The following is a 72089-nucleotide window of genomic DNA, read 5'->3' as shown; positions in this document are numbered from 1 at the left end:
TCAGCGCGCGCAAAACAGCCTCTCGCGCGCGCAAATTACCTCAGCGCGCGCAAAACCTCTCGCGAAAGATGTTTTTACGCTCTCGCTCGAATTTAATTTTGGCACTATGGGGGAGGGAACCAAGGCAGGGCAGGCTTTCCTATGATTGGCTGTTTCTGAAGCGCGATATTTGATTGACAGCCCTCCTCAGCTTCCTCTCATTCAATTCTGAATTGTACAGTTAATGGCTGAAACGATAGTTACTTATTGTAACTCTAGATTCTATGAGTATAGGGGCAGCCTTTTAAGGCTATCGATATTGGGTTATCCCTAGGCGTGAGCCGTAGCACTGAAAATTTGTAATCCCCGACCACCAACACCAGTGGGCCTCAATAACGTCCGCGTGCGGCGTGCCTCAACGACGTCCGCATTTCGCAGATATAGCCGGGCGCCGGCGGACGTTCTGCTCCCAATAAACAGCTTTTCTTCAGCTATTTAAAGGACAATGAGGCCGACACTTCAAAGGCTGCGCCTATACTCATAGAATCTGGAGTTACAATACGTTCAGCCATTTACTGTACAATTCAGAATTGAATGTGAGGAGGGCTGTCAATCAAATATCGCGCTTCAGAAACGGCCAATCACGTTTGGCCGTTTCACGTATCGCCCTGCCTTGGTTCCCTCCCCCATAGTGCCAAAATTAAATTCGAGCGAGAGCGTAAAAACATCTTTTGCGAGAGGTTTTGCGCGCGCTGAGGTAATTTGCGCGCGAGAGAGGCTGTTTTGCGCGCGCTGAGGTAATTTGCGCGCGCGAGAGGCTGTTTTGCGCGCGCAGAGATCATTTGCGCGCTCGCAGTTAATATCTACGCGTGTGGAATAATGTAATACGCCCGAATGCATCTTTTATCACATTAGTGAATTATGGCACTAATGTGACGCCATACACCCATATCTATGGTGCGCACGGTAGTGACGTTGAACTTCTTCGGCAGCAACAGTTATATATCCGTTGGATATCCAATACATGTATTAAATGTATTATGTTCATAAGAACCCATATTTCTTTTTATTGCATTTATTTACAATCGTGTTAACTTTAAGAGTATTATACTGATTAGTTTTTGTTCAAAGTTCAAAGTCTGAAGTGTTCTTTCCTTGTTCAGCTAAAATCTGTTTTATTTTTAAGTGGCAATGTACAATTATTTGTTATGTCAAATATCCTGCCACAATTTATAAAAAAATAAACGTTATTTTTGAATTGCAGTCACATGTTATTTTTTTAGTGTAGAATTCTGTTCTTTTTTACACCTCACACATCACACATATCAAAAACCTATCTCATATTCAAAGCTATCTAAGATATCAATAAGCTAATGTTGCAGCTGAAATGTTCTCCACATCACAACACATGATATGATACCATCTTTTAAGCACAGTAATTGTTTGTTGTCCCAACATGTCAGTAGAACTACGCAGAAGTGCTTGTCTATGGTAGGAAAGGCCTATGTGTAAAAAAGCGAAGTCTGAACTGAAGCTGGGTAGCTGGTTTTAGTATAGTAGCTACTGGTGCACCCCCTGTGATCTCAGATGCACCCCAAGGCATTCTGTTCTGGAACCGGGCCTGCAGTGCACCCTAGTTATGTTTATGCCAAAACCACAAATGCTATATGTATATATATTGCCTAATTATATATATTGTCTATATTTATATATCTAGGCTATATATATAATTAGGCTATAATTATATTATTTAGCGTGTAATGAGACAATCTATAGCCAAATTGTCGAAGATGCCCGAGAATCTCCGGAGATATCAGCATGGGAAATCGGCGCATCAGACCCATGAACCTATAAAGAAAGACGTCATCTCAAGCGGGAGACGACGTTTGCGGTGCTGGTTTGTGTCACGTAAGTACAGGGCTCTCATGTCTCATGCATTCAGCGTGAGAGACACGCAATTCAACCCATGCACACGCTCGAACCTGGTCTAACGAAAATACGTGACACTGTCACGTTATTTAATCTATTGAAACGTGATCAGGGACACGTAGGCCTATTTTCTCCTATTTTTTGCGGACGTTGCCATGACATCTAGAAATCATACCGTATTTAATGGGTTGTAGTGAGTGTAACATAATTCACCTACAGTATTTTGTAATGTGTTCTTTCAATTGTGTCAGGCATGTCGTTTACTGTCTTGGTGGTTCAGGGATCGCTGTCCCTTTAAGGATAACGAGCGTCTCATGACGTCAGAGCCCATGCGGGATTTGTTTACTTGCAGCACGTTTTGATTTCCTGTTTCTCTCTTACTAAATAAACGAGTCACACAACTGTGTGCTCAACGCGCAAAATTGTATCTCTCACTTATTGCAATTTCCACAGGGTTATCATTAATATTGATGTGTAGGGGTTGATTATAACTCGTGAATAAAATTGTTGAGACCACGGTCTGAGGGAATACTCGTATTCTGATTGGCTGCAGTGCGTGCATTAACTCCTGATATAGCCAATAGTATCCAGCTGCAGCCCCGGAGAACAACACCCTGGCGTGACAGAACACCCAGGCGTGACGGAAGTACTGTGGCTGGAGGGAAGTTACCTCCGATTATTTTCTATAGACAAATAAACATATTTATCGCTTGAATTAACATAAAAAAGAAAAAAAAAATATTTTGACGCGTTAGTAACCATTTTTAAAGCTTAGAAAAGGTTTTTTAAGCTATAAAAAAACTTTTTTATAGCTTTTAGCCCCGGAGAACAACACCCTGGCGTGACAACAACCCAGGCGTGACAACAACCCAGGCGCGACGTAAGTACTGTGGCGTGACGGAAGTGATTTTTTTTTTTTTAATTACACACCGCTAAAATCGGAAACCAAAGATGAACCATGTAAGTGTGACGGTCAATATGCTTAATATATTGAGTAATATTCATATTCAGTGAATGTGTTCATTTATGACACGCAATGGCCACATCTGGCTCACATTTTACATGGTGAGATAGCTGAAAGTCACATAAAGCTAATCCCTTTGTAAAGGCTGCATTAATTTAATAGGTACCCAGCTAACACACGACCATACGGCAACGTTGCCTATATGTCGCCATTTGGTCATGGCAACATTACCTCCTGGCAACGTTGTGGCAACAACGCCACGACGTTGCCTACAGGAAGTTGCCATAAAGTAAACAAATAACGTTGCCGCGATGTAGTGGCTTGGTAATTTTGCTAACGTAGCCACTTGGTAGCGTGAGTGACGTTGCCACAACGTAGCCTCTAGGAAGTTGCCATCAAGTAAAATAAATACGTTGCTGCAACGTCGTGGTTTGGTCATTTGCTTACGTTGCCGCTTGGTACTGTTAAAAATGTTGCAGCGACGTAGTGGTGTGGTCATTTGCTTATGTTGCCGCTTGGTAACGCAACTAATGTCGCGGCAACGTAGTGTCGTGGTCATTTGCTAACGTTGCCACTTGGTAACGCAAGTAATGTCGCGGCGACGTAGTGGTGTGGTCATTTGCTAACGTTGCCACTTGGTAACGCAAGTAATGTCGCGGCGACGTAGTGGTGTGGTCATTTACTTACCGTGATGCCAAACTTCAGAATTACACAGGCTGTTTGTGTCCATCACAAAGGTTAGCTTCAATCAGAAAATGTCACCACTTGTGTTTATTTACTACTTAGTGATGACTCAATTCCCACAGAAAATATTTGTGCTCAACTAGGATTAATGTTGACCATCCAGAACTACATAACAATTCTCATTGCCACAAACTCTGATCCAGTTGAAAAATAGAAATTAATTATATTCATATACTGCATTGATGAATCATTTATTTTAAATGCATATACAGGGACCAAATCATGACAAATGTTAACACAACATTTTAAGTAAAAAAGTGTGAAAAAAAACACATTGAAGGTATAAATTGGTCAACCAGTACAGCACATAAAGGGCAAGGCCTTGGAGAGGCTGAGGTGGAGGATAGCTAAAACATTAGACGCGTTTACATTGCAGATCTATGCCGCATAGATTTCTATGCGGCATAGATCTGTTCCTAAAATGTGATCCGAATGAACTGTATACATGGCAGTTACAAAAGTGTCCGTTATGTCCCTCGCGCACCTGACACATTTCTGGACCGGCGGCGAGATAATGGACGCGTTATCACTATCGGGGATTTTAAATTTAATTTTAATGAAAGCACAGCAGGAGAGAGCTGTTCTCTTCCTGCTCCTTCAAGAAAGAAGGAGGAGGACGGCGCAGCAAGGTCCATTTCTTTTAAGATCTTTATATTTACCCCCAGCTCCGCCGCAAACAAAACAAATTTGGATGCGAGTCCGCAGCCAAGACTGGTGGGAGAGAGTGGTCTTGAGAGAATTTAGTGACCAGGAATGGCGAGAGAATTTTAGGATGAGTCGGCAGTCGTTCATGAAATTATGCAAGCTCATGAAGACTATTTCGCCGGAGGAGGTAACTGTGCGAAGAGCAATACCGTTGGCAATGAGGGTTGCCATGGTACTCTACAAGTTGGGCAGCAGCGCCGAATATAGGCTGATCGCTAATCAGTTCGGGGTGCATAAAAGCACCGTTAAGAAGTTTGTTGATATGTTCTGCAAAAGTATGGTGCAAGGACCTATAAAAGACCTCATAAGGGTACCAACGGAGGAGGAAGCCCTCTACATCGCATCCAGATTCGAGGCCAGCTACCACTTGCCAAATTTGATGGGCATCATTGATGGCACACACATCCCCATGTTGCCCCCTTCAGATGGGTACAAAGACTTTGTCAATCGAAAAGGCTTGCCGTCCTATGTGCTCCAGGCAGTTGTCGACCACCAATTTTGGTAAGCACTCTTTTGCACTTTTCTCACTCTATTTTCTGTCTATAATATAAAGGCTGGTTCACAGTGATATGCAAGTTATTTAACGGCTGTGTTTATCTTGGGCACTCTGCCTATACGGCCTATACGGCCTCGTAACTGCGACCGAATCACAACCGCGCTGATATTCAGCAGCCAACAGCACTCCCTCTCGCGTTTTATATTGATTTCAGCTCTACAACAGTAATAAGCAACAACCTATTATGATTTGTTTTTTATTATTTAATGATTTATTTGGCTCTTCCAACACAAATAGAAGTTTGTTACAAAGTAAGCTACATAAAGACCGTAAATAACATTAACGGTTATTAGAACACCTGCAAAAAAAAGTCCCAGTGCTGTTATAGGCTACTCTATATCAGCACTCATGGAATACCTCTTGTCAAATCAAATTAGGCCTACTTGGTCGGAACTAACTGTTGTATGCCTAATTAAAAATAATTATAAAATAAATCTTGTTTCCAGCTTCTGGAACATCAGCTGTAAGATGCCCGGTAGCGCACACGACGCCAGTGTTCTCCGCAACTCGGATCTCTTCCAAAAAGCCCATATACTGCCTAAGGTGAGACCCAAAAGGGGCCAATGCAACCCCAGTGGTGCGATGAACACCTGCAGCTCGACTTGAGAGACTACCAAGCATATTATAACCCTATAACCCTAACCCATTAAGTAATGTTTTACTTCCGTCTTTCTTTATTTTAGGGTGATAAAATCATCGAGGGAGAGAGCATCAGGCTAGTCATTGTTGGGGATCCTGCATATCCGCTCCTTCCGTGGCTGGTTAAAGGACATCTCAGCTCCCCACGGCTAACTCCAGAGCAGGAATCTTTCAACGTGTATCTAAGTTCGCTCCGGGTTGGGGTGGAAAATACATTTGGGATTCTAAAGGCAAGATGGCGTGTTCTGTTGAAACGTAGTGACTTTCACTTCACATTCACACCGACTGTCATTGCTACCTGCTGTGCTTTGCACAATTTTTGCCAGCTTCAGAGGGAACATGTAAACTGGTTGGAAGAGGCTGCAACTCCAGACGGAATCTATCCTCAGCCTGCCCAGCCAGCAAATGTTAATGAACATGGTAACCACGAAAGGGCCGTGGTTACAGGATATATGGCCACTCACTTTCCCCTTCGCAGTGGTCATCTCTATTAATTGAAACACGTATGGTTAAGGGAACATAATGGTGGAATAAATATTTAATAAATAACAATAAATACAATAAATAACAATATTTTCACATCAATATCTGCTCATCTTATTAATTAATTTATTCATTGATGGGGAACAACCGGTTGTTGTTTTTTAATGTAGCCTACCCCATATCAAATTGTATATAGCTATATATAAATAGATATAGATTGTATTAAATTTATAAATTGTTAAACATGCTACCAAACTAGATATATAGATTGTATAGGCCTACATGTATAAATTACAGAAATGACAAAAACAAATAAATAATATATAGTCTATTAAATGGTATTTATGTATGGCTTGAAATGATATATAATTCTAAATATAGTATAGCAAATTGTATATAGATGGATTGTAACACAACATATTTAAGAAATAATTTCAACATGTTCATTTTTTTTCGTTCTTTTCATGTTCTTTTGTATTTTTGCTATGTTCGATTTTTATTGATATGTCTGAAATAAATGTAATCAATGACTTTGCACATCAACAATTTGTTCTTTTACTTATATTACTAGTTCCCAGTTAATTTAGAATGCTAGCCTAGGTCATGAAGACAGTAATCTGAATCATGCGTGTCACTTTCATTTGATCTAGGCCTACTCTGTGTGTAGCTATCAGTGTTGGGCAAGTTACTTCCAAAATGTAATATATTTCATATTACTAGTTACTTGCATTTGAAAGTAATACGTTTCTTTACAATATTACCTTCTGTGTAGAGTAATAAGTAATAAGTTACTTATTACTTTCACCAAAATCAACATTCAGGACAAGGCGGATGGGGGGGGGCAAACATTAAAGTGGAAAGGAAGCAATCAAATAAAAAATGTCTATAGCACTAGTTAAATATTTAAATATACCATAAATACAAATAAAGTCGGAAATATGTCCCGTTATTCAGAATGAAGCACAAACACGTTGCATTAATTACAATGTTTTCAGCCTGTGCGCCGCCATCTCTGTTTTCAGAATACGATGACGTCACGAGAATGGTTGGTATTAACATTCTATGTTGTTTACATAGCGGCTCATAGCCTCACAGGTAGCTTACTGCCTCAACAAAATGGATATGGACGAATTGGATAGACCCACCAATGAGGGCAGGCATCCAATTGCCTATGCTTTTGAGCCAGTAAGAGAAGTCGGAGTTTTAGTGCCCCCAACAGAGCCTGACTATGGAGGAGAAATAGATGAAGGAGAGAGAGATGTATCTGAGCGCACAGGAAACAATCGGTGGTGCTTGTGTGGGGTTTGTGTCCCTATGTCCACTGACATGGAGAGTGTCTGCTGCCATGAAATGAACCTGTAGTAATGCAGTGTAAGATATGTATATATATTGCACATTATATATTATTACATTATTATATTTTTTATATATATATATATATATATATATATATATATAATAATTATTATAATATAATAAGATAAGAAAAGTAAAGTACACGGGTGCAGCAGCTGGGCTCCACGCTGCCTTACAGTTCGTTAATTTCATGATACAAGTAATTGTCGTGCCATTTGGGTGTGCACGTGAATATGCGAAAATAGTGCAACCGACGGTGTTTGCAAATGGATTATTTCCGATAACAATGGATTATTTTGGCGATGGATTAGAAATTATCAAGAGCATGGAGCGAGCTAGTCTGCAAACAAGACAATCTTCAAACAGTGAGTGTAGGCCTACTTGTACTAATTTATCTGTTTCTCTAGTAGTAGAAGCTAAGTGTACCTCTCGTTCCTCTGCCTGGCAAGCACGTTTCTGCGCTCTTTCGCTGCGCATAAGAGCAGCGCCCGGGTCCGATCTGACGGGTATGTCCGTGTCTCCAGCACTATATCCACTAAAATTAAAAATAGTTGGCACAGCATCTGGCTTCAGGCGATTGGTGGGACGGCGAACAAATCTCCCATCTTCAGAAAAAGCTCCCTCTTCGATGTAATCAGCCTCTATAAAGTGGTCGCTACATACTCTCTGCCCTGGTCCCATTGGGGGGCTGAGGCGTTTCAATGCAGCTAACCATCTTCGGAGCACTTCAGGCTTCTTGACGGGAATTACATGGAAATGAACTATTCTACCGCTCTCCTTTAACCGATAAAATTCGTTTGAACAGCCAGGGGCAATACAAAAGGACCCCCCTGTTCTTCTTCCAATATCCGACATGTTTATTTTAAAGAGCCAACCATTCTGATGACGTAGCGCCTGCGTTTTTAAAACATGGCTGCGCCCTAGAGGCGAAAGTCGTTATAAACATGTCATTTTACGGTGAAACTACTTGAATTTCAGTATTGATGAAAATCCATGTGTTTCCAAAAATGAAAAAACAAACAAAAAATTGACACAGTTCTCAGTGCTTCATTTCCACTTTAAAGTCTAATGAGGTCTATATTGCATCTGCATGTAGTGTGTACCATGAATAGCTGAATTACAATAATGTTATGATATAGAATAATTAAACAACCAAAACCTTTACACGACAAGACACAAACTCTTTTTCTATGCCTCATTTATTAGCTCCTGAGTTACAAAGTGCGGCCACACAAACATTTAACAAAAAAGTTGGATTCCCATGAAATCAAACATGTTAATAGTTTATACTATTTCAATAATAAAATAAAAGTGCACTTCAAGAATGACGTCTAACAGCCACCAGACAGGGCATGTTTTGTAAGTATTTTAGAACCTGAACATATATCCTGCCCTGAAATAGCAGTAAATAGCAGTAATAAAAAAGAGCATGAGAACAGCATAAATAATGAAACACATTCAACATTTCAGTCCCACAGAGACTTTACAAGGAACTCATGCTTAGAGCCTATTAATGTTTTGGTTAGGACCAAACAACAAAGTCTTAATAGACAAAATATACAGCCAAACAAGGGCTGGAGTTTGTGTGGCTCGGATTGTAACCAAGCCCCCAGGAACACTGCATACTTCCGCAATCCACCAGTGCTCAGCGGCCAAGCCTGGTATTGCAGCTGTTTAAGCGGGCTGTGGACGGGTCCCTCAAATCATGGGACCCAGAAGTAGATATCTCCGTTCACTCCAATACAAGTGGGGAACAGGAATGTGTCTCCGCAAAAAATGTCTGGATATCAATCAAAGGCTCATAATTACCTTAAATGCCATGTCCTCAAAACGCCACCTCAAGCGTTTTATTAGCCGTTATCTCGCTGGGGAAGAGGGGTGTGCAGCTGAAAGGAGTCGTAGTGAAACAAATGGCATCCGAGCCTAGTTCAGTGCTCCGTTAACGTGTCCGATTTTTGGACTGGTTCATCTGCTGCTCAATAACTCTCACGGTCCTCTGCTTGCGATCATTGTTATTCATCATGTATTGATCCATTTATTCAAAAGATCCAAAGACAAAGAACAGGTGCATTACGGTATCATTTTATATTGTTGTTGGACCGGAGTGGGGGAATGGGCACGCATGCGTTCTATATTTCTGCATCCGGTATATCACGGACTTGGCCACGTGTCTTGGCCCCATAACGCGGAAGCAAATCGCTCCTCTGTATGTTACCCTGCGCCACTGAGCAGTTTGTATATGAATGAATGGGCGGCCACTTTCCAGTCCGTGGTCCATCCTTTATTATGTCCATGACTGTAACGCGTTACCGGACTCAGTAACTGTAATAATATTACCGAAATATAGTTAGTAATGCGTTATATTACTCCGTTACTGCCTAAATGTAATATATTACGGTAACGCGTTACTTTTGCAACGCGTTACGCCCAACACTGGTAGCTATAGGGTGGTGAATAAGACTGGTGAGCACTTGCTGGATCTGAATCATGTGTGGCACTTTCATTTGATCTAGGCCTATTCTGTGTGTAGCTATAGAGGGGTGAATAAGACTGGTGAGCACTTGCTTGATCTGTATCATGTGTGGCACTTTCACTTGATCTAGGCCTACTCTGTGTGTAGCTATAGGGTTGTGAATAAGACTGGTGGGCACTTGATTGATCTGAATCATGTGTCGCACTTCGTTCAATCTAGGCCTATCCAGTGGGTAGTTGTAGGTGTGTGGATAAGACTGGCGGGCAGAAAATGGGCTGAATTTTGGAGCCTGGTGAGTTGGTTGGGGAAGCAATGACCTGAGGCCCGCAAATAGCTGCCCTGCCAAATGCTCGGTTGAACGAGCACTTTCTTCCAAAAATCTGGACATGACCCTCTCCTCACGCTCTTCATTCAGCCTCTGTGTTCGCTCCATTCTGTCCATTGCAGCCTTTTGTTCATCCGTCCAGCTTTGGAGAAATCGGCCATAACCAGATGCCTGTTTTCCTACAAAAAGAGTGAAATAAGGTTTTGGAAATGATTATTGTTTTCTTTTTAAATATAGGCTACCCCATGATTTGTCTATAAACCATACAGGTCTATATCAGGCATGATGTGGAAGACAATGGGACAAAGCAGATGACTCGTAGCCTAGCTCACAATGTCAACTTTATCTAAACCCCACATTTAACAGGCTTATTATTTTTCTACCGAGGCAGTGGCTTACTCTTTTATTTTGAAGCAGGAAGGGCAACGTTGGAGGTCTCCTCTGCTATTGACTCCGGATCGTTGCCAACAGCGTCATTGCCGTCACTATCATCATCGTCTACCACAGAATAAATAGGCCTACGTGTTAAGAACTAACATGGGATGTATGTGATAGCCTACTTGAAATAACATTAAGTAGGCTACTCTAATGTATTATCAGCCAACCTCAAACCATCGCTAAAAAGCAAGCAATAAGTCATGGGTACCCATGAATTTATCCTAAACCTTATAACAACGGTGACAACTTACCAGAGGATGTTACATTCACGTCCTCGTCCGTTCTAAAACCAATATCAACTCCATTTTCCTCCACGTTGAATATTGGCCGTCCTCCGATGAAACTGTTCATTTTTTCAAAGAATGGAAAATTGGTTGGAGCCGCACCACTCCTGTCAACTGCTTGTTTGGCCTTGTTGTAAGATGCCTTCAATACCTTCCAACGGTTTTTCATCTGCTCAATTGAGCGACTATAGCCCGCATCCTTTAACTTTTGATGCACATCTTTTAAAAGGTCGCTATGTCGAACCTTTCTCTGGTCCATCCTTCGGAAGATATCTTGTTTCTTGAGAATTTCCAAGAGGACATTTGTCTCCTCGAAGGTCCAATTACGAACTACCTCAGCTGCCATCTCTCTAAATTAAGAATTATTTTAACGTTAGCCTGCAAACGTACTAGTAGCCTACTAATTTACAGTTATCTCGGACGCGTGCGGACTAGTGGTGGATTCAATGATTCGTTTACGTGAACCAGTTCGCGTCAGTTCGCCAAGATGAGTCGTTCGCGAATCGTTCGTTCAGTCCAGTTTCCGTTTCCGTTTCCGGTAGCGGTAAATTGCATCATGGAATGCACCCATTGCATGGTTCTCCACTGAGTCAATCAGACTCAGTGCTACCGGAAACTCGACTGAACTGGTTCAGTCAAGTTTCCGATCGAATGGTGAATCGAATCATGGTCATGGAATGTGTTTGTGCACGGTTCTGCTGACTCTGAGTCAGTCAGACTCAGACTCTCAAAGGATCGTGGAACTTAAGTCGGTCATCAGCTGCTGACTTTATCCTGAAAGGTGAGTCAATATCGTTAATTGTATATATTAAAAAAATATCCGAGATAAACGAACAATGTGTAACCCTAACCCTAAAATGTAAACACCAGGCTACTCGACATGTAACGAAAATGTCACGAACCACCTGAGGCTTTACTCTACCTCAGAGATAATGCGTTAGTTAATAATGCCGTGCGGCATATCATGCGGCATCTCATGCGGCATCTGCGCATAGTGCTGCTGCGTAGGCCTACATGGACGTTCCAAGTATGTTTACTTCATGTATCGTTGAAGCTAACTAAGTATAGCCTAGTTATAACTATAACCTACTCCTGGTGCAGTGCATGCAACAGTGTGTGCCATTTATTCAGCTACAGTATGGGAAGGTTACTTTGAAAATGTAATTCGATACTGTTACAAGTTAGTTACCCTATTAAGAACGTAAAAGTATGTGTATGTGTATTATTATTAATATTATCAAAGCCAATATAACACATTTGAGTTTTCCTTTTTAACCGTAGGCTACAATAGGCCTATCCCTCAACACTGAATGAGCTACTGTGTCAACTGTTGAACACAATCTTTAACATCTTTTTGACTATGAAATCATTCTGAGATCTAATAGATTTGATTAAAAAAAACGTTTTAATAATATCAAAATATATAAATAATAAAATTATTCACACACAGTGGCGGCTGGTGAATTTTATTTTAGGGGGGGCTAAAAGTTTGTAAACCAAACCCCTGTAGGGGGTTCTGGGGGCATCCTTCCCAGTAGATTTTATTGTGATTTTCACATACAAACTAAGCATTCTGACAAAATAATAAAGACAAAATATCACATTTCCTTACAAAGACGAATGGAGCCGGGGAACTAAATTGTAACTTAAAGGTTGTATAGGTGATTTGCTTTTTTGGCCATTTTTGCAAAATTACTTGAAATCCTTATCATAACCCGCTTACAGCCACTGAGTTAGAAGTACTGACATGAAAATTAAACAAGTCAATCATCTGTGGAACGGGCAGGGCTCGAAAAACTCCAGCCAATCATTTCCATTGCCACCGAGTTGCATTGGACAGTAAGTACGTCAATCAAACGGTCGTACTGCACTCCCCCTCCCCCGCGCCCCTCGCGCGACCCCTTCGTGCAGTACTCGTGACCCAGAGCTCGTGACCCAGAGCAAGCTCCTGTTTGTTGTTAACCTGCGGTAGCTACTGGAACTAGTTAATCCACATTTGGACCTAGCAGTAGAAGACAATTTCCATGGCAGACAAGACGCCACCATCCCCACCACCACCACCACCACCACCACCAGCAAAGAGAAGGAAAACTCTTTTTCAGAGAGTAATTGATAATAAAAACGCTGAAAGAGAAAAACTGAAATCAAGAATAATCCTAGGCGCTGCTTTCGAACGTTGGCGGCAACTGAAGGACGAGAAGGGTCTAAAAACCGATGCTTGTGTGGCGGTTGACCTAGTTTCAAAGTTTATACCGTTTATACTCGGTAATACCGGTGTGGAGACGAGTGTATTACTCGGTGTGAAAATGTCCACACCGCGGCAACCCTAGTGAAAACCAGGACTTCCAATACAATTATATGAAACAAACATACATTTTCTAAAAATAGTAATGATTTATGTGACCGTTTAATGTTTATAACATCTGGTCCAACCATTGCAGCGAGAACGTATTCTCAGCAGGGGGTGCTGGGAAAAAAAAAAACTCAGCCTGCACTAGACTCGCAACTCGTTACATTGATAAAAAAAAGATGTATAGCAGCGCAGCTCAATTACACCAGTGCATGCGCGGACAGTTGAAAATCGATCGTTCACATCCAGCTGCTCACAGAACAAGTTTAGCGCACCACCGCTACCCTCACACTTTTTCATATAACCTTCAGCACTAGGTCATATGAGCATTAAATAAATGCTGCGTCTCAAAATGCCTTGGACAGCAGCGAGGATGACTCGCTTTGCCACGGGCCGAAACAGTTCGGAGCGACCACAGCCAGAGCGAACACAGCGGGGCAGAGGAGTGTCAGGAATAGTCTTTGGTGTACACATCAGTACGGCCTATTTGCACTACTGTTTAGTGGCAATGCAGTGTTTTATTCGATGCCTTTTTATTTTCGTATATTATTTCAATGAATACAATTTATTTATTCATAAAAAACGGATCTGGTCTTCAAATCTTTTTTCCAAATATAGGTCGTCTTACAATGGGGTTTGTGTTTATATTCGGACCAATACGGTACAGCGGGCGCTCACATGACGTTAAGCATTTCCTGGTGCATAATGTGACGCTTCAGAACCTAAAATCCCGTTTCTCCCCGTTGACACGACAACACATAACCGGCGTTTTCAGAAATCTCCACTTTGGCCGGAGTTTTTAGAAATGATCGTTTTCTGTGATAAGACAGGGCCTCGGACAGGGGGTGTTGCAGCACCCCCAGCACTCCTACTTCCCGCGGTACTGGGTGCAACTTACAGCTGAATGTAGTGCCATGATGTTAAACGAAAACCTACGCTAGCCTGGCTCGCTCTCGCGAATCTCTGTTCGCGCTCGTGCATGATTGCGCGTCCAGGTACTTGGAATGGGTGGAGTCAGAGTCAGCGTTGAAGGAGAGGGGGTAGGACCATTTGAGTTGTGTATTTTCAAAATCTGCTGGCGTTTCGCAAATCACCTACCCAACCTTTAATTTTTTTGCCTTGTAGAATTCAGCAAGATTAAAAGTGCAAATACATCAATAATAATTGGGAATTATACACAAGAGTGAGGGGCGCTGTAACCTAGTGTCCATCCTCCGGGGACGGGGGACGGGGGGTTGTGAGGGGCGCTGTAACCCAGTGTCCATCCTCAGGTGGGGGGGTTGTGAGGGGCGCTGTAACCCAGCGTCCATCCTCGGGGGTAGGGAACAAAACCGAACATTGCCATTTAACAAACATTTTTGTCCTTTGACCAACAGTGATGGCAGAAACAAAACCCAAGAACCTCTGGGAACTGAAGAAGCCTGAATGTTCACTTCAGGTTCACATTCAGGAACATCACTTGTTGCGCCTTGGAGGGAGACAGACGGCTGCGCCTCTCTGAAATGATCAGCCCCATCTTGCTGAACACGCGTTCAGATGGCACTGACGTGGCGACCACAGACAATCTCTCCAGCATCAGCTGAGTGAGCCGCGGATAGATCAACGATCTACTTTTCCACCAGGTCAGAGGGTTGGAGGACCTAGGGATCAGTGCCTCTTGCAGGAAGGACCGGATCTCGAGGGTCGCTTCCGCACCTGCACTTAGGTGACTAACAAGCCCTGAGACCTGCTCGTCAAAGTCGCCCCAGACCATGCTCTCCTCTGTGGCTTGTCCCCCCGCAGCTCCTTCTTCCACCAGAGCTTCCTGCTGGGATGGATTGGAGATGGTCACCTGTGCTGCAGCAGTTGTGAGCCTTTGGATGGCCTCGGTGGCTGCCTGGTCATCAGAGAAGGACTTCCTCTTGAATCTGGGGTCAAGGATGGAGGATTCAGACAGCAAGGCGTTGAACTCGATCCTATGGAAATGCTTTGCCATCTCAGCGTTGAGTGCGGTTAAAAGTGACACCACCACAGGCTGCTTGAAGCATCCGGACCTCAGGTGGTTTGCATTGACCCTCTGCAGACCCCGTGCCAAAAGAATGATTTTCGAGGCAGTGACGTAGCTACAGATAGGACACAGAAAGGAGACAGTTACAGTGGGTCATCTTTGTTATGTGGAACCTTTTTTAAATGTGTTATAAATAAAATATTTATGAATTTGTTTATCTATTTATTATCCATGTATTTATGTATTTATTAAAATACTATGTATGTATATCTATTTATTGACCATGTTTTTATCCATTGACCTTTTATCTATGTATTGCCATTACCATGTGTCATATATGTCATGTCTTTTATTATTCCCCAATGAATTTAATTACATAAATTAAATAAATAGATTAAATACATACCCTTCTCCACTGATCTCCACTGTCACCTCTTCATATGGCTGAAGCACCTCGCATGCCTCTTCAATGGCCGCCCACTCATCATGGGTCAAGGTGGTCACTGCTGGATTCACCAAAGCCAGGGTGGTGATGATGGCATCCCTCAGTCTCACAAAACGCTTCAACATGTAAAAGGTTGAGTTCCACCGGGTGGGGCATTCCTGCAGAACCTTCAGGTCTGGCTGACCCATTTGAAGCAGAGTGGCCCTTAGCTTCTCCGCCGACAAGGAGCTTCGATGGAAGTGGTCCGCAATTTGTTTGACCTTATCCACTGTTTCTGACAGCTTTTTCAACCCCCCCCTAACTATCAGATTCAATGTATGGGCAAAACAATGCAGGTGCTTCCATCGGCATTTCTGAATCGCCAAGGTTATATTCAACGCTCCATCTAAAACGCAGGCGACCACCTTGTCCTGGATCTCCCACTCCCGCGTGATCCTCAAAAGATGTCCGGACAAATTGTCCGCTGTGTGTCGCTCACTGAATTGAAAACAATCCAGGAGACAGCTGACCATTTCGTAATTCTCCACGAAATGGCATGTCACGGACATATAGCTATGGGTCGTCCTGGATGTCCAACAGTCTGTTGTCAGACACACAGCTGCAGCGTGTCCCACTCTCTCCTTGACTCCGGCATGGCAGGTGGCATAAAGCCGAGGAACCAGGACCTTGGAGACGGTCTTCCTACCTGGTAGGGTGTAAAAGGGATTAAGGGCTTTTGTAAATGCCTTGAGCCCTTGTCCTCCACAAATGAAAATGGCTGTAGGTCCCAGACCACCATCTTCGCCAGCTGTTCATCTAAGTTTTTCTGCCGTTGCGGTGTTATCGGCCGCGACATGTACTGGGTCAGCCTGGATTGCGTAGCCTGGCCTCTGCCCCTGGAGTCTGTGGTTTGCGATGATCCCGCAGATGGTGCCTCAGACGGTGCCGCAGACGGTGTCTCGGCCTCCTCTTCCTCCTCTCTCCTCACCTCGCAAAGCCGGGCCCCAGGGTGCCTGGTCTTGATGTGACGGTGCAAATTGGCTGTGGACCCTCCTTTAAACGAGATTTTGTTCTTGCAAATATTGCAGGTAGCTTACACTGAACCCTCGGTTGTGTTAAAATGAGTCCACAGGATGCTCTTCTTTCGTCCCGACATGGTTGACCTCTTATCTTTTGTTATAACGCAGATGAAGGTCAAGAGACTCGAAACGAGAGGAAGTTAAAGTTCAGAGTTTAAGTTATAGTTCAACTGAGACCCACCAACTGGTGGGGGTGGGGGGGTGATGGGTGTTGTGTGAAACTAGCAAATACAACATTGTGTATGGTTAAATATGTTTGTGTAGTGAGTGTAACATAATTCACCTACAGTATTTTGTTATGTGTTGTTCTTTCAATTGTGTTGTCATTTACTGCATGTCATTTACTGTCTTGGTGGTTCAGGGATCGCGGTCCCTTTAAGGATTACGGCGTCTCATGACGTCAGAGCCCATGCGGGATTTGTTTACCTTCAGCACGCTTTGATTTCCGTCTTTTCTCTTTGACAAAATCACACGGCTGTGTGCTCAACGTGCAAAGTTGTGTTCTTCACTTATTGCAATTTCCACACTGGTGACCCCGACTTTAGTCTGCTGGACGTATCCAGGGACACAACACGACCATGACCGCGAACGCTGTTACTCTTAAGCTCCCCGAATTCTGGGAATCGTCGGCGTCGGCATGGTTCGCCCAGACCGAAGCGCAGTTCGCGTTGCGGGAGATCACCGCGGATACGACGAGGTACTACTACGTTGTGTCAGCTCTCGGAAATTCAACAGCATCCAGAGTGGTGAGCCTCCTTAAAAATCCTCCGGCAAGGGAGAAGTATGCGGCACTCAAAGCCCACCTGTTAAAGACCTTTGAACTGTCGGACACTGAGAGAGCCAGCAGGCTTTTCTCACTTCAAGGGCTCGGTGGCAGCAAACCGTCTGAGCTCATGGACCGTATGCTGGATCTCATGGGTGAGCATGAACCCGATTTTCTTTTTGTTCAGCTTTTCCTGCGTCAACTGCCTTCCCAAGTGAGGGCGGCTTTAGCCAACACCATGATCACTGACTGTCGGAGGCTGGCTGAAGAAGCTGATACATTTTTCCTGGCAGGTCAAGGGCACTGTGTGGCCGCGTTTTTTCCCGCGCACATTGCTCCTATGACACTGTACGACTCCACGCTCGTCGCTGCCACCACTTCTCGTCGGCAGCAGTCTTCTGACCCCCAGCAGTCTTCAGGCCCGCGGAGATCTTCCGGCATGTGTTTCTATCATGCGAAGTTTGGACCGAAGGCTCTTAAATGCCTTCCTCCATGCAGTTACGGCGGGTTGGGAAACGCCAGGGCCGGCGCTCGGTAGTGGCCATGAGCGTCGGCCGTGCTGGCAGGCTGCTTTTCATCCGTGACAGCATCTCCGGACGTTGGTTCCTGTGCGACACGGGAGCACAGAGGAGCGTCCTGCCTGCTTCCTGCTTGGACATGGTGACCGACAGCCACGGCCCCCCTATGGAAGCTGCTAATGGTAGCCCCATCCGTACCTATGGAACAAGGTACATTGAGTTGTGTTTTGGAGGCCACCGGTTTTGCTGGGACTTTGTTGCAGCAAAGGTCTCCGTTCCCCTCCTCGGCGCTGATTTTTTGTGTGCGCATGGACTGTTGGTGGATGTCAAGAACCGCCGTTTGATGGACGCCGTCACGTTTTGTTCATATGCGTGCACGCTCAGCGGGGCTGACTCCATACGACTGTCTAGCATGCTCTCCGCCTCAGATGACTTCCACCGTCTGCTTGCCGGTTTCCCAGCCCTCACTCAGCCTACTTTCTCTGCGTCTGCTGTGAAGCATGGTGTGGAGCACCATCTCACCACTACTGGTCCACCCGTCTACGCCCGTGCTCGGCGCCTCGACCCGAACAAGCTTGCCGTTGCAAGGGCTGAGTTTGCAAACATGGAGCGCCTGGGTATAGTCCGCCGGTCCGACAGCCCGTGGGCCTCACCCCTCCACATCGTCCCCAAACCCGGCGGCGGCTGGCGGCCGTGTGGCGACTACCGGCGGCTAAATGAGGCAACGACGCCTGACCGGTACCCAGTGCCGAATATTCAGGATTTTTCAGCACACCTGGCTGGTATGGTGATTTTTTCCAAGGTGGACCTTGTCCGGGGATATCATCAGGTGCCTGTACACCCACTGGATGTTCCCAAAACAGCAGTGATCACACCGTTTGGTCTGTTTGAGTTCCTGCGGATGCCGTTTGGCCTCAAAAACGCAGCGCAATCTTTTCAACGCCTCATGGACTCTGTTTTGAGGGAGCTGCCTTTTCTTTTTGTGTACTTGGATGACATCCTAGTGGCGAGCGCGTCCAAATCTCAGCACCTGGCGCACCTCCGGACACTTTTTGAGCGGCTCAGCCAACATGGGCTAATTGTCAACCCAGCCAAGTGCCAGTTTGGTCTCTCCGTCATCGATTTCCTGGGACACAGAGTCACTAGGGACAGTGCAGCCCCTCTCCCATCAAAGGTGGAGGCGGTCGCGCAGTTCCCACGCCCGCTCACTGTCAAGTCCCTGCAGGAGTTCCTCGGCATGGTGAATTTTTACCACCGTTTCATCCCTCGAGCCGCCCAGCTCATGCAACCCTTGCATTAGGCCTTGCAAGCTAAGCCCAAGCACGCTGTGGACTGGACTGAGAGCAGGGACAAGGCTTTTGTTGCCACTAAGGCAGCCCTGGCGAACGCCACCATGCTGGCACATCCTTCTCCCACGGCCTCCATCGCCATCACCTCGGACGCCTCAGACTACGCTGTCGGTGCCGTCTACGAGCAGTGGGTGGGCGGGGCCTGGCAGCCACTTGCCTTCTTCAGCCGTCAGTTGCGTCCCAACGAGCGGAAGTACAGCACTTTCGACCGGGAGCTGCTTGGTCTCTACCTTGCCATCAGACACTTTCGTTCCCTGTTGGAAGGTCGGCACTTCACCGCTTTTGTCGACCACAAGCCGCTGACTTTCGCCATGGCCAAGGTGGCCGAGCCGTGGTCCGCCCGCCAGCAACGTCATCTGTCCTACATTTCCGAGTTCACCACGGATTTACAGCACGTTGCCGGTAAGGACAACCAGGTGGCGGACTGCCTGTCACGGGCTGTGGTAGGAGCGGTCCATCTTGGTTTGGATTACAACCGCATTGCAGCGGACCAGACCACAGACCCAGACGTGCAACTCCTGAGGACCTCGACTACAGGGCTGAAAATAGAGGATGTGGTTTTTGGCGATGCCGGCACCACGCTCCTGTGTGACGTCTCCACAGGCAGTCCTCGTCCAATCATTCCCACGGTGTGGAGACGACAAGTTTTTGATGCCATCCATGGTCTCTCCCACCCAGGTTCGAAAGCGTCACAGAGATTGGTGGCCGCTAGGTTTGTTTGGCACGGCCTCAAGAAGGACGTTAGGGACTGGGCTAACACCTGTCTGGAGTGCCAGCGGGCCAAAGTGCACCGCCACACTAAAGCCCCGTTGAAGTTGTTCCCAGTGCCGGAGAGACGTTTTGACCATGTCAACGTGGATCTGGTCGGCCCTCTGCCCTCCTCTCACGGTTTCACCTACCTGTTGACCATGGTTGACAGGACCACCCGTTGGCCTGAGGCTGTGCCACTGACGTCGCTAGCATCTGTCGAAATGACACGGGCATTTATCAGCACCTGGGTTGCCCGTTTCGGCACTCCTTCCGACATATCCTCCGACCGGGGCGCGCAGTTTACTCCTGAGCTGTGGAGCGCTGTCGCACAGAGCCTCGGGGTGAAACTCCACCACACTACCGCATATCACCCACAGGCTAACGGACTCTGTGAGCGATTTCATAGGTCGATGAAGGCTGCTCTTCGTGCCAGCCTCAAAGACAGCAACTGGGTCGACAAGCTCCCGTGGGTACTGCTTGGCATCAGGACTGCACCAAAGGAAGACCTACAGTCCTCCTCCGCAGAGCTTGTTTATGGCCAGCCGCTGCGGGTTCCAGGGGATTTCGTCCCTGGCACCAACGTTCCTTGGTCTGCCACCCTCCAGCGGTCCACGCTACTGGACAATGCGAGGCTTTTCGCACCTGTCCCCACTTCCCGTCACGGCCTCCCTCAGTCGCACATCCCCGCTGGGCTTCGCACGGCTGCCTACGTTTTCATTCGCCACGACGCCCACAGGGGACCGCTACGCCCGCCCTACGAGGGCCCGTTCCGGGTTTTGGAGATGGGGGGACAAACATTTTGTGGTGGACATGGGTGGCAGGCCGGAGCGACTCTCCATTGACCACCTCAAGCCAGCTCACTTGGACCTGGCCAGGCCCATTCACTTGGCTCAGCCCCCGCGGCGCGGACGACCTCCAGCTCTGCCCCTACCGGGCCTGCCCCCTGCTCCCCTCCCTACCGGAACTCCCACACTCCATGCCCCATACCCGTGTCATGGCGGGACGCCTGCCGCAACCGTGGCTCCTCGACCCCCTGTACGACGCAGCCGTTGTGGCCGGTTAATACGCCCGCCCCGGCGATGACTGTTTTGTTCTTGTTTTCTTCTGATGGTGAATTCTGGGGGGACGTGTGTAGTGAGTGTAACATAATTCACCTACAGTATTTTGTTATGTGTTGTTCTTTCAATTGTGTTGTCGTAACGACAACACAATTGAAAGAACAACACATAACAAAATACTGCGATCCCTGAACCACCAAGACAGTAAATGACATGCAGTAAACGACAATGTAGTTTACTGCATGTCATTTACTGTCTTGGTGGTTCAGGGATCGCGGTCCCTTTAAGGATTACGGCGTCTCATGACGTCAGAGCCCATGCGGGATTTGTTTACCTTCAGCACGCTTTGATTTCCGTCTTTTCTCTTTGACAAAATAAACGAGTCACGCGGCTGTGTGCTCAACGTGCAAAGTTGTGTTCTTCACTTATTGCAATTTCCACATTAGCATCTTTATTCAATGGCCTTTGAGTTATTCAACAGCTTTATTTAATGTATGCATAATGACATTTCCTTAAATCAATAGGCCAAGGATCAAAATGCCCCCTTCCCCACATTCAAGGTGAAGTTTGACAAATCAAACGCAGAGGGGTGGGTGGGGGGGGTAGTTGATTCTCGGAAGCTTAACAAATCAGCAAGATAATAGACTTGATTTAGCAATGATGGAGTTTAAAAGTAATTTGTGTACAGTTGTGTTTATTCTGGGCATATTTAATTTTTCTTGGGTTAACAGTAACAACACTATTGTGAAGATGGCCACCCCCACTCAAGAATCGATCAAGATCCACCATGGTGGGGGTCCAAGGTCGCGTGCAGCAGAACGAACCATGAAAGAACAAGACAGATTGACGACACATTTAAATATTTTATTAATCTGGCATGACACAGAAAATACAAAGACAACATGCATTTACCATTTCACTGATATTTAATCGTATTATCGTACGCTCACTAAGCCCTTTAGTTTTTTCCCCCAAGAAATCGGTTTATTTACTGGCTTGCATACGATTGTCTGGCTCTCGTGAGTCGCCTCGGTCCCTCGTCTTCACCACTCACACAGTGAGTGAGTGAACGAACTGTCAGCGAGTCGTGAGTCTGGGAGGAGTCAATTCTGAGTCACGAACGAGACGAACGAGGCAAACGAGACGAACGAGAGAGAAGAACCAGTTCGGTTCGTTCGTTCTAACGATTCGTTCGTTCGAACGAATCAGTTCGCGACCGAACCACCACTAGTGCGGACACTATACGATACGCGAACACGTCATTAATAAACACCCATGTCCCGGCGCTTAGCAACCGGACACGCTTACCGGACTACTTTTACGGAGCGATAACAAAGACGTGAATCAGGCAATAAATCCACTTTCCTTGACAGCGGTGAAGTTCGGTGTGCTTAAAAGTACAGACGGAGCTCAGTGGACCAATTGCGAACTACTGCGTCTGCTCTAAGTTAAACCCCGATCTATGCGGAATAAGTGTATACATGGCGATTTAAAACGGACTACACCACCTATTCTATTCGGCATAGAATCTATGCCGAACAGATAATTGTATTCCGAATGAGGCGTATACATGACCATTTTCTATGCCGCATAGAAATCTATGCGGCATAGATGTGTCCATGTAAACGCGGCTATTGACTGCTAATCAGAATCCAATCCAAACTAATGTTATTGCTGTCCAGTGCAATTTTAAGTTAATTGTATAATAATTCCACAGAACCAATATGTTGTATGGAATTGCATGAGAAAATAACCACACATTATAACCCCAGTTTAAATATTATAATTCAATTATTGCATTTAACAAATTATTCAAAAAAAAAATCATTAAGTGGTCCCAATCCAACATCAGTTCATGCGTCAATTATGTGATGCAGGGGAAATCCTCAAACATCAAGAGTAATGTCTATCACAATTTGAATGCTGTAAAATAGATATGCAACTGCCTGAACTTCTATGTGCTGGCTGCACACAAACACAATACAGCCAAATGAGAATATGACTAGTTAACCCCAGGACTACATTGATCCCCTGGCAAAACGACTAGCCGTCATCTCCCAATTAAAACAGTGATTCCCATGTGATTCACAAGGTATAAAATGGACAGGGAAACACAAATAGACCCTAAAGTTAATTGCCCCCCAGTTTTCGATCAAGCTGAAGTTCTCCTTAAGCTGCAGAGAGGCTGGCTCAACTGTTGATGCCGAGTCAGGGTTGTGAAGATGTCCTGTTGATTCCGGATGTCTCCCAAATGGCGTCTTAAAGGGGTAGTTCGGAATTTTGGACATAGGGCCTGATTCCCAAGTGAGCTTTGGTATTCTTTATCACTGGAGACAGTTTTCAACACATTTCATTCAGTCCTTCTAGTTGCAGAGTTCGCTCGTGCTAGGCTAGCGCACGTCAACAGGCAATGCTAGCCTGCTATTAAAAACAGTGTTACCCACTCCACAGTACACCCGAGGTAAATCAATTATAACGACAGACTATACATTTAAATTTCTGTTTATAGAATAATGTTAGAAATAAAACCAACCTTGCATTGCATTGCATTTTGAGGGAATTGCTGGGTCACAGCAGCAGTGTTATATTCCTGGTAGTAGGCTCCATGGTAGTGGGGTACGGCAGCGGCGGACTGATACCTAGGTTACCGGCTCTAGTTTGTTTACCTGCCGCTGTCATTGCTACAAACGCAGAGTACAGTGAACGAAGGAATTCTATTAGCGTATTCAATTAACAAGATATGGCCACGTTTGGAGGACTTAGCGATGCATCTGCTTTTGAAGACGATTATGAGGAATTTGTTGTATCCAACGAACCGTACATGTACGAGCCGGTGTTTTGATGTCCAAGCCAGCAGCAACAAGCCACAGTTGAGTCCTTTCTGGATCTCACACTGGAAATTGGTGGAAACTTTGTGGTGCACATCTGTAGCGTATATTTCTACAATTTCTAAAAGCACACTGAACCACCATGTTGCCTAGTCGTTCAATTGCGCTTCTGTCCCACGCTTCTCTGTTTACGTTCTTGTGTCGTGATTCGGTTACAAAACTAACCGGCGCATAGTAAAATTCCGCTTCTGCTGAGAAAGTAGTCCCTCGATGATTCATGCGATGCAAGGTTAGTTTTATTTCTAACATTATTCTATCAACACAGACATTTAAATCTATAGTCTGGCGTTATAATTGATTTACCTCGGGTGTACTGTGGAGTGGGTAAGACTGTTTTTAATAGCAGGCTAGCATTGCCCGTTGCCGTGCGCTAGCCTAGCACGAGCGAACTCTGCAACTAGAAGGACTGAATGAAATGTGTTGAAAACTGTCTCCAGTGATAAAGAATATCATTGCTCAAACTTAGGGCCCTAATCAGGCCCTAAGTCCAAAATTCCGAACTACCCCTTTAAGTTCGGTCCCTGGAAAAAGAAAAAATTTAAGTATTTAATACTTTCTGTTCACACACACACATATCTTATACTGAGGAACAGTTGGATAACACTTCAAGCAAAATGAAAAAGTGTGAGAGGACAGCTATACAAGAACAATTGTGTCTGGTTTACAGAGTTTGACCAAATCGGTCTTGATTTTATGCCAGTAGCTCACAGCTATGAGGAGGGTCCAAGTAATCTCCATGCCCTCTGCAGCCTGTGCAATACTTGGCACAGAGAAGACCAAACATTGTTAATGCAAGCTTTCCTTTTCGATATAACATTTGATTAAGAGTCGATTGTCTATGCTTACCTAAATCTTATTTTGCTTTAAAAAAAAGTCGATGGCACCATTTCCACACTTTGTTTTACAGTTTGTTGTAATTCTATTGTTATAATTTGTGACAGCATTAAATGCACATGAAAAAAATGATATCCCTAAAACATGACCTGTGGTAATCGTAAGTTACAGAAAGCTGCCTTTAAGATTTGTATATAGTATGACACAGGAAATAAGAATCTCCATGTCAATGTTTCATTTTAATTTTAATATTTGTTTTTACACAGTACATTGCAAGATGGTCTATTCTGTGTGGCTGAATTGAACAAAAACGAAATTGAATAACAGAATGCCCAAAAGTGACGCAAAAGGAACAATTGAACAGAAACATGGTTGAAACGCTGGCTCAAATCCTCTGTTTCTGTCCCTTCCCGTTTACTCACTGTTGGTATGCCATTAAAACCAAGTGATGATTTTGTATTGCTGTTACAACAGCAATACAAAACTTATTTCCCAGAATCTGGGAAATAATTTGTGAAATACCGCTGGCAAGGTAGCGCGTGTCGCGTTTGTCAACCATAGGGCACCCGCAAATGCGATGGCGTTTATAGAACCAGGCCTCAGAGGTCTCGTGCAATAAAGACGGTTAAATGCCAAGTACTCCCAAAGTTAGAGCTCGTGAAATAAAGACGGTTAAATACCCAGTACTTCCAAATTTGCCTTTGTTGGTTTTGAGACAGGAGAGAAAGAGATAGAAGACAGAAGAAATTCTTAAAACAATTACTAGAATTATAAATTATTAGGTAAGGTAAGTAAATTTGAAGTAGCTATTTATTTTCAATGTTTGTATTTTTAATTTTAGTAAAATAGACTATTCTGATATCGATAACATTCGATAAATCTTAAATTAGCTATAGTACTATCATGACAACGATATCCAGGCGTTAGCTAATGAGCCAATAGCTAATGAACTAGCTGGTTAAACACTAATGTAACTCAAAGGATATGTGCTTATAGGCAGAGGCAAATTACACTTAACACTCAAGTCTAGTAATTGTTTAATTCAACACCACGAAGTATGATGAAGACAGCAAGAATAGTGCAAACATTAGCAGGCTACTTGGCTAACTCAACAGGCCGACGGGGCTATCGGCCTTGCTATAAAATGCCATTGTGAGCCAGCTGTAGCTTCTGTAACTTGATGTCACATTTAACCTTTCATTCAGAGTAGATTATGATTTAATGGGCTTTTACAGTTTTAAGATGCATTAATTTCGCTTGCCTTTGGATGTGCAATGACCACAACCTGCTAATATCGACGAAATCGGGCGGGAATCAACAAAGATGTCGCGTGCAGTTCCAACATTTCATTTATCTGTTAACTATAATGCTGTTGCACAAGCTTGCAATGGTAGTGCTAGCACTACAAGGCGCGAAAAATCAACTTTGTCTAAACAAAGGATAGCTTCATACCGTAGCTTTCCGTTCCTCGCCATGTCTTCTTTTACTCCGTCAAGCTGGGTGTTCTGCCAATTTCTGCTAACTATCATATTATGCTACCTACTTTGTTCCGCGCATGCGCATGGTTACACTATTGATCCGTGGTGTGGTATAAAATACACATACTGTACCCCTGAAATCTCCAATAAAGATGTTATAATAATACAGTATCAAATTATGCTCCCCATATTCTTACAGTGTACATGGAGTGAGTAGTGGTGTACAACAACGTGATTCTGTAGTTGGAGCATCGTTTGATAGAGGCAGTTTGTCTATAGATTAAATACACTTCCTGACACATAAGAATATCGGGAGCATAATTTGATGCTGTATTAAAACGTCTTTATTGGAGATTTCAGGGGTACAATTGATATTACAATTTTACACATGTCATCATGCGCCTGCGCAGAACGACTAGGTACTGAATCTGATAGGTAGCACTTAGCACTGGTGTTGTACCAAACTGCAAGAATTTCATAAGCATTTGGTTAGCTAAGTGTCCCTCTGTCTGCAGACTAAATGCCACAAATGGTAATCTTAACTTACCTTATTGAGGATTTCAAGCGAAAACGACCACGTATCACTATGGTCTGGGTCTCAACCGTGAAGTGATCGCGGGAATGTGAGGAAATTTTCCTGGCAGCTCCATCGTAGATTACACGGGAGGCTGCTGTGAATCAAGAGGCGAGATCTGCCGTAGTTCAAATGACTCTGCACTCAATTGGATAGTCCTTCAACCAATCAGACCAACGATCAAAAAGCTGCTTGCCGTCGCTTCCCTGTCCTTATTGGGTTAAACCAGCCAATAGCGCGCCAGGGGGTGATTGGCTCCAGTAAAACTGCATCGAAAGCAGAAAGAAATGTAATGCGCCACTCAAATTCAAATCCCCCCCACCCGCTTATCTACCCACTTATTTATGTATCTAAGATCACAGAAAATACATAAAAGCTAGAAATATGAACGAGTACGCGATTGACGCTTGTGTGACGTCGGGCCCTATCTTGCATCCGAGGCAAGTGACTTAAGCCTGCCACACACATAAAGATTTTATAAATCTCAACCGATTTTTTATCTGTGAGAGACCCCACACATTAACATTAACATTAACAGTTGTGATCGTATTGTGTGTGGTGTCCTGCGATATTCTAAACACAGCACACCACACACATAAAGATTTGTCTTCAGACGCACTAGAATCTTGTCCCTCAAGCAAGAAATCTCGCGTGAACAAACGTGATCTGACGTAGTACTCTGACTGACCTGTGGGGACAGTCACACCAAAAATAGTCATTGAACTAACTACAAGAAGAAGTGAAGAAGAGCGAGTGTAAACCGGTGTAAACTCATGGAGGACCAGCTGGATACCGACTGCATGATGGTGGTTTTGGGATTAATCCTAACTGAAAAATCCCAAAGCAAAAGAAAGAAGAGACTTTGGAGAAAATCTTGGAGACGGCGTGACCATGGACTTTATATGCTACTGCGTGAGCTGGAGGTGAGTAACTTTCAAATGTAAGGTCCTAATTGATATACAGACGGTTATTAAAAGACAGACAGACAAGCAAAACACTAGACACATGGATGTATTATAGATCCATGTATATGCAGCACAATTTGTCTACACAAAAGTAAAATTATTGTAATAATAATAATAATAATAATAGGATTTTGTGTAGTCGTCATGGGGGGAACGCCGACCGTTACATTCATTAATTTCGTTTGTTTACAAATCACAAATCACTTTTACATACATGAGTCATTCTATAATTAGGGGTACATGTCATGTCCATGGGTTGTATTTATAAATTGTACAAAATATTTTCCTTTAATAATACTAATCAATAATATATTTTATATTGGGGCAGAGTTATTTTTCATTTCACTTAAAAATTTCAACCAGTTCCATATTATTTTTTTCAGAAAATGCATATTCTATACTAGAAGTCGCTGTTTTTGTGCTGTCCTAACTGCTGAATGTCAGGTGTTGCTTTAAGAAAAAACAATAAACTATGCGTTTTTGAGAATTATTTTCATCATTATTTGTTGGAAATAATCATTATAATATGATGAAGGTGTTTGAAAAACAATTCTAATTATTAATAAACATTAAATTATCCACTTTATGCGTGTCCGAGAAATTTCCGTCAACCGTGTTACCCACTGACAAAACCCCTATAATTCAGCAGTGGTTGAATTCACAAGTCACATGTCCAACACCACGTGATGTCATTTCCTGCAGTGGTGGTAAATTTGAAAACAGTTTTTCCTTCTCCTCTTCAATATTTCATCAATAATTTGGGTTTTACATTGAGTGGGTTAATGGCTTGTCAACTGTGTTATCAACATTTTCTTGTTCACTTGCATTGCACATTATTTTTTACTAATATTAACTGAAAGTGTATAAAAACACGAGTTGATCAAGGTCATATGGTGACAGGTTCAAGGTTGCCAGTTAGCACAAGGCCCCAAAATGGCCGAAATGTCAACCGTGTTACCTGTCAACTGTGTTACCCATCAAGTGTAACACAGTTGACAGGGAGTAACACGGTTGACAATGTTGCCATGTTTCATTGTGATAGTTTATGCTTATAGTGTTTTGTTTTTTAATAATGAATACATACTGAATAACTGGTAGATTAACTAACCATTAATAGTGTTAACTAAGTATTAACTAACTGTTTTAGGAAGATGAGTCGCTTATCTGCTGCTGAGAAGCAGCGCCAGTACAGGGCCCGGCGTAATGCTGATCCTGAGAAAAGGGCTGCATATTTACAGAAGCACAGGGAGACATGGCAAGAGAACAAGCAGCCAGGAAAGGTGAAGGCAGTGAAAGATTTAAGCGAGAGGGAGAAGAGAAGGAAACGAGCATATTGGAGAAAAGCCCAACGTCAGACTAGCGAGAGAAAGAAAGTGATAGAGAGCCAGTTGACTCCACCCCAGAGTCCTGAAGTTAATCCACAGCCTCAGATGTCAAGGTAGAGATTTTTTTTATAGAAAATAGGTTTATCAATAAATTATGAAATGATGTTGAAAAAACTAGAGTAGCGGCTTGTCATCGTTTTTCTGTTCGATGCATATGAAGTTTAGAACTCATGATCTATAAACTAATGCTTTGTTTATCATTTTAGACAGAGAAGTGCTGGAAGGAAGAAAGTCAAGAGAAGGGAGTCAAACTTATACAGAGAAATCCAGGCTCTTAAGGAATCACTCAATAAACAGAAAAGAAAAACTGAAAAATACAGGAAAAGACTAACAAGACTACACCAAAATTCAGAGTCACCCAGATCAAAAACCCGCCGCCTCTTACGAAGGGTTCCTGTGTCTCGAGAGGTGCACAAAACTTTAGTTTTCCACCATGCCCTAGTGGACAACATCAGCAAAAAGTATGCTTCTACCAAACACAAAAAAACTAGGCAGGTAATCGCAAACCTTGTGACAGGAAGGATATTAAAAAAATACAAGTTAAAAAAAAGAGTTCAGGAAACTCTAGCGATATCGAGAAAACGGCTGAACAACAGTGAGATTTCCATCTCCCACAAGTTCAAGTACAGATCTTTATGCTACAGACTACGTAACAAAGTTCTGTCCTTCTTCACCACAGATGAAAACAGTCGCCTCACAGCTGGAAAATCCCAAACTGTAACAAGAAGGAAGATAAAGAAACAGAAAAGGTTCTTAAACGATACAATGAGGAACCTACATAGAAGATTCCTCCTTGAGAGCCCTGACAGCAGGATCTCCTATTCCTTGTTTTGCCGTATGCGGCCCTTCTGGGTGGTCCAGCCATCGATTGCAGACCTAGAGACCTGCCTTTGCAAGTTGCATGAAAATCTCGGTTTTCTGGTAGAGAAGCTGCATTTTCTCAGAGTCATTGGGAGCACTGACTTGGAGGAAATGGCAGAGTCAATTTGTTGCGACTCAAAATCAAAGGACTGCATGTACAATGCATGTCCTAACTGCAAAGATAGAGAATTTCCAATTGCTAGTGAGAGGGATTTGGAATCAACTGTGTATTGCACACAGTGGATGACGGAGGCAGTTCTTAGGGAGAAAAAGAACAAAGAAGGAGTAAAGGAAAAAGTGTCACTCAGAATGACTGTCAAAAAGAGGATGGAGATGACGTTGCAGAACCTGCTGGAGCTCTTCAAAAAACAACTAACTCACTTCAAAAGACACTTGTTCAACATTAAAAGTCAATTCAGCTTCCACAGAGAACTTAAGAAGAGCATGACACATCAGGAATGTTTAATTCATGTGGATTTTTCGGAAAATTATGTTTGCAAGTATTCTTCTGAGATCCAAGCAGTGCACTTTGCCTCAAACCAGCAGCAGGCAACACTCCACACTGGAGTGCTACATGTTGGTGGAGAGAAGAGCATGTTTGCTTTGCCACAATCACCTCATCAAAAGAGAAAGGTCCTGCAGCCATATGGACTCACATGTCACCAATACTGGACCTGGTCAAGGCGTCGTACCCTAATGTCAACACGGTGCATTTCTTCAGTGATGGGCCGTGTACACAGTATAGGCAGAAGGGCAATTTCTATCTATTTTGTACAAAGCTGCACCAGTGTGGGTTCCAATCAGGAACCTGGAACTTCTTTGAGGCGAGCCACGGCAAGGGTGCTCCAGATGGAGTTGGAGGCCTCCTCAAAAGGACAGCTGACAGGCTTGTCAGCCATGGAAAAGACATCCCAAATGCTGAGCTGTTCTTCAATGCACTTGTGGATGCAAAGTTAGCGATTAAGCTGTTCTATATAAGTGAGGACAATGTCGCTGAAGCTGTCAAGAACATGCCAGAGGGTCTTCCAGTGGTGCCTTCAACTATGCAAATTCACCAAGTGGTAACGGTAGGAGAGAGAAAAATTACCTATCGAGATGTGAGCTGCATTTGCTCAGCAAGACAGACCCTGGATTGTCAATGTCATCCCACCAAAACATTTGCCTTTGAGGCAACGACACCCACACAGGAGCATACAAACACCCAGAAACAGCCAGAGTTTGCTTGGCAAGACGCAGATAAGATTGGCAAGTGGTGTTGCCTAAACTACGACCATGAGATCTATCCTGGAATAATCCAAGAGATTTCTGAAACACACGTGGAGGTGAAATGTATGCATAGGGTAGGCGTAAACCGCTTCTTCTGGCCAGCCAGAGAAGATGTCTTGTGGTATTTGCATTCGGATATTGAAGGGAAAAACGGTCTGTCTAGTTACTGGACCAGATAAAATGAGACGGAGAGGTAATAAAGTCTGTCGGCACGAGGACCTTGGATTTATTAAGTAAAGTGGCAACGGTTATACAGAGTCATAAGCGTGAGAAATCGAATATGTCTAAGTCCCTAATCAGCGCTGATGGTTCGTCCGGAGCTTCGCCTCCGTGGAAGGTCTGCTTCAGAAGAAGGTGAAGAGTCTCTGTGTGATACAGTCTTATACTGTATCTTCCTCCTGATGAGGTGTGTGCGTTTGAGGTGTGTGTGGTTCTGTGTGTTTTTGCTTGGCCTTGGCTCCCAGGCCCTGCTGTGTATGCCTCCTAACGGGGAGAGCTCCTCGTGTCTCCTGTGTGATAAATTAAACCTGGGAGTGCCCCCCGAAATGTGGCTTCTCAGGCCCTGGTGTGGGCAGGGGTATCTCTTGGTTCCTCCTAACGGGGAAGAGCTCTCAAAATGTCTCCTGTGTGGTAAATTAAACCGGGGAGTGCCCCCCGAACTGTCTCGTGTGTGATAATTTAATGTGGCTCTCAGGCTCTTGGTATGGGCAGGTAACGGGGGAGAGCTTCAAAGTGTCTCCTGTTGTGATAAATTAATGTGGCTCTCCCGTTCTTGAGGATGACTGGTGCATTGTCTGAGTGTCCACCATCTGCCAGCCTGGGAAATGGGGCCTTCGGCTCCGGCCTTGACCTGACTATATTCTCATGTATGTGTTATGTGTTAAAAGTTGACTATATTGTAAGGTGACTGCCATGTGATGTGCTCATTAAGCTAGAGTAGGAGTTAGCTATATTTATAATGTACATGTGATGTACTCAGCAGGTTATTTTTCCCAACATATCCCCCTCAAGTCGTCGCAAGACGACTTTTACTCATTAGGGGTACGAGGGATAGGACTCCAGCGCGGGACTACCATTATAACAATATTAGAAATAACAGAAAGAAGGCAAAATGATCATAAAAACAAACAACCATGAACATGGGACTAAAACAACTCGCTGGACCGGGTGTATGGGGAACCACGTGGGAGAAACGCCACCCATGCGTCAGACATGGGCATGCCATACACACCCCACCTAGGGGGTGGCATCCACCCCGGCCTTACATCGCGAGCAGACAATACCAACAATACTAGCAGCAGATAATACACAAAACATACCACAAACATACAATAATACAAAAACAAATACCAAAAACAACAACCAACAACAATGCTGGCCACATAACAAAACCAACCGTAAACAATAACGATATAAACAAAAATGCAACAATCACAGGAAAGAAATGTAACCATGAAACGTGTCCCTACACAATAATAATAATATCAGAAAGATATGAGGTACACAACGAATGGCAATCCCCCTCAACCCATCCCTAGATGACCACACACTAAGGATGTGAGGAGGAGTTGACTGGTCGTGTAACAATAAGCAATCACACGCATGGGGTATCCAGGGTAGGCTCGGGGCACGGGAACAACTGAAACCACGGAATAGTCCTGAGCGTCATCACGGGCAGGTGGACGCAAGGCGCCACCTGAGCATTAGACCCTTTTATTCAACTGCGCTCAGGACCTCATCTGATAAACGGGCAATCAAGGCCCCTGGAATCTCGCCCGTGTGTATCCCCGAGCTCCATCTAGTGGGACAGCGATATAAACAACAACATTTACGTTCCCGGCGTCGGTTGCGTAGACGCGGGCATAGATATGGGAGCGGCTAAAAACAGCGAAGCATACAGAAGCGAATACAGCCAGGGGCGCCCTCAAGCCTTAAGGGACCGGGCCGCAGCCCCTGGTACCGGAACGCAGATCCCTGGTCCGGTCGACGTGGGTGCATCAGGTGGGAGGGGGGTGGTGCCGTGGCGGGGACGGGAATGGGGCAGCCCACCTGGAGAGGTTACTAGCACGTCACAGGCGGGGGGGGGGGGGGGGGTGTGGTGGTGGGGTTTCAGCATACGGTGGTGGAAACAGGACGCCGGGGCCGGATGATCTTCATGTATTGGTGCGCTGCATTGCGTGGGGGGCCCTTGGACAGTGGGGCAGGGGTCTGTTCCATGTTCTCCAGCCAGATCAGGTCGGGCCCCTCTGGTGGTCCCTCGTCCAAACTCTCCGGTGTATACTCGATCCCCAGGTAAGCTTGGATGGCACCTGCTGCACCTGTAGCACCCATCGCTCATTGGGCTCTCCATCCATTCTGTGAAGGGGTCATTAATGCCGGAGCTCTCTGCCAACTCTAATCTGAGGGACTGTAACCCTGCCAGCACCCTGGCCACCGACCCATCCGGTGCGAAATCTGATTGCATCATCCTTGGGTAGTTGGTCGGCTCCGGGCGTGTCTGCATCTGGCTCCTCCTCTGGCCCTGGAACTTTGTGTTTCTCTTGCTGGAATTACAAACTTATGTACAACAGTTAGATGTTCAAACATATTTTCCTTAATCCTATTTCTAATTACTCTAATGGAAGTCCCTTTTGGCACCCTCGAATGTTAAGTGAAGGCATGGGTCGACCCTTAAGCATTTCATGCGGGGTTAGATGTGTCGTTCTGTTAGTTTTCATGCGATAATTCAATAGTGTCAGTCGTAGTGCATTAGTCCTTTAATTTAGTACTCTAATTTAATTTTGTTAATCTTTGTCTTAAGCGTCCCATTCCTCTCTCCACCATACCTTGTGGTTGAGGATTGGGGCGTAATCTAGTCTTTATTTGACATGCAAATGTTGAATCACATGTTTGAGTGTTCTCTGAATAAACGTTTTGTCTGAGCTTATTTCTGACGGAATTCCAAACCGTGTCTTGACTTCTCCAGTCAGAAACTGGATTACTGTAGTCGCACTTTGGTCTTTTGATGGGACTGCTTCTACCCATCTGTTGAACACTGTATTTCACACTCATTTAGCCGGATGTCAATCATTGTTTGCAAGTATGGTGAAGAAAAACCTTGTTTTCTAATTATTATTATTATTATTATTATTTTTTTAATTCTCCTCAATACCTCACCCCTTGCGCAATGGTCAACACCATGCGCATTAAATGATAAGCAAATCTAAGAACGCCGTTGGTGCAACCAACGTCGAAACGTCTAACCTTAACCATCAGCAAATTAAAGCCAATCTTTTGGGAAGGGAAATCGAACCAGTGTGTCCAAAACCAAAGCCCAATATGGGTGGGTTTACCATCAGCCGCCTGAAACCACGCTGTTCCAAAGTCATGCACTAAACCGAACTAAAACGTACATGCGTTAGTGGCCTTCTATACCACAAAGGTAAAATAAAATAAAATAAAACGCGACATGCCCCGTTCCAAGACCACCTCTGCTGCAAGAGCTGACATATCTGACTCCTGTTCCTCCTCCACCCTACACCCCACCCGGCACTTCCCATGATTGTTGCAGCTCGTCACTTCATGATCAAGTGAGCCAGTGCCCACAGCGACTCTGCCAAGTAATCGTGACTGTGCCTGCCTTAGGTCGTCCCGGGTGTCAAGGTGGGATCTTACCCGTCGTTGGCTAACCAGCCTTCCATACTGGCTCGCTGCAGGATGCCGTACCTGGGATACGATCAATCCCCACCTATATGGTGGTATAGATCGCAAGGTGGAGGGATGGAGACAGAGTCTTCAGCCGCTTCTGCCCTATGCAGCGTGTGTGTGCGTGAAAGATACACCTCAGGGAAACTATAAAACAAAAAGTCATTTATCAGAGTTAAAATTATTAAAGTGTTGCAGCAGCAGTAGTGGCATTTGAAAGGTAAACCCACTACTTCCGAATCCAAATTGACAACATAGCATGTGGGACCCCTTCCCAGCAGATGTAGAGCTAATCCCCGTCATCCTTGACCAAAGGGATTTACCCTATATTTTAATTGGTGTAGTCCTATTTGTACAGTTTATCAAGATTACGTTTTTACTTTATGTATATGTTTTTAATTATTATCCTCATCTTTATCATATCCATATTTATTCAATTATTCTTTCCTGTGTGAAAATAATAATAATCACTTAGTTAATAGCAACACCTTCTTTAGTCCAATTGCATTAGATTATCATTACTGTTGTCCTAGGAAGACAAAAAACAAAATAAAAACTAAACTTAAAGAAAAAACAAATTAGCCATAATGTGAATATCCACTGCGTGTCTCCCTGTGACTCTCTCCCTCCTTCAGGAGAACACGCTCTCTCTCCCTCCTCAGTACGGGGTGCTGTTTGGTGCAAGACAACAGATAAGGGTGGAATGTGGCTTCTCTCTCTCTCTGCGTGTCTCCTTCCCATTTTGGGTGCGGCCATAACGCCTTGAAGCGAGCGTGCCCCGGGGGCTGGGTGTGGGAGAAACCAGTGGTAGTTCCTTTTCTCGGCCAGCAGAGGGGTTGTTCAGGTGAAACCTATGGACAGAGACTACAAAGAACTTCAAACATGGCAGACGGGGAACTACAAATTTATCAAAGCCTGAAAACTCAACAGAGCTCTACCTGTATTCCTTGGATATGTGGTATTTTATGGCGTATGGCCACCACACGCTTTCAGTTGAACACACTCTCTATTTCCTTTCTCTGTACTGTGTGTTAGTGTGTCTCTCTGTACTGCCTTAATGGTGTAGGTCGACAAATGGGGGTGAAATGTGTTCTCTCTCTTATTCTTCCTCACTCCCCTTAGGGTCCAGCAGCACCTAGGACTGTTAAAAGATAAGCCTGGAATGCAACATCCTGAACTCTCCATCATGGAACAACGGCCTAATAACTATCTCTCACACTCAAAAAGACCCTTCTGTCCCTTCATTCACAAATAACTTTTCACTTTATTATATATAACTTAATACTGCTCCCCCTTTCCAAATTTCTATATACACAAAACTACGAAGCTGACCACCGAAATTGGTACAGGCCTCGTCAGGCCGAACCAAAACACCCTCACAGGTTCTAACTTCCATACAATTCTAGGGAGGGGAACTACAACATGAGGTGGAGTAGAGGACTTCAAATATGGACGGGGACCTCAAATGGGAGGACTACACATATGGGAAAGGGGATTACACTCTGGGCCTGTCTAACACACGAGAGCGGATGAGAGACTAGGGGGTAACTCTTGTCACTCTTGGAGGAGGAGATCGAGAAAAAAGGAGGAAAAAACAGGGGGGGGGGGGGGGGGGGGGGGGAGCAAAAAACAACAGGGCCTAGAGACGTTATTCAATACATCCAGATATTCCTCATAGCCAATAATCGTTATCTATCCTTATTGATTAATCTGCTTCAACAGACTAAACCGTCAACCAACGCGGCAAAGAGATGTTGTTTAGTATCGTAGTTTATCTATGCGACAGGTCCAGCAGTAATTCAAAGAAACACAGTAAAAGAGATATCATTTATCCTTGTCAACTTATCTAGGTCTAGTTTTAACGGTTCAAACAGTAAATTGAAGCGACACAGTAAAAAAGGTTATTTATCATTGTCAATTTATCTATTTCCGCAGGTTACGCCATAGAGCAACGTAATACGTCAGAGAGACATTATTCATTATTATCAATCTATCTATTCTTACATTTACCCGTTTTAACGGGCAAAGATAGAGCGGATCACGCATACACACCCACTGATTCACTCACAGATTCCCTCTTTCTCGCAGACGCACACAGAAACATATCGACAGACTTCTCATTCTGTGTCCCGCACCCACAATCATCAGACACGGCAAAATAGCGTTGAGCATAGCAAAGCAAGCAAGCGTTGCACACATAGCCGGGTTATCACTAATTGATTTATTTCCATATTTTAGCCGGCCCACAAATACGCTCGCTCTCTTTCTTTCTCTCTCTCTGGGCCTCTTACACACACACACACACACAGCCACTCCGTCTCTCTCTCACTCGCGCATACACACGCTGTCTCTCTTTCACTCGCGCATACACACGCTGTCTCTCTTTCACTCGCGCATACACACGCTGTCTCTCTTTGCAAAGGGACTTTAACCCTGATAAAGGACTCCAACCTTCTCACCACATAGAATTATTTAATACACATCCAATATTTGGCCATCGGTAGTCTTGTATCACTATGACCGATTCTTATAGGCCCTAGGGTCTCGAGGGTATTTTCTTCACCATGCAACGAGCCTAGTTTTTTTTTCTTCTCTTTCCCTCTGGGTTCCACCCGCGGCCCAGGCATCCCTCTGGGTTCCACTCTTGGCCCAGGCATCCATTACTCGGCCATCGGTAGTCTTGTATCACTATGACCGATTCTTATAGGCCCTTCTCTTTCCCTCTGGGTTCCACCCGCGGCCCAGGCATCCCTCTGGGTCCACACTCTATGGCCCAGGCATTTATTATTTTGGCCATCGGTAGTCTTGTATCACTATGACCGATTCTTATAGGCCCTTCTCTTTCCCTCTGGGTTCCACCCGCGGCCCAGGCATCCCTCTGGGTCCACACTCTATGGCCCAGGCATTTATTATTTTGGCCATCGGTAGTCTTGTATCACTATGACCGATTCTTATAGGCCCTTCTCTTTCCCTCTGGGTTCCACCCGCGGCCCAGGCATCCCTCTGGGTCCACACTCTATGGCCCAGGCATTTATTATTTTGGCCATCGGTAGTCTTGTATCACTATGACCGATTCTTATAGGCCCTTCTCTTTCCCTCTGGGTTCCACCCGCGGCCCAGGCATCCCTCTGGGTCCACACTCTATGGCCCAGGCATTTATTATTTTGGCCATCGGTAGTCTTGTATCACTATGACCGATTCTTATAGGCCCTTCTCTTTCCCTCTGGGTTCCACCCGCGGCCCAGGCATCCCTCTGGGTCCACACTCTATGGCCCAGGCATTTATTATTTTGGCCATCGGTAGTCTTGTATCACTATGACCGATTCTTATAGGCCCTATGGTCTCGAGGGTATTCTTTCACCATACAACGAGCCGATATTCGATGTGTCACGCGTTCAGGGTCAATCGGGTTTATGGGGAAATGCTGGGATGCAGTCCTATTCGTCCCCACGAGATATCCCGTAGCGAACCGCTCTCACAGTCTCACCTCCTAATGTGGTTCCTATATAACTATGCAGAGTTTGGATTTTATCAACAGGTTCTGCCTACCTTTTGTTGGGCCCGAGGTGAGACTGCAGGAATCGGTCTGGTGCTCCGGGGTCCCGAGGCCGTGCCGCTCTCCGTCTCTCGTTTCCCAGTTGCGGTCCAATTTAGAAAAAATCACGTCGTGGGTCACCAAATTGAAGGGAAAAACGGTCTGTCTAGTTACTGGACCAGATAAAATGAGACGGAGAGGTAATAAAGTCTGTCGGCACGAGGACCTTGGATTTATTAAGTAAAGTGGCAACGGTTATACAGAGTCATAAGCGTGAGAAGTCGAATATGTCTAAGTCCCTAATCAGCGCTGATGGTTCGTCCGGAGCTTCGCCTCCGTGGAAGGTCTGCTTCAGAAGAAGGTGAAGAGTCTCTGTGTGATACAGTCTTATACTGTATCTTCCTCCTGATGAGGTGTGTGCGTTTGAGGTGTGTGTGGTTCTGTGTGTTTTTGCTTGGCCTTGGCTCCCAGGCCCTGCTGTGTATGCCTCCTAACGGGGAGAGCTCCTCGTGTCTCCTGTGTGATAAATTAAACCGGGGAGTGCCCCCCGAAATGTGGCTTCTCAGGCCCTGGTGTGGGCAGGGGTATCTCTTGGTTCCTCCTAACGGGGAAGAGCTCTCAAAATGTCTCCTGTGTGGTAAATTAAACCGGGGAGTGCCCCCCGAACTGTCTCGTGTGTGATAATTTAATGTGGCTCTCAGGCTCTTGGTATGGGCAGGTAACGGGGGAGAGCTTCAAAGTGTCTCCTGTTGTGATAAATTAATGTGGCTCTCCCGTTCTTGAGGATGACTGGTGCATTGTCTGAGTGTCCACCATCTGCCAGCCTGGGAAATGGGGCCTTCGGCTCCGGCCTTGACCTGACTATATTCTCATGTATGTGTTATGTGTTAAAAGTTGACTATATTGTAAGGTGACTGCCATGTGATGTGCTCATTAAGCTAGAGTAGGAGTTAGCTATATTTATAATGTACATGTGATGTACTCAGCAGGTTATTTTTCCCAACAATATCATTACAATGATTCCTCCTCCAACTGCGGTCACCTCACGTCATGTCGAGATCGACAAGGAAACATGGGGCAAGATCTCAGACATGTGAATCAAATAAAACAGAAAAGAAAAGAAAGACAAAGATGAAATGCAGTGTAAGATGAGTTCAAAAGCAAAGTTTTGTAAATAAGAATAATTAGAATAAACACAAGGATTAAATGAAATACCAGGGTGAGTTGGAAAGGAAAGTTTTTTGTTGAGAATAACTTTTAACTGTTTAAATTGTTAAAATGAGCTTATTTCTATTGTTCCATGTGTGTGTTAATATTGACAGAAGGGAGAAAGGGAGTAAAATGTTCATGTCTGCTTTGTTTAAGCGAAACATATGTTTTAATGGTTATATTAATATATTATTAATGGTTTTAATGTTAAAATATTTGTATTTTATGTTCATTTGTGTCTGTTTATTTAAATGAAATTGAACTCATCAGCTTAATTACATAATATAATTAAATTTGTCATCAAAATAAAACGTTTTATCCAACAGAAAGTTTCTCTTTTTCTCCTATCCTGTCAACCGTGTTACTGCAGTCAACTGTGTTACTTGGTCCGTCAACTGTGTTACATGTGGTTTTTATGTCATAATTCTGGTAAATGTTGGCTGGGGTGTAAAAGATTTGATGTGGGATACTTTTAGAGAGGGTTCTCTTACATAAGGATGTTGTATACCTCTTAATTTCGTCTAATATGGATAAATGTTGAAAGAATGGTTATATTTGATAGTAGCCTCCCACAGAATCTTCATTATCTAGCTCAATAATCATATTTTCAAATCAGTTAGACAGACAACCTCGAACCCCCTGGTGAATAGACTCAAAAACTTTCATACAAATGTGTTATCAAATGTGTAGTGGTTCATTAATGTATTCTATGACACATGTTTTTGTCCGTAACACAGTTGACAAAGTAACGAATCAAATGGTTACTTTCTATTAAATATTCAAAAAATAATTACAGATTAAGCTTGGCAATTAATATATTAAACACATTAAAGGGGTATATTATTGAAACAACTAGATTATTTATCAAAATGGCACACTGATTTTTTCACTTTTGGGTTGATATGAAATGTACCCCTAATTATAGAATGACTCACATACTATTTCAGATCATAATACGTGGAAGCGGCTTTTTGTTACTGTTTACGTTCATATGTGGATTAACAGTTATGGCAATAAACTGAGCAAGCGCCCGTTCTGTAGTTTCTGGAGCAACATGACAGAATGAAACACCGATGGCTTATGTTACTAGCGAGCCTTTTAGCGCTACAACCGTAAATAAACCTGACAGCCATCAAGAGTGTGAGACATTATACAGCACACCTCTGGTGCAATTATAGTAAAGGAATAAGATGAATAAGAATAAGGTTGCGTATAATTACGCCCTTCGTATCTTGCTGAAGTATCCACGGTGGGAAAGTGCAAGCCATTTATTTGTGTCCTGTAATGTCCCCACATTCAATGCGTTGCTATGAAATGTATATATATATATATATATATATATATATATATATATATATATATATTGTGTATGGTTATTAATTGTAAGCTGTTTGTTTGTACTATGTTAACAGATGACTGACAGAGCAGGTTTCAGGGACCTGCTTCGAATGAATGCAGAGGAATTTGAGTACATTCTCAATAAAGTGGCCCCCATGATCACCAAGCAAGACACCAGATGGAGATTAGCCATCACTGCCAAGGAGAGACTGGCTTTAACACTCCGATACTTAGCAACAGGTTTGTAACTTGGACATGAAGCTGTTGTGTAGACGTTTACTGTTACTTAAAGAAAGTCAATGTTATAATATTTTCTGTCTTTCTTTCTTTCCCTTTAGGAGAATCGTTTGCGTCTCTGAGTTACCAGTTCAGGGTTGGTGAGTCCACTATCTCCATGATTGTGATCGAAACATGTGAAGCCCTGCACCAGACACTAAAAGATGAATATCTGAAGGTAAGCCTGTTTATCTATATATGTATGTGTTGTATCTGTAGTCGTTAACTGTTATATTTATACTAGTGCATTACAATCACTGTATCTAACTGAGAATGTGTTACGTTTTTTTTATGATACTGCTACTACTAGTTACTGTTGATATCTTGGCACTCATGCAAACAAAACTTGTTATTTCAGACACCCACTACAGAACAGGAGTGGTTGGACATCGCCAAAGACTTCCATCATAAGTGGCAATTTAACCACTGCCTTGGTGCAATAGATGGAAAACACATCAACATATTGCCCCCAGCTCACAGTGGAAGCACCTTCAGAAATTACAAAGGACGATTCTCTGTACAGATGATGGCTGTCGTCGATGCCAGATACAGGTTCAGTTACATCAGTGTGGGAGCACAGGGCAGAGCATCAGATGCAGGAGTGTTTGCAGAGTCTGATTTCAAGCAAGCACTTGACAGCGGTCTCCTCAACCTTCCTGCAGCAGCTCTGCTCCCGGGCTCTGACATGGAAATCCCTTATATGTTTGTTGGAGATGATGCCTACCCTCTGCGCCTTGACTTGATGAAACCATATCCATTCCGCAACATGGAACATCAACAGAGAGTCTTCAACTACAGACTTTCCCGTGCACGCAGAGTTGTTGAAAATGGGTTTGGAATATGGGCTAACAGGTGGAGAGTGTTCCTCACTAATATAATGCTTAACCCTGACAAGGTGCAGAAGATGGTTTTTGCTACTGTGTGTCTCCACAATTACTTGCGTCAGGTGAGGTCTGACCCATACACACCTGCAGGGCTGGCTGACACAGAGGACGAAAACCACAGGCTTGTGGAGGGTACCTGGCGAGGAGATGGCCTGGGAGCCATGCTCCCTCTTCAACCTGGAAGATGTGGCAACAGCTCCATGGCTGCCAAAGCAGTCAGAAGACAATATGAAAAGTTACTTTGTTACGCCAGCAGGCAAGGTTCCCTGGCAGGACAACTACATTTAGAGTTTTTTAAACTGTTTGTTTATGTACTGATTTAGTTTGAAAATACAAATGGTGTAGCTATTATTCATTTGCTTTGTGCTTCGTTTAAGTACCTTATTTATTTATTTATTTATTTTTGTTACAATAAATGGGAACATCACCCAATAGAGATCAACTTTGCACATAGCTAATTTTACTCCTCAAGCCACCATCAGGTAACTAATCAAAGTTTCTTTTTTGGTAGTCACCACAAATGGACTCATATAGTATCTTTGCATTATAAATGTACATGTAGTTTATTTTCAATAGGTACAAACATTAGAGAATAACAAATATAAGCTATAGGACAATCATTAAAATACAACAAAAAGAAATACATTAAACATCATACATAGTTTATGGGTCTTCATCCAGCATCCTCCGATAGCTGGTGTATGGCTGAAAATTTGTGTCTGTGTATGTGAGAGGAGAGGGGAGTTGTGGAGGGGGGATCTGGCCAGTTGAGGGTGGGTGATAGGGATGTGGCCTTGTGTATGTTGGAGAGGACATGCTGAGTTCAGACTCCTGAGCCTCATATAGAGCTGCCATTATCTGGCGCTTCACCCTTGTTTTTAGTATTGGGTTGTTAATACTCCTTAGCTCCGCTGCAACCTGTACACCAAAAGTGGTGTCGCTGTCTGTCTGCACTGGCCTGTTTCTATTTTCCGCTATGACTTTAGACATTTGCTGGAGGATGGTGACTTTTTGAATTTCGATTTCATCAGGTGACTGGACTTTTTTGCGTTTCTTGGCCAGATTTGGAGGCTCAGGAGTACAGGCATGTGGTGGTGTTGTTCCAGAAGAGGCAACTGGCTCCAGATCTTCTGGCAGCTCTGACACCTCTGACGCACCTTCTTCTGCCTCAGAGTGGATCTCCTCCACAGCCAGGCTGTCTTTCACTGACATGTGAAGCTGTAATAACAGGATGAGATGGTATTTTCATATTTATTCTGTTTATATCTGTTAATGAAACTATTTAAAATAAAGTAACAATCAGGAACTACAGTAATAACTACAGCAGTATAGCACCTACACTGGTCTCTGTAGCACGCTGGACGACATGTGCTTTTAAAAAAAATAAGGACTTCAGCATCCACTTCTGTTTGCTGGTTAAAGCTGTATCTCCACTACCACTTGGTTTGCTTTTCAGAAGCTTGGAGTACTGCGTTCTCAGTGACGTTGCCCTCGCACGTACTTCTTCCACTGCAATTAAATATCACCAAGAAATATGAGTCGTTCTTTCATTCTGTTTCCCTCTCTCTCACTTTTGGTCACATCACATGACTGATAATAAAATAATAATAATTAAAAATAATAATAATAACAACAATAATAACTGATAAGGAATGTAGATAGTGGTTTTCCTGCTTTACTTCAATTAAAACTTTCTGTTACAAATAACTATAATATAATAAAACAACGTATGTAACGGTCACCGGAGCTAGACTGTTTTCTTACCTGGTATGTCCATCGCGGTGGCAATTTCATGCCAACTCCTGTCCTTGTCATTCCTGTTGTGGTAGGACTTTGAGGAAATATTGTACAAACACTCGTGTGTTTGCCAATGTTCGACAAGTTTATCCTCCATATCGGAGGTCCATCTAACTTTAACTGTCTTCGCCATATTGGTGGTATTCAGGGATATCGTAGCCATGGAGATAGCTCATTATAATTCCGTGTTCAGTCAGCTCGCTCTTTATTGGTTAAATTCAATATTACGTCACGTTGGAGACTCCCGATTGTCGGCTTCCCCCCCACACAAGACGATTTGACACCACAACGTTCTCCGCAAATAATCGTAAATATTGAACATGTTTAATACTTACGATTATCGGCGCCGACTGATTTCGGAGCCGATTGTCGGCCGAATTTCACTCTTAACACACCACACACTACAAGAGAATCTTATAAAATAATCTTAAGAGCTTAAGATAATCGGGCGATGTCTGTCCGTGATCGGAAGGGGGAAAATCGGGGCAAAATCAGCCCGATTATCTTTATGTGTGTGGCAGGCTTTAGTCACTGGCGCATGTGTCGTTGCTAGTTTACAACTGGCGCAGAGCGTTCTTTTCCCACCAGCGTCACTCGCCGGTAAATTAGGGATTGATCATGCGCCCCAAGGGGCGGTTCGGCGGAAGGAGGAGGCGTGTTCTGGCGCAAACGGTATTTTGCCGTCTCTGAATACCATTGCGCTACTGACGAGGAAATACCTGGTTTAAAGTCAGTGGCGCGTTGTTCAGATGCTATTTTAAGGGCGCAAGCATACATGCGCATGCGATGCATACGAATTGCTTGTGCACCTCGCGCATACACTTTGCTTCTCTCATCTACCTAGCCGCACATTCTTGGTAAATTATTTGGGAAAGAACAACTGATGCAGCGGTAATAAGTTGTACTTTTAAATCAATGCATCTGCAAACACCGTACAGCAAACACATATTTTCTTGACACAGACATTGTGTAGGCCTACATGCCCATAACTTTTAGGATTGATGAGTAGGCCTATTTGATCGTGAAAACATTGTTTTACCGCGAGTGAGAATGCATGAATGAGGGCGCGCGTGTGTGCTCTGTTTAAACACACGCAAACTAAACACTCTCATCATCATCTCATCTTCGTCCGCTTATCCGGGGTCGGGTCGCGGGGGGAGCAGCTCAAGCAGGGGGCCCCAGACTTCCCTTTCCCGGGCCACATTGACCAGCTCTGACGGGGGGATCCCGAGGCGTTCCCAGGCCAGTGTTGAGATATAATCTCTCCACCTAGTCCTGGGTCTTCCCCGAGGTCTCCTCCCCACTGGACTGGGCATCGTTACCAGATGCCCGAACCACCTCAGCTGACTCCTTTCTAAGTAAAGGAGCAGCGGCTCTAATCCGAGTTCCTCACGGATGGCTGAGCTTCTCACCCTATCCCTAAGGGAGACGCCAGCCACCCTTCTGAGAAAACTCATCTCGGCCGCTTGTACCCGCGATCTCGTCCTTTTGGTCATCACCCAACCCTCATGACCATAGGTGAGGATAGGAACGAAGATCGACCGGTAGATCGAGAGCTTTGCCTTGCGGCTCAGCTCTCTTTTCATAACAACGGTGCGGTAAAGCGAACGCAATACCGCCCCCGCTGCTCCGATTCTCCGGCCAATCTCACGCTCCATAGTTCCCTCACTCGCGAACAAGACCCCGAGGTACTTGAACTCCTTCACTTGGGCAAACTAAACACGTAACGCATAATACAATCAATGGCAATGTCTATTACCGCGGGGACACATGCATATTAGGATAGCATACAATACTGATAAGAAACAATGTTTATAATGTATTGCGTACATCATTGAATAGAACCACAGTTACCGCATATCTAGCCTATCATACGTTTTCTTTGCCGAAATTTATTTGAGGACTCAGTATTTCTGAAGTTGTGGAAGAAAACCCCTTATTCCATGTGTGAATTAGGCCATATTATTTGGCAATAAACTAAGCCATTTGCAAATTCATGTGCATCTGTCTCATCGGAGACTGCAGACGCGCTGTCAAAATATCAACTCGTCCGATTCAAATGCGCTCATGGCTCTTAAAGGGGATGGGAGCTGGCACTCTCATTGGTTTGTTGCACGTTACGCCCAAACCACACCTACGGGTAATTAGGCTGCTTCAGACCAACCCTTTTGACACTTGCGCCGCGGCGCAAGCGCCATTTATCCGCCTGTAAAATAGCGATAGCGCCGTAGAACCGCCCACAAAGCTACTTGCGCTTTGCGCTTCCCACTTGCGTTTCAGACCGTTAAAATAGGGCCCGTCATGTTCTAAAAAATGCAACAAAAATCGACCAGTGATCTTGACATCACTTGTTGTCAGTCAAGTTTAAAGAAATCCACCAATCACTATAATAGGCTAATAATAGTAATCCTGAACTAGAGATGCAATTTGCAATTGCAATATAAAAGGTCAAGCAAAGCCAGAATATGGTGCCACACCTGGCCCAATGTTTTCTAGGACCTTTCAGTTTTGATTTAAGATGAATTTACACATTCCCTTCTTCTTTACCTGCACAAAACCTAGGCCTAGTCATGTACTGTTTCACACACTGTATGTATCATGAACTGTACAGTTTAAAACAATTACATTCATTTCCTATACATTTCTTTTTGCATCATAGATCATTCCCTCCAGTCCCTGTTGACCTCATTCTTGTCAGGTATGTATAAAAAGCCTAGTCTGGTTCCTGCTAATCTTTTGGAGAGAGAGGTCATGTTTCCCGAAGCTCCGCTGGGCATTGGAAAGAACTACTTAATTCATCGTTCAGATCTACTTTATCTTATTTTATTTACCTAACAGTATATAGTTTGTTTCCGTCGTCCTCAATCGCTCGATTCAACAATACATTTTGGCACTTTTTACTCCCGGATCAGACCGCAGAAAAAGCCTTGGACTTTCCTATCGCCAACATGCCTCTGTATTCGGATATCTCCAAACTGAAACAGACATTGGCTTTAATTGAAACGAGACTAGCAGCAGTAGAAAAATGCAAAGGACTATCACAGGATACAGTGCCGATGGGTGAGTTCGCTGAGCTCACTCAGATACAGCAAGATGATCAAAGCTACACTGTATCCTTCCCGAAGCTGGACATGAGAGAGACAGTTCCAGCTGCGTCTCACTGGAACAGAGTCGGCGCTAAGCCAAAGCAACATACCAAAGTAAATCAACAAGTTCACTCAACACCAAATGCTAAGCTACCCAAAGCTAAAGTTATCAGCCGGATTAGCCCGTTACTCAAATCAACCCTGCCACTGAAGAACCGGTTCCTGCCACTTCAAGAGTCCACGAACGCGCCTGCCACCGATGCACCCCTGAGCCCCGAGATGCGTCCGGACGGACAGTGCGGACAGAAACGGAACAACCAGTCGCCACGGAGGCGGGCTGCGCATGTGTCTGCCACCGTCCAACAAGGGCCCATCTCAGAGAAAGCAGATGAACCAGACACTCTGATTATAGGAGACTCAACTATCAAGGATATAACCGGTAAGAAGATCAAAACATGCATCTTCCCATATGGAATGGTTAGTAATATCAACCATAAACTAGCCAAAATCATATTGGAAAACCCCAAAATCTCACAGATTGTTGTGCATGCAGGATTTAATGATATTCAAAGAGAACAGTCAGAACTTCTGAAGAGGGATTACACTGATCTATTGGATACACTGGACAAAATACACATCAAGTCTTCCATCAGTGGACCCATACCAACTGTTGACAGGGGAATAAACAGATTCAGTCGTCTACTTGCACTGAATACATGGCTTTCCAGAGTCTGCAATGAAAGAGGAAGGGACTTTATTGACAATTTCAACTTATTCTGGGGGCGCAAATATCTTTTCAGAGCAGATGGCCTACACCCAAACAGGTTAGGCTCAAAACTGTTGAGTGACAATCTACTCTTCTCGCTTTACGCACAGGCCACAATCTTGCCATGGTCTGACGCACAGGCCACAATCAGAGCACAGGTTGAGAAGAAGCGAGACTACAGCCTCCCCCACACAACTACTCTGCCACTATCGGACACACAGATAGCAGACAGCCCACAGACCTTGAAGAGAGACAACAGCCCGCCCGACGCCATCAACACTGTGCCCTCCCCCATCGCTGATGCTGGCTTGGCGAGGAACGGCCACCCCCCTCCTCTGCATTCCCCCATCGATGATGACCTCCAGCCTCATCTCTCCCATAGCCACAACAACAACTCCAGCTCCGATGTCTCCCTTTGCGATTTTCCAGCCGAATTTAAGAAACTGGAACATGCTGGCATCAAACTTGCATCTGTGTCAATGATAGCATCGCCACGTCATGGCCGCAGGCTGCTAACACTGCTAACACCCAGGAGGACGGCGCCCCGCCCCCGCCCCGATAGTAGTCCTGAGTATTACTGAGACAAAAAAGGGTTCAGCCGTAGACACAGTATAAAGGAAGTTTCTCATAATCTGCTGAACCCAAGGTTGCCTACGTCAAAGCAGGGCAACTTTCGCATTCATGCTGTCACCACTAAGAGAGTAAACAAAGGGAAACTTAGACACACTGCTAACCTCACAAATCTCATATCTATTGCCTCCAAACCAAAAACAACCTTAAAGCCTATCAACAGCACCATCAGGATGGCTCTACTTAATGTGAGGTCTCTTAATAACAAATCATTTTTAGTTAATGATTTTATTAACACTTCCAAACTGGATTTTATGTTTTTAACTGAAACATGGCTGGAACAAAATAACAGTGCAACCGTTCTGATAGAGACAGCTCCTCCCGACTATAACTTTTTTGATGCATGTAGATCTGGAAAAAGAGGTGGAGGGGTTGCTGCTATATTTAAAAATGTATTTCAGGGGAAACAGATGTTATTTGGGGATTTTCCATCGTTCGAATACCTTAGTGCTGTATTGAAATGCTCCCCCAGAGTTCTCCTATTAATTATTTACAGGCCACCCACATATTCTGCAAATTTTTTCGATGAATTCACAGAATTATTGTCTAGCATCTCCACAGAATTTGACTGTCTAGTTATAACTGGTGACTTCAATTTTCATACTGATGATTTGAATGACAAGTGTGCAAAAAAACTTTTTACCATTTTGGACACATTTGAACTGTCTCAACATGTGAAAGAGGCTACTCATTGCAAGGGGCACACTCTAGACCTGGTTATCACAAAGGGCCTCAATGTTTCTGATCTCTCTGTGACTGATCCTTCCTTGTCTGACCACTTTTGTGTTTTCTTTAACATATCTTTTATTCCCGACATACAGACAAAATCAAACACCATCAAAAAACGGTATATCAATGAAGATTCTAATGTACTTTTTAAAAAGGCCATCTCCTTGCTACCACCTCTAAACCCATGTACTGCTGATGATCTTGTAGAAAACTTTAATTTGAAAATTTTGAAAGTCATAGATGTCATTGCACCTTATAAGGTTAAAACGATTTCTGGAAAGCAAAAGGCACCCTGGAGAAAAGCTGCTTCTGTAACAGCACAGAAAAAGGAATGCAGGAAGGTTGAACGCATCTGGCGTAAAACAAAACTTCATATTCACCATGATATCTATAGAGAGAGCCTCCGTGCCTACAATTTAGACTTAAAAAATGCTAGAGAAACATTTTTCTCCAATATCATTAAAACCAACACTAATAATGCAAAAACCCTATTTGCAACTGTTGACAGACTGACCAACCCCCCAACAGAAATTCCACCTGATCTCCATTCCACGCAGAAATGCAATGAGTTTGCAGCTTTTTATATTGATAAAATTGAAGGTATCAGACGCGCCATCAATATCTCCACGTCAAACAAAAATGTTGGACTACCACCCTGTTCAGGCAAAAATTACGTGGCAAGGATGGCATGCTTTAATGTTATAGACTCTCAAAATCTTGTGGAAACTGTGACACAACTAAAGCCATCCACCTGTTGCCTTGATACTATACCTACCAACCTCTTTAAGAATGTTTTCGACTGCCTAGCAGTAGACATATTGCAGATAGTTAACAACTCTCTCCAGTCAGGCAAGTTCCCAAAAGCTTTGAAAACTGCAGTTATTAAACCCCTTTTAAAAAAGCGGAGCCTAGATGCCTCTATTATTAACAACTACAGACCAATATCAAATCTACCCTTCATAAGTAAAATCATTGAGAAAGTTGTCCTCCAGCAACTAAATCACTTCCTGGCATCAACTGGTTGCTATGACACCTTCCAATCAGGATTTCGACCCCTGCACAGCACTGAGACCGCCCTTATTAAAGTTGTAAACGACATCCGTCTTAACACAGACTCTGGCAAAACCTCAATACTAATGCTACTTGACCTCAGTGCTGCATTCGACACTGTAGACCATACATTACTTCTGGAAAGGTTAGAAAACTGGGTGGGGCTTTCAGGCACTGTCTTAAATTGGTTCAGGTCCTACCTACAAAATAGGAACTACTTTGTTTCCATTGGCGACTTTGTATCAGAATCAACCAACGTGACATGTGGAGTCCCACAAGGTTCGATCTTAGGACCCTCTTTATTCAACATCTACATGCTCCCACTAGGGCAAATCATGCAAAATAACAATATTGACCATCATTGCTATGCTGATGACACGCAAATCTATGTATCGCTATCACCAAATGACTATCGGCCCATAGATCTGCTGTGCCAGTGCATTGAGCAAGTGAAGGAATGGATGTGCCGAAATTTCCTTCAACTAAATGAGGACAAAACAGAGATAATTGTATTTGGTCCTAAAACGGAAAGGCTTAAAGTAACCCAACACCTTCACTCTCTGTCCCTGAAAACCTCAATCAAAGCCAGAAATCTAGGGGTTATCATGGATTCAGATTTACATTTTGACAGTCACATCAAATCAGTTACAAAATCGGCATATTATCACCTTAAAAATGTAGCAAGACTTAGAGGGCTCATGTCCACCGAAGACTTACAAAAACTTGTACATGCCTTTATCACTAGTAAGCTTGATTACTGCAATGGTCTCCTCACAGGTCTTCCAAAACAAACTCTGAGGAAGCTCCAGCTTGTTCAGAATGCTGCTGCTAGAGTTCTAACAAAGACCAAAAGATTTGATCATATTACACCAATTCTGAAATCGTTACATTGGCTTCCTGTAGGTCAGAGAATTGATTTTAAAATCATGTTGCTAACCTATAAATCCCTACATGGTTTAGGCCCAAAATATTTAACTGATATGCTTCCACTACATCAGCCTTCTAGACCACTAAGATCCTCTGAGACCAATCTGTTAATTATCCCCAGAGTAAACACAAAACATGGGAAAGCAGGATTTAGTTACTATGCAACAAATAGCTGGAATAAACTCCCAGAGGATTTAAGACTTGCCCCAACTCTGAGCACCTTTAAAACAAGACTGAAGACTTTTATGTTTGCTATAGCTTTCTGCTAAAATCTTAAATACATTGCACTTTCTAAAAAGCTTTTTTTAACTTTGCCTTTATTTTCTATTTTAATACTAAAATGTCTTTTTCTATATTAACCATTTCTTTGCATATGTTTTTCTTTTACTTATCTATTATTTTATTTTATTGTATGACAATGTTTATATGTGAAGCACTTTGAGTCTGCCTTGTGTATGAAAAGTGCTATATAAATAAAGTTGCCTTGCCTTGCCTTGCCTAGTCAGCCTTAAAAAGTCAATTCAGAACAAAGATTCACAATGCAACGTAACAAAACCGTTGCAGATAGAGGTTGCAGCAGTGTGAATTGAACGTTGCAAGTCGTCGTAAGACAGTTGACATGTTGAGTTACAAGGTTAGCAGTTACAAGGTTTTAGAACACCTTTACTTCAGTGTTGATGACGTCTTGCCATTAAAGGTCCCATGACATGCTATTTTATGTATTCTTTAATATAGGTATTAGTGGGCAACTAACACAGTATTCAAAGACGTTCCCGAAATTCAGCCGTGGTGCAGAGTTACAGCCACTCCGAGCCAGTCGCACATTGAGCTTCCCCCAAATGCGCTGTTTCGGTGGGCGTGTCAAGGAGGGTGGGGGTGTGGCCCTGAGCAGCTTGCAGCCACGGTACCATGTGCTCTGTTTACAGTGGATGCATCGCAATGGCGAGGCGCACACAGCCTTCAGCCGTGTTCTGTAAATATTCTAGAACACACGGGAGTCCTGGAGCTCTATATCTAAATATTATCATATAGCCTACACAGATATCTATATCATATAATATATATTATCACGGCCAAAAGCTGTGTGAGCCGATATTATGAATCTCAAACGACCGCGTTGGGTTCTCCGACGTTCCTGGTTCTTCAACGTCCACATCAATGTGAATATACACACTGTAACGCAAGTGTTTCTTGTCGGTTCTTTGACGTGTCTTGTATTTCCACAACAAGACTGTCGTGGGGGTTATCTGAGCCATGGTTGAGAAGGAATTGGGGGAAAGGAACTTTGGTTTGACTCGCTGAAGTACATGAACTGCGACATGCCGCCGGTTGCCGCGAGGCACCATCGCCCGGCAGCGGGCAGCCGGCAGCGCGCGGTTCAGTCGACTTCAGGTTGATGTGAAAGTGGAAGAACCAGAGACGTCGCAGAACCCGACAAAGTCGTTTGTGATTCATAATATCGTCTGGAGGCGCACACAATATGTTATATGATATAGATATCTATGTATTATATGATATTATTTAGATATAGAGCTCCAGGACTGTAACGCAAGTGTTGTACACTTCCTTGTTATTTGGATAACCGTTCTGCTGTTGGTGTGATGGCGCATAACACGTCGGACTCTCGTCTCTGGTATTTCTACAACGAGACTCGTATTGGGGGTTATCTCAGCCAAGGTTGAGAATGAATTGGGGGGAAGGAATTTTGGCTTTGACTCCCTCAAGAACATGAACCACGACATGGAGGAGAAAGGGATTGTTGGCGGCGAATGTCTCCCACTTGAGCCCCGCTGAGGGACCACCGCCGGAGGCGGAGGTGCATAAGCGCTGCCCGGCAAAGATCCCTTTCTCCTCCTTGTCGTGGTTCATGTTCTTGAGGGAGTCAAAGCCAAAGATCCTTCCCCCCAATTCATTCTCAACCTTGGCTGAGATAACCCCCAATACGAGTCTCGTTGTAGAATTACCAGAGACGAGAGTCCGACGTGTTATGCGCCATCACACCAACGGCAGAACGGTTATCCAAATAACAAGGAAGTGTACAACACTTGCGTTACAGTCCTGGAGCTCTATATCTAAATAATATCATATAATACATAGATATCTATATCATATAACATATTGTGTGCGCCTCCAGACGATATTATGAATCACAAACGACTTTGTCGGGTTCTGCAACGTCTCTGGTTCTTCCACTTTCACATCAACCTGAAGTCGACTGAACCGCTCGCTGCCGGCTGCCCGCTGCCGGGCGGTGGTGCCTCGCGGCAACCGGCGGCATGTCGCAGTTCATGTACTTCAGCGAGTCAAACCAAAATTCCTTTCCCCCAATTCCTTCTCAACCATGGCTCAGATAACCCCCACGACAGTCTTGTCTTGGAAATACAAGACACGTCAAAGAACCGTCAAGAAACACTTGCGTTACAGTGTGTGTATTCACACACACACATGTGGCGCTCGCACGGTCGAGTCTCATTGGCGGGCCAAGGTCTCTGGGCGGGCCAGGCAGAGTAAGGGGAGGAGCTGAGATTCCTGATGACGTCATGAATACAGACATTCCAAATCAGCGCGCTTGAGCCTCCGTTTTTTCAAAGGCGAGCAGAACAGCTAGTGCTAGTTTTACACCAAACGCAAGTTTTAGCCACTGGGGGACCATAGGCAGGCTAGGGGAACTCATATTTATGTTAGAAAACCTCACAAAGTGAGATTTTCATGTCATGGGACCTTTAACGTCAGTCAAGTCCAGCAGAGGCTTCACGATGATTAGGAGAGTAGAAGAAAAGACTTATCCACTTTGCGTGAGGAACGCTACTCTTTGGAAAACATCAGTCACGTAACAAGTATGCTAATAAAATCACATAACTTTTTGGCTAAAGCTTTATTGGTTAACTTTACCAGCAGGCTAGTTAGTAAAAGTGAGTGGTAAAGTGAGAGTAAAGTAAAGTGAGAGGTTGCATGGGTGTGAACCCTTCTCAATTGTGGTATCTGTGTTGTAAAATATTGCCGGTTTGTAGGATTTTGCATGTATTTTTCTTCGCAAATCTTTGGTCTGAAGCCTGCTATAAGACCTCAATCACACGTTAGAGTATGGTAGGCAGAGGTCCAATTCTTCTTTTATTTTGAATCGCGGCGAATGCTGTGAGGTCATAGAGGAGAGGGATGGAAGCCAGCTGTGCCGTGTACACCAGCACCCAGATCCACTTTTCAGTGTCCCTTGTGACTCCTCATTAATCGGAGTGCTGAAATACAAGAACAATGACACTGTTTTGAGATGGATCCAAAAAGACAACCTGAAAAAAAAAGGCAATTAAAATACCTGTTGGGGAAAAATCATCTTCATGGCCATTCTTCATGACATTGCAGTATGTTGTCATTTGCGCTCTCATCAGTGTATTATCATTGCAATTTCTTATGCAGACAAAATTATTCTTTACTGTATCAAATTAACCTCTCTGTTCTTGATTACAGAATGTATAGTATAGTGCAGGCATGAAAACGGGTCAGGGGTGAAAAAGGTGAGAAGGATATTATCCCTCTAGGGGGGTCCAATAGGGTCTAAATATCTTGCAAAACGTGAATCTTATAGTGTGGCCAGTCTTCCGACAGTGTGACATGTTAAATCGTGGTGGAATATCTGAGATTCGTGTTGTCTCAACGGTACGCACCGTTGGGTGACGAGTGGAAGACAGACTACGGAGAAGAGCGTCGCTAGCAATTGATAACATCCGGGGCTGTAGCCCAGAAGAGTCCTTTTAAAACGGGGGTTTGGGGGTTTCTCCCCCAAGGAAATTTGAAAGTCGGGCTGATGAACATGCAATTGTCACGTAGTTTGAGAAGTAAAGGAAAGACAAATCGTCATGTCTGACTCACGTCGGGGCAGGCCTACTGAATAGGTTAATGTTTACGTTATGGATAGGAAAGTGCACCACATAGGCCTACAGCAGCCAAAATGAGACATTAGAAAAGCCTGTAGCCAAATAAACACTCATGCGCCTAGATGTCAAGTGGACTGGGTTGAATTCACTGCGGGTCTCCTGTATCTGTGCAAACTAGAGCAGCACTAAACAGCAATATCGCCATGATGGGCTTTGCATAGAGAATCAAATTTGCAACATTTTGCAACTAATGATTCTAAATTTGCCCATTAATGTACAAGTCAGAATTTTGCGATTTTCACTGGCTACAATATTGCATCTGTCAGTTGTCAAATGTGCTGAACAAAATGTTAAACTTCAATAATTGTTCATATAGTGCATTTATTTAAGCTCTCAACAGCATAACCATACAGCTTTGCCACATCGGCGGGAAAACTCGGCACACGCAAAGAACATCCATGGAATCAGCCGTTCAAAACCAGTCTGCATGAATCGTATGACAACTGGATGGCAGGGATGCGGAATAGGATGCGGAATAGGAATACACAGCAGGGGAGAACATGAGAGCCCCAGCTCGCCGCATAGTAGCCTGGGTGCTTTAAGCGTGGAACAAGCTGGATACCGAGTGGGTGAAAAACTATGTGTATGTGTGTGTGTTTGTGTGTCACTCTGTTCGAACCTGCATGAGAGTTCAATGTTGTCATTAGCTGTTACGTCTTTCTGACCAATCGTAGTTCAAGGCCGACCTGGGCTGTACCACTTCGGGAGGGGGCGCTCAGTTACTCCCCTCTAGACAAAATCGAATTGGTTTCGACGTTGACCCGGCGCCCCCCCGAAACATTCTTCATGACATTGCAGTATGTTGTCATTTGCGCTCTCATCAGTGTATTATCATTGCAATTTCTTATGCAGACGAAATTATTCTTTACTGTATCAAATTAACCTCTCTGTTCTTGATTACAGAATGTATAGTATAGTGCAGGCATGAAAACGGGTCAGGGGTGAAAAAGGTGAGAAGGATATTATCCCTCTAGGGGGGTCCAATAGGGTCTAAATATCTTGCAAAACGTGAATCTTATAGTGTGGCCAGTCTTCCGACAGTGTGACATGTTAAATCGTGGTGGAATATCTGAGATTCGTGTTGTCTCAACGGTACGCACCGTTGGGTGACGAGTGGAAGACAGACTACGGAGAAGAGCGTCGCTAGCAATTGATAACATCCGGGGCTGTAGCCCAGAAGAGTCCTTTTAAAACGGGGGTTTGGGGGTTTCTCCCCCAAGGAAATTTGAAAGTCGGGCTGATGAACATGCAATTGTCACGTAGTTTGAGAAGTAAAGGAAAGACAAATCGTCATGTCTGACTCACGTCGGGGCAGGCCTACTGAATAGGTTAATGTTTACGTTATGGATAGGAAAGTGCACCACATAGGCCTACAGCAGCCAAAATGAGACATTAGAAAAGCCTGTAGCCAAATAAACACTCATGCGCCTAGATGTCAAGTGGACTGGGTTGAATTCACTGCGGGTCTCCTGTATCTGTGCAAACTAGAGCAGCACTAAACAGCAATATCGCCATGACGGGCTTTGCATAGAGAATCAAATTTGCAACATTTTGCAACTAATGATTCTAAATTTGCCCATTAATGTACAAGTCAGAATTTTGCGATTTTCACTGGCTACAATATTGCATCTGTCAGTTGTCAAATGTGCTGAACAAAATGTTAAACTTCAATAATTGTTCATATAGTGCATTTATTTAAGCTCTCAACAGCATAACCATACAGCTTTGCCACATCGGCGGGAAAACTCGGCACACGCAAAGAACATCCATGGAATCAGCCGTTCAAAACCAGTCTGCATGAATCGTATGACAACTGGATGGCAGGGATGCGGAATAGGATGCGGAATAGGAATACACAGCAGGGGAGAACATGAGATCCCCAGCTCGCCGCATAGTAGCCTGGGTGCTTTAAGCGTGGAACAAGCTGGATACCGAGTGGGTGAAAAACTATGTGTATGTGTGTGTGTTTGTGTGTCACTCTGTTCGAACCTGCATGAGAGTTCAATGTTGTCATTAGCTGTTACGTCTTTCTGACCAATCGTAGTTCAAGGCCGACCTGGGCTGTACCACTTCGGGAGGGGGCGCTCAGTTACTCCCCTCTAGACAAAATCGAATTGGTTGCGACGTTGACCCGGCGCCCCCCCGAAACGTTAACGGGCCACAGGGAATTCTCCCAACTCTCCCGATTACCACTCTGCGCGTGTGTGCGTGCGTGCGTGCCTGTGTGTGTGTGCAGGCGTTATTCAACTGCCTGGTAAACATGTAGGCCTACGGTAATATTCATACTGGTTTAAATAATGCATTTGATAGTAGGCTATTTCCCATCGTTGCTGAGCAAGAGTTTTGTTCGAAAGTTCAGTGATAGAAAACAAATAATAACCCGGGCTATTGACGTTTTACGGTACCACTGTCATGCACCTACCCGATGTCAAGTGGACCGGGTTGAATTCACTGCGGGTCTCTCTTATATCTTACCAAAGATATTTTGGTACTGTCCTTCTCAACACAGCAATATCGACGAGATGCGCTATGCATACATGGACACGGCAGAATTTTGCGGTTTTCACTCGCTACAATGTTGCATCTGTGGCTGCTGGTAATTCAATCACAAAGAAGCAAACTCTATGGGGCTATTTTCAGCATTATGATGTTTTTTTACGGCACAGCGATCCGGGGCTATTCCCAAAAGATCCGGGGCTAAAGCCTCGAATGCGCAGGTCTAACGACGCGCCTCCGTCGGGATGTCGGATACGCATTGCAATTCTCCGCCCGATCGATCTTATATGTTGACAACAAAATATTTGTAAATAGTTTTGTAAATAAACTTCCAAAGCTTTAAAAATCCTATTTGGTATTTTATTGGTCCTGTGCAAAGTAAACAACTTTGCACAGGACCCCCCAGGACCCCCAATAAATATTTTTTCATCGAATCTACACGATTCACGGAGGTCACCTATTTTGGTTTCAAAACGGCGAATTTCGCCGAAAGGTGAGTGATTTTCATGCCTGATAGTGGAGTTTTTGGGTGAAAAGACAGTTGGTATAGTGGCCAGTAATTGGATCACAAAAGAGGGAGATGTAAGTAAATGCAAAAAACCTTTATGTCAATCATGTCAAAAATTCTATGCAAGTTCTGCCAAACTATTTTGTTTTCTATTTCAGAAGACATGCAGCTACTGGCCACTCCACAAGCCAACACAGAGGGCAAAGGCAAAAGATCTGCATGATCCTACAACCTGGCAAAAAAGGCCAATAAAAATATTTTCTTCAACAGGTGTGTTAATGGACGACAAATAACAAGTGGTGATATACAACACATCTAAAAGAGTGTAATTTCGAGCAAAAAATTCCCAACAATTTTTTTGGCCAACCTGACTGTTTAGATCAGTGGTTTTCAATAGGTGAGGCGCGCCTCCCCTGGGGGGCGCCAAAGAGTCGCAGGGGAGGCGCGAAACAAGCGAAGAAATATTAGCAGTTAGCAGTTACAATAGCAGTTAACTCATTATTCGTGCTTGCGTGTGTGAACAAGTTGGCCCATTGAAAAATGCATCGCTTTCTGATACAACCACCGAAGTCAGCAGAAAGGGAGGAGCCCACAAAAAAACGTAGGAAATATGATCCCGATTACTTAAAAATAGGGTTTACATGGTCGGGATCCGAGAGCGCACCTCTGCCACAATGTGTGGTGTGCAAAGAGGTTTTGGCTAACGATAGTATGCGGCCATGCAAACTGCGCCGTCATATGGAAACAAAGCACACGACTTTAGTTAACAAGCCACTGGAGTTTTTTGAGAGGAAACGTGATGAATTGCGGTCACAAAAAGCAGTAATTCGTTCGTTTGGCACCACTAACGTCAAGGCAACTGAGGCATCTTATCGAGCTGCTCTCCGTATAGCGAAGGCAGGCAAGCCCCATACTGATGGAGAAAGATATCTGCTCCCTGCAGCTAGAGAAATGTGTTCAGTGATGCTGGGAGAAGCAGCTGCAGCTAAACTTGACACGATCCCAGTATCTGACAACACCATCCAGCGACGAATATCCGACATGGCTTACGACGTCAAAGAACAGGTGGTGAACAGTGTTCGCAAAAGCCCCATACACGCCATTCAACTGGATGAGTCCAATGACATTGCACACTGCGCTCAATTGATGGTGTACGTCAGGTTTATTGAAGAGCTAAATGTGCGCGAGGATTTTTTGTTTTGCATTCCCCTCCCTGCCCGCACAACAGCAGATTAACTTTTCAAGGCTCTGAAGGATTTTTACCAGGCCGAAGGCCTTGAGTGGAGCCGGTGTTGTGGCATATGCACGGATGGAGCAAGGGCCATGACCAGCCGTCACAGCGGTCTTGTGAAACAAGTGCAGACCGTTGCCCCGGCCGCTGTCTGGAGACACTGCATCATTCATTGCCAGGCTTTAGCAGCAAAAAAGATGCCCAAAGAATTGCGTGCGGTTCTGGATGAGGCAGTGAAAATTGTGAACATAATTAAATCACGTGCCTTAAACGCACGCATGTTTAGAATCATGTGCGATGAAATGGTTGCTCAATTCAAGCAATTGCTCCTGCATTCCGAGGTGAGGTGGCTCTCTCGGGGTAAAGTCCTCACCAGGCTCTGCGAGTTGCGAGAAGAAGCCTTCCTCTTCCTCACCGAGATAAACTCCCCACTCGCAAAACATCTGGAAGACATGAACTGGCTCGCGCTGTTGGCTTATCTGTCTGACATTTTCGAGCGGATCAACACCCCGAATACTTCTCTCCAGGGCAAAGAGTGCAATGTGTATACGGCACACGACCAAGTGTCTGGCTTCATGAAGAAGCTGGATGTGTGGTGTGCCCGTATTGGAAGGGGCTCTGTTGAAATGTTCCCGACATTGGAGGATACGCTGGAGAAGACAGCGCAGCCGCTCAGCTCTGTGAAACCGGTCATCAGCGCGCATCTGAGCGGGCTGCGTGACCAGTTCGGAGAGTATTTTGGAGAGGAGCCACTGGGAAACCAGTGGGTCCGGAACCCCTTCTCCTTCCCACCCACAGTCCGAGATGATCTGAGCATACACGAGGAGGGGGCTCTTGTCGAGCTCAGCTCAAATGTGGACTTGAAACAGAGACTGGTGGAAATGCCGATTACGCAATTCTGGTTGAGTATCGAGAGCGAGTTTCCCCATGTGTCCGCCAAAGTCATGAGAGTCCTGATCCCCTTCACCTCCACTTACCTATGTGAATGTGGGTTTTCCGCTCTGACCCTGATCAAAAACAAATACCGGTCAAGGCTACAAGTACAGGATGACTTGAGGCTGTTTCTTTCTTCTGTGCAACCTCGCATTGAACAGCTGTGCGCATCAAAGGAGCGCCCGCACTGTTCGCATTGAGAATAGCGACAAGTGTATAATTAGCCTAAAAGTAGGCCTAAATCGGAATATGGAATGTGTTGACGTCTGTTAAATTCAGGATATCTTTATTATTATTATTATTATTATTTCAGTTGACGTCTCGTGTTGACGCAAGTTCAGTTTGACACTGGCGTCAGTTTGACACAAAATACCTGTGTGGGGTAGGTTGGGGGGGGGCTTGGTCCTCCTTACCTTTTCCAAGGGGAGGCTCACATTCAATGAAATTGAAAACCCCTGGTTTAGATGATGGGGATCAGGCCGTCAGGAGGAACAAGAGGGCGGAGACAAGGTCCTCTGTGGAGACAGGAAAGGAGGACAAAGGGAGGCGCATCATTGTCAAACCCCAAAAATGTATTCACAATGGTATATCTGCACATCCTTGTGTACTGTATTAACTTAGTGTTAAAAGGGCAAGCAGCAATTCTCAAACAATGTGTAAACATGTAACACTGTTATTTACATTTGGCTCATATGATTCTGTTCAGGTGAAAAGAAAAAACGCAAAGAAATTAAACACAGAAAGAAACCAAAGGCAGAACAAGGTCCACATTTCAGGACTTTTCTTCCACCTCCACCCCAGACAGAAACCCCCATTCCACGGCCTAGCCCACAACAACCATCTTCACCCCCTTTGACTGATGACGATAAAGTTTTGCAAGGGAATGATGGTTAAAAACAAACACCAATAATTGTATAGAAGTCAAGAAGACACTATGGTTCAAAACAAAAACACGCAACCTAGTTTCTTATCTAGTTCTTTCTGTAGATTACTCCCTCCCTTCTTCACCGGCAAGACAATTTTTTACAGAAAATGATGGTAAAGTTATGTATGGTGACGATGACGAATGATGATGAGTCGACATAACAGTAATTCTATGAGCCAAGACAACAAAGAGTTTGGAACCAAAAAGATGACATTGAATTATTGTTTTGTGCTTTCTGCAGATGATTCGATCCCATCATCAATTGAAACGCCATTGTTGCCCATCTCTACTAGTGATGGTAAAGTGGCAGGTGGAGAGGGTGGTTAAAAGCAGGTTATAACAGTTATCTGTCTATACTACCCCTACACATTGTGCTTTTTACACATTACTTAGGTGACCGAAGAGAAACCATGCCCATCTGGGCAAAGTATATCAATGGTAATACATGCATTGCACTATATTGCACTGTATGCAAATGACACCAACTTCTACTAAATACACCCCTCTCAACATATTTTTTTTACAGCGACATTGGAGGTTCTGCTCCGAAAGCTCGACACAGTTGAGCAGAATCAAAGAGAGGCTCTGATTCTGCTACGGGCAAATCGACGTGGGGACCCTGGGGAAGCTAGTGTCGAGTTACTGCAGACGCAAACTCAGGCCGACCTGCAGGAACTCGAGGAGCGCCTTAAAAATAGGGATTTCAACAAAAAAATGGTAAGTGTAGTAGTGTACGAATTATTGTGAAGTGGCTTTAGGCTATAATGTACACATGCCACCAAGAGTGCCACATGGCCCTGCCATTAAGCTTTTTTCATCTTTAGTTCCCTGTTGTTAGCCAAGTTGTTGAGTAGATGAGCAGTCCATCTTCAAATACCTATTAATTTGGTTACTCCACCTCAAATGAAAAAACACCACCGCCCCATGAAAAATACAATCCAAATACTTGCCTTAACCATGGTTGTTTGTGTAACATGCTTGGCTCTGGCATGGACATTAACTGGGGAGGCCACACGCAGGGTAAAGGAATAACAATGGTTTATTAAATAAGATTGAACAGAAACTAAGGGAAAGTTAATGGGATGTGGTGTAAGTCAGTAATATGTGATGTAACCAAAAGTGTGGCTAAAGCCAGCAGAGGAGAGGAGAGCCCCTGAATGTTGGCACGGCAGGTTCTTTCTACCCTCCCCAATCAGCAGGGTCATTGCACACACCTGAGACCTGCAGACAAGAAAGGGAGGTGACAGAACAGGCAAGCAGCACAAATGGGCGGAGTCTTGAGAGACCCACCTGGGTCGTTACATATCCCCCCCCTTAAAACAGAAGCCCACCTATGTGGGATTCTGCCACTATTCCAACTACAAACACAGCATTTTCAACCCTACGTGATTAACTATCCCAACTCCCGAAGTACCAGCCCACACACACACAACACTTCCAGGGCCATGGGCAACCTTGAAAGAACCACATAGGCCTACAATACCCACCATTCACCCCTCTATACCCCCAGATTCCCGACCTCCAACAATTTCCGGCCCCTGAAAAAGTTATCTAAGAGGGACAGGCTGAAACAGAGGAGGACATAAATTGAACAAACATGTCAATCACTCTCCATAAGCGGGGCACGGGACAACGCGTCTGCTATCACGTTATCCACACCCCGAATCTGACGAATCTGCAGATCATACGGTTGCAAAAATAATGCCCACCGCATAAGTCGTTGATTTGGATTTTGCAGTGAATGCAAAAACGTTAACGGATTATGATCCGAGAATATGACGACCGGGTGAACTCCCCCACCAACATATACATAAAAGTGTTGCAGAGCCCAAACAAGAGCCAAGGCTTCCTTCTCAATAGTGGAATAATTGCCTTGGTACTTATTAAACTTTTTGGAATAATAACAAACGGGTCTGTCTATGTTATTCTCATCCACTTGCATAAGGACCGCACCCCCCCCGACCTGGCTAGCGTCCACCTGAATTTTAAATGGTTGGTCAAGCCGAGGCGCAGCCAGGACGGGCGCCGTACTCAACAGTAGCTTGGTATTTTCAAATGCTGCTTCGCAGTCAGCAGACCACACATAAGGCGTCCTGCCTTTCAACAGATTCGTGAGGGGTGAAACTACAGTTGAAAAGTTATAACAAAAACTCCTATAGTACCCAATCATGCCAAGAAATCGCATTAATTCCTTCTTTGTCGAAGGCGGAGGAAAATTATCAATGGCCAGCACTTTAGCACGTATGGGACGGACCTGACCCTGTCCCACCAACTTCCCCAAGTATACCACAGTGGCCTGTGCGAACTCACATTTGGCCAAATTCACCGTGAGATTGGCTGTAACCAATCTCTCGAACAGTGCAGAAAGCCTGGACAAATGTGACGGCCATGTATCGTTATGTATAACGACGTCATCCAGGTACACCGCGCACCCCTCCAGCCCTGATATGACACGATTCATCAACCGCTGAAAAGTACAGGGGGCGTTGCGTAACCCAAAACTCATTACCTTGTAGGAATACAGCCCTGATGGAGTAATAAATGCCGAAATCTCCTGAGCGCGCGGTGTCAACGGAATTTGATAATATCCTTTAAGGAGATCGCACTTGGTCACATATTTGGCCGTCCCCACTTGGTCAACGCAGTCCTCTATTCGGGGAAGAGGGAAAGAGTCAGGCTTTGTTACTGCGTTCACCTTCCGGTAATCAGTACAAAATCTAAAAGTGCTATCTGGCTTAGCAACTAATAGGCAGGGAGATGCCCAGCTTGAATATGAAGGCTTAGCTAACCCATTCTCTAACAAATACTGGACCTCTGCTTCCAGCACTTTTTGTTTGACCGATGGCACACGGTAAAACCACTGTCTAATGGGAGTCGCGTTACCTACATCAACATCATGTTCAATTAATTTGGTACATGATGGTACGTCAGAAAACAAAGAAGAAAAAGAAAAAATAAGTGACCGTAATTCACCCCTTTGACTGATTGGCATATGACCCAATAGGTCATCCAGAGTCTTTAACATTTCTGAATTTTTTAGTCTCGGCCATATCACACAGTCATCGGGACCAGCATAGTCCTCCTCCCCAGCTGCCTCCTGCTGGGAAGGAGCGCAAGTCACACCCCCCATGACTAGCGCGGCGCACTCAACATTAGCGTCCCCATCTTCAGTCAGCACACTACTGGAGGAATAGTATGGCTTTAACAAATTTATATGACACAGTTGAGACGGTTTCCTCCGATCTGGAGTGGCAATCACGTAATCTCGCTCAGTGACTTGCCGGACAATAGACTGAGGACCAGAAAATTTAGCCCGAAAGGGAGAACCAGGCACCGGCAACAATGCCAAGACCTCGTCTCCCGGACTAAATACTCTTGACTCAGCTCGGCGATCAAAAACCTACTTCATACGTGTTTGTGCTTTGGACATATTTTTGGTAGCACACTTCCAAGCTAGAAGCAGTCGGCGTCGGAAGCCGTTGATGTAATCTATTAGATTGACTGGTGGCTTAGTTTCCTCCAAGCCATCTTTTAAAACTGCCAAAGGACCACGAACTTTGTGCGCAAACACTAAATCGTTTGGACTAAAACCCAAGCTGTCCTGAGTGACCTCGAGGGCCGCCAACAGCAGCCATGGGAGCCCCTCTTCCCAGTTGCGCTGTAACTCGGTACAGTAGCTTCGCAGCAAAGACTTCAGCATTAAATGAAAACTCTCAAGAGCGCCCTGGCTCTGGGGATGATACGCACTACTGAGATGGTGTTTAACCCGAAGTTGTTTTAAAATTTCTGAAAACATTCTCGATGTAAAATTGGTACCCTTGTCGCTTTGAATCATTTTGGGAATACCAAAAACAGAAATGAACTGCGAGAGCGCTTTAACAACGGATTTTGTGTTGATGCTTCTTAATGGAAAGGCAGCGGGGTATCTAGTCGCCTGACACATAACAGATAACAAATTCACACAACCCGACTTTGATGGAGGCAATGGACCGACACAGTCTATCAAAAGATACTCAAATGGTTGGCCCACGGCCTGAATTGGATACAAGGGCGCGGGTTTTATAGACTGGTTCGGCTTACCGGCCAATTGACACACATGGCATGTCTTTATGAACCTGGCAACATCTTTTTTCATCCGTGGCCAATAGAAATGTCGAACTACCGAGTTGTAAGTCTTCCGAACCCCAAAATGACCAGCCACATCCCCATGCGCTGTCTTTAACACCAATCCTCTGTATTTTTTTGGTATAATTATCTGTAACCAGGTTTCATTTAACTCGTTATGTACAAAGTTCCGCACAAGTAACCCATCCACAATAAAATACCCCCCTTGGTCGCTCTGTAATGTTTCCGTTGTTACAGCCCTAGCATATAATTCCACTAACCCCTCATCATCTTTTTGGGCTAAAACAACTTCGTTATGGGACAGTGACTGTGGTAGGTTTGGCAACGATGGGATCGCAGGTTTGGCTGACTCTGCGAGACTCCTGGCTCGAGTCACCGCGCACGCAGTAAACACCTCAGGGAATTCCTCCACACACTCATGCTTCTTTGTAGCCTCGGCAGGTTCATTTGATACTACCGGTGTCACTGGCCCACTCAACCATACTCTGTCTCCAGCCAAATTGTTGCCCAAAATCATTTGTACACCAGGTACAGGTAAAGCCAGGCGAACACCTACAATGACATCCCCCTGCACAAGATCGGAACTCAGTGCGATCCTATGTAGGGGAACGGACATGGTTTGCATACCTATGCCCCGAATGAGAACATTTTTACCAGTATTCGACTGGACTGAAAATGGCAAAGCGGATTCCACTACAAAACTCTCCGTTGCCCCAGTGTCTCGCAAGATCTTAATAGGCCTTCTATCAGTGCTGCCCACTAGGGAAACAAAACCGTCTGTGATGAACGGGCCATCCCACTGACCTGTCCATCACAAGACTCAGTGATCCACTGTCTCTCTACTGGGTCCTCAAGCACTTCACAGCCTGAGCCACCCGCAAGGTTTGTGTCATCTGATGGACTACTCTTTATCTGTACCCCTATAGTCGTGTTGTTTGACTGGCGCACTGGAGCAGCGCAACCTACCCCCTGCGCATGGTTCGACAGATATTTATTCTTATTTCGATTCCCTGGGCATTCTCCCTTCCAATGACCTTTTTCCAGACAATAATGGCATTGGCTATCAGGGCCAGGTTTACTACGATTTGAGGGATCTTGTTTCACCGTATACTGACTGTTCTGATTTAACTGAGCGCTTTGGTCAACAAGTGAACGATTCGACCACTGTTCATCTCGAGAGTACTGATACTTACTCTGTGAATAATCTCTATTCCTAGACTTATGAGTTAAGACTAGGGTTGAGCACCGAAACTCGGTTCCAGTAGGGAACCAGTTCCGACGTAAACGGTTGTAACGAGATCGAATAAGAACGCACATTTCGGTTCCTCATAACGGTGCCTGGCATTTTTTAACGCCCCCTGCCCCGCACCCATGGTGTTGCGGCGTCAACTTGCGTTAGTGCTGGGCGCTATACCGGTTCACACTGAATAACGGTGTGTATTTTCGTTAGGAAATGATTTTTTTATAGACCGCCATACCGGTGTATTTGATTACACAACGTTCGGAACGCAGCGCTGCGCGACACTGTTTCAGAGGGGACCCTTTTCAATGTTGCGCTAAACACGCATGGTAGGACTACGACTTTCTTTATAGGTCCAGGACCATGACTGCGAGGCGTGGTATTTCAGGCCAACTGGTAAAAGAGTGTGTCACGGCTTTCAAACATATAAACCATAAAGCCTATGGGCGCCTCGAGACTCGGGACGGACTTGTCAACGCCCTGCGGCATCGCTTACTTGATGTTGTTTTGATTGAAGATCGGTAGGTTGTAGTGGGTGAACGTGAATGAACGTGTGTGTGTGTGTGTGTGTGTTGCGAGCGAATGTAATTTTAAAGTAACAAACAAACAAACTCAAAGCCGATGCATGCATCCAAAACTTTCTGTTCAAAACCAAATAAACAAATCAAAAACAGTCGTTATTCGCTTCAAATACTTTTTCTTTTCAAAACTTGGGAATTAATACAGCGCGGTACCGAGCGGTTGAAAACAATGTTGGCGTCTCCTGTGGCTGCCTTGCGCACCCGAGTTATACTACTTAATATGACTTTGGCAGTAATGTTGCGCCATGATGCGTGCATGCCTGCTTTCAGCGAGTAATTAATATTATTTGTAATTATTTTTTAAAAATATATTTATCAGTCACAGCACTCACAGCAGCCTCTTCGGGTAAGTCGAGTAATTTAATGGCAACCGTAAATCTTGCATATCAAGTAGGCTAGCAAACACCGTTGCCATTCAACTCAGTGTCTGCTGACTTTCTGCTTAATGTGAAACTCATAACAAGTCGTGCATGTATGCAAGTGTGTGCGGTTTCGTTTTTTTAAAGGAGCATTTCACCGGTAGAGGCATGAATATGTATTGAAATTGGGTCCTATATGTAGTCTAATGATAAAATAAAATTCTAATTTGGTGCCGTCTTGACCGAGAAAAGGCAGAAAGTGACTTTTTGGCGCTTGTGGATTGAAGACAACAACTCCCACCATGCACATCTTCGCTGGCGGCCACTCCCGCTGATCATCTCCGCCTATCGGACACCTCCTTGTTCCATCTACTAATGGAACAAATCAGCGTGGAGCTTGACCCGACGTCACTGGCAGAGAGTAGTGACGCTTGCACAGAAGCATACGGCCGGCATCTTTCTTTATTCTGGGTGGAAATAGTAACATAGTTACGCCATTAAATGCGTTTATGTAAACATTTGTGGCGAGAAATGTGCATTTTACTTTCATCATGTTCGCTCGTTGAATGTGAAGGATGTTTGGTTTGATAGTTATGACGAAGAGGGAACGCTCCATTCACTTGCATGGACAGCGTCTCTGGTTGCTAAGCAACCTCAACGTCTTGGCGGACTATCTGCTGATCAACACTACGAATGCTGGAAACACACCAGACACACCATGTGAAGCTATTTAACCCGATTATTGTTATTTATATCCGAGATTATTTAATCTAACCCGATCTAAACTCTATCATGCACCCAAACACGGCGGCGTTTGGGTTTCCTACCTCGGACTCCTAAATCCAGCGCAGCCACAGGCGCGTTGGCGCGTTGAACCATTTTTGTGACACACAATGATCAAGCGTCAAGTTAGGGACGTTACACGCGTTTGGTGTGGCCGTAGCATTATACGGTTTCACCAAAAAAATCGGCTTTGTGTGGACGGGGCCAAGAAGGCGAACATCACGTCACCAAGTCACCAAGACGGGGAGACAGCGCCAGGCGACTTACGCCACTATCTGCCAATGGATTGTGGATGCCTGGGCTGATATAACAGTCTCAACTGTGGTCCAAGCTTTCACGAAGGCAGGAATAATCACTGAACTGCCAGGCAACAGCAGCGACACTGACTCGGATAATGACGAGAGGGATCCGGGCATGTTGGATGCCGTACTCGCCCAACTGTTCAATTCGGACACACAAGAATTCGAGGGATTCGTAGACGGGGAATGAACTGAAAAGTGAGCTTATTGTTAAGATATATTGATATTGATCAGATATTGATGAGATATTGTTAATATGCACATTAACGTTTGAACATCGTTACCAGTGACCGGAGTTGTCAGAACGCTTAATAAAGTTTGACTTTATCTGACTGTTTTGTTGACATTCCCTTTAGCACAGCTCGGTCTAGTCGATGCATAACGCAACCCCAGTCAAACGTTTGACTGCAGTATCTTCTATTCTATGAGCCTTATAATCCGGTGCGCCCTATATATGAAAACAGTTCTAAAATAGGCCATTCATTAAAGGTGCGCCTTATAATCCGGTGTGCCTTATAATGCGGAAAATACGGTAGTCCTCGTTTGTATTTCTTTCGAAATGGTGAACTTTAGCATGGAGCCATCTTCTATGTCAGATCCAGTACCCTCCGCCAATGTACTTCAGTTTTATCAACAGCCTCTGTTATCTTAGCTTCAGACGCTGTGGATGTTAGTTTCTGCTGGTGAAGTCCCACCCACTGGCACTGCTCTAATAGGTCTGTAGCGTCAGTGGGTCCCACCCCCCTCTAGGGGACCCACTAGTGCCCACTAGTGGTTGTAGTCTTACGAGAATCATCCCCTCTTACGCTTCCTATTTTCTTGTACGCAAAAATCGTCATATTGCGTCATTGAAAACAGGAAGTGTTGGAGATCGATACGGATCTCTCCAGTCTCTCCAGAAAATAAGGGAATGATGCTAGACCATTCAAAAATATGCGGGGGGTTCTAAAAATACAAAGCTTATGTGAAATGGGTGAAGTTGCCCTTTAAGTACCGGTTCGAGAACCGCTTTAGCACCGGAACCGTTTGAAAAGTACAGAGTAGGCACCGGTATCGGATAAAACCCAAACGATACCCAACCCTAGTTAAGACATACTCATCAGCCAGTATGGCAGCCTGAGCAGCAGTTTCAACCTTATGCTCACACATAAAAGTAGCAAGACGTTCCGGAAGGATGTATTTAAACTGCTCAAGGACAATCAAATCACTTAATTTTTCATATGAATCCACTTTTATGGAAGAGCACCAGCGGTTAAAAAACTCAACCAACTCTCTCGCCACCTCTGAATACGTCTGTCGCTCTGTTTTTTTCCTATTGCGAAACCGCCAACTCTGGCGCTTGTTCATACGCTCTTAAAACCGCCTCCTTAACACTGTGATATATTTTCCGCTCAGTCACCGACAAAGCTACATATGTGTCTTAAGCTCGGCCAGAAAAAACGGTTTGGAGCAAAAGGGTACGTTCAGAATCGCTCCAACTGCGCTCATCAGCAAGGCCTTCAAAAAGAGAAAAGAAAATATCAGGATCCCGGTCATTGAATTTTGGTAAACCTAAATCATATGGGAGAGGTTTCCCTCTGCGCCCATCCCACCTGACGACCCAGTACCACCATCCTGTATTTTCCCGTCAGCTATTAATCTCAGTCGCTCTCTCTTTAGTGCGTCTTCCCTCTCTACCTGCCTTTCCTGTTGCCTAAGTTTTTCTATTTCAACTTCAAAACGCTTCTCCTCAAACGCAAGCTCTCTTTCACGCATTCTATCATGTTCTGCGGCCTCCCAGCGTCGTTGTTAATTTTGAAGCTTTAAAAGCTCCATCTGCTGCTCAAACGTCAACGGATTATTATCTAATAGTTGACTGTCTGACCCAACGCGCTCGGGAGTAGAGTAGTCTGTCAGAATAGGCTTGGCAGGGTTAACCAAAGTAATGAACAATTCTCTCAGTTTCTCTTTCACCTTGTTTTTTAACTGTTCCTTTTTCCAGTCCTCGTTCAAAGTGATAATGCTCAGCCACCTCTCGTAATTGTTCTTTAGTTAATCCCTCCAAAAAAACTTCAGAGGGATTTGCAAAGAATTCATCCATCGATTCTGTTTTACTCATTTTCTCCCTACGTCGAAAACTTGAATGGCTTCCAATGCCTAATTATTTGGCGTCATACATGATAATTCAGACCAGCACTCAATTGGAAGCACAGGTGCACCACCACCCCAAAAACAACCCGCAACCAAAGAGCAGCCCCGCATCTACCTGAAACCCACTTGCCCTAACTATTTCTAAGTCTAGTCTTCTGTGTGCCCACATGCAATTGAGTTGCCGAAGCAACCCCAGCGCGTTCGACACACGAAAAACAACAAACAAAATAAAAAGGCAAAGAAACAAACAGCGTTAAGCGCCCTTCAGCTACACGATAGCTCGGTAGGTCTAACCTACCGAGCTAGGCTATAATAGGTAACTGGGTGGGGGGTAACTGGGTGGGGGATGGTAGGTCTAACTACCTACCATCCCCCACCCAGTTACCTAGTACACCTGTTCCCCCCAATCAAGCGCTGCCTGCACAGCAAGGTTGCGTTGCAGCCACAACACCTGCAACGCTGCAAGAACCCAAATGGCCTCCCTCCTCCACGGCAAACCAACATACAAAATCTCGGCCAAATCAAATCACAATCAACCCAACCAACCAACCAAACCATGCGTGGGTCTCCCCAATTCTGATAACTAAACTGCACAGGTACTTTACACCATGCCAGCAAGAATCTTTAATTTTAATTTAGCACTACAAAAACCACACTATGCTCCCCAATAGCCAATAGTGGGAATCAAAAATGTAACTTCTACATACCAATTTCCAGGTTCCAAAAGCACGGACGAGCCCCCATATGTAACATGCTTGGCTCTGGCAAGAACATAAACTGGGGAGGCCACACTCAGGGTAAAGGAATAACAATGGTTTATTAAATAAGATTGAACAGAAACTAAGGGAAAGTTAATGGGATGTGGTGTAAGTCAGTAATATGTGATGTAACCAAAAGTGTGGTGTGAGATCAGTCATGGAAACAACCAAACAAAAGCCTAAAGCCAGCAGAGGAGAGGAGAGCCCCTGGATGTTGGCACGGCAGGTCCTTTCTACCCTCCCCAATCAGCAGGGTCATTGCACACACCTGAGACCTGCAGACAAGAAAGGGAGGTGACAGAACAGGCAAGCAGCACAAATGGGCGGAGTCTTGAGAGACCCACCTGGGTCGTTACATTTGATTTCCTTAGATTTCCCATCTGAGCCTAGTTGGGTGGTCCAATCCTGGGGAGTGTGTGAGGAGGGTGTTGCGCTCTGTGGCCTCAAACTTTGTTTGGAGCAGCTACAGCCTTA

At 44.5% G+C, this 72089-nt stretch overlaps 2 protein-coding genes across 2 annotated transcripts; one reads left to right on the top strand and one right to left on the bottom strand.

The window, feature by feature from the left end:
* The first annotated feature begins 27673 nt into the window (after positions 1 to 27673).
* On the top strand, positions 27674 to 42820 carry LOC115541718 (protein ANTAGONIST OF LIKE HETEROCHROMATIN PROTEIN 1-like). Its single transcript, XM_030353566.1, has 5 exons — positions 27674 to 27850; positions 41245 to 41410; positions 41509 to 41624; positions 41805 to 42545; positions 42803 to 42820. The coding sequence occupies exons 1-5, from the start codon at positions 27701 to 27703 to the stop codon at positions 42818 to 42820; spliced, it is 1191 nt and encodes a 396-aa protein (XP_030209426.1). The 5' UTR covers positions 27674 to 27700.
* On the bottom strand, positions 42814 to 43850 carry LOC115542170 (uncharacterized). Its single transcript, XM_030354327.1, has 2 exons — positions 43670 to 43850; positions 42814 to 43548 (listed from the first exon to the last, which is right to left on the bottom strand). The coding sequence occupies exons 1-2, from the start codon at positions 43727 to 43729 to the stop codon at positions 42994 to 42996; spliced, it is 615 nt and encodes a 204-aa protein (XP_030210187.1). The 5' UTR covers positions 43730 to 43850; the 3' UTR covers positions 42814 to 42993.
* Positions 43851 to 72089: the final 28239 nt, after the last annotated feature.

The sequence above is a fragment of the Gadus morhua genome, chromosome 4, assembly GCF_902167405.1.
Source record: "Gadus morhua chromosome 4, gadMor3.0, whole genome shotgun sequence".
Classification (NCBI taxonomy): Eukaryota; Metazoa; Chordata; class Actinopteri; order Gadiformes; family Gadidae; genus Gadus; species Gadus morhua.
This window is presented reverse-complemented; position numbering and strand designations above follow the sequence as displayed.

Excerpts from the sequence above, each read along its gene's own strand:
- LOC115542170 (XM_030354327.1), bottom strand. The coding sequence starts at position 43,729 with ATGCTGAAGTCCTTATTTTTTTTAAAAGCACATGTCGTCCAGCGTGCT. Across the intron at positions 43,549-43,669 it reads AGCGTGCTACAGAGACCAGT|CTTCACATGTCAGTGAAAGA; the intron begins GTAGGTGCTATA and ends CTGTTATTACAG.
- LOC115541718 (XM_030353566.1), top strand. The coding sequence starts at position 27,701 with ATGGAGGACCAGCTGGATACCGACTGCATGATGGTGGTTTTGGGATTA. Across the intron at positions 27,851-41,244 it reads TGCTACTGCGTGAGCTGGAG|ATGACTGACAGAGCAGGTTT; the intron begins GTGAGTAACTTT and ends CTATGTTAACAG. Across the intron at positions 41,411-41,508 it reads ACTCCGATACTTAGCAACAG|GAGAATCGTTTGCGTCTCTG; the intron begins GTTTGTAACTTG and ends CTTTCCCTTTAG.